The sequence below is a fragment of the Strongylocentrotus purpuratus genome, unplaced genomic scaffold, assembly GCF_000002235.5.
Source record: "Strongylocentrotus purpuratus isolate Spur 01 unplaced genomic scaffold, Spur_5.0 spur5_scaffold_5, whole genome shotgun sequence".
In the NCBI taxonomy this organism is placed as follows: Eukaryota; Metazoa; Echinodermata; class Echinoidea; order Camarodonta; family Strongylocentrotidae; genus Strongylocentrotus; species Strongylocentrotus purpuratus.
In genome coordinates, this window is record NW_022145611.1 from 13775554 (window position 1) to 13847642 (window position 72089).

General features: G+C 36.1%; 4 protein-coding genes across 5 annotated transcripts; 3 read left to right on the top strand and 1 right to left on the bottom strand.

Annotated features, from left to right (window-relative positions):
• The first annotated feature begins 7610 nt into the window (after positions 1-7610).
• On the top strand, positions 7611-10964 carry LOC580030 (myelin P2 protein). The gene has a single exon (XM_003729252.3). It carries the CDS (start codon positions 8490-8492, stop codon positions 8922-8924), a length of 435 nt encoding a protein of 144 aa, XP_003729300.2. The 5' UTR covers positions 7611-8489; the 3' UTR covers positions 8925-10964.
• Positions 10965-15254: 4290 nt separating this feature from the next.
• LOC115919062 (nucleic acid dioxygenase ALKBH1-like) lies at positions 15255-21080 on the bottom strand. Its single transcript, XM_030998607.1, has 5 exons — positions 20951-21080; positions 20107-20233; positions 19202-19344; positions 18441-18736; positions 15255-17981 (listed from the first exon to the last, which is right to left on the bottom strand). Exons 1-5 carry the CDS (start codon positions 21065-21067, stop codon positions 17204-17206), a joined length of 1461 nt encoding a protein of 486 aa, XP_030854467.1. The 5' UTR covers positions 21068-21080; the 3' UTR covers positions 15255-17203.
• Positions 21081-22517: 1437 nt separating this feature from the next.
• On the top strand, positions 22518-47419 carry LOC115929592 (gephyrin-like). Of its 2 annotated transcripts, XM_030999107.1 has the most exons (18): positions 22518-22641; positions 23625-23703; positions 25181-25238; positions 26115-26207; positions 26986-27080; positions 27810-27876; positions 28416-28580; positions 35096-35141; positions 36961-37092; positions 37653-37745; positions 38469-38644; positions 39107-39165; positions 39732-39885; positions 40712-40833; positions 41806-41967; positions 42700-42764; positions 43556-43659; positions 44132-47419. In XM_030999107.1, the coding sequence occupies exons 1-18, from the start codon at positions 22596-22598 to the stop codon at positions 44360-44362; spliced, it is 1947 nt and encodes a 648-aa protein (XP_030854967.1). In that variant the 5' UTR covers positions 22518-22595; the 3' UTR covers positions 44363-47419. The 2 variants fall into 2 exon arrangements, with proteins under 2 accessions (XP_030854967.1, XP_030854966.1); XM_030999106.1 differs by lacking the exons at positions 35096-35141; positions 36961-37092; positions 37653-37745; ... (6 more) ...; positions 43556-43659; positions 44132-47419 and adding exons at positions 30011-31349; positions 31933-32969.
• A 1161-nt stretch (positions 47420-48580) lies between these two features.
• On the top strand, positions 48581-51144 carry LOC115929749 (peroxiredoxin-5, mitochondrial-like). Its single transcript, XM_030999700.1, has 2 exons — positions 48581-48674; positions 50983-51144. Exons 1-2 carry the CDS (start codon positions 48591-48593, stop codon positions 51127-51129), a joined length of 231 nt encoding a protein of 76 aa, XP_030855560.1. The 5' UTR covers positions 48581-48590; the 3' UTR covers positions 51130-51144.
• The last annotated feature ends 20945 nt before the right edge of the window (positions 51145-72089 follow it).

A 72089-nucleotide genomic window follows, 5' to 3' on the forward strand; every position in this document is an offset into this window, starting at 1 on the left:
ACTTTATACCTTTGAGAATTATATATAGAGACATCTTGCCAAAGGACATATAGCCTTAGCCATATCCAGGCATCCAGAAGCTCTTCAATTTCAGCCAATGAAGAGTTTCAATATTTTATTTTTTCCATGAATTATCACCCCTCAGGATACTAGTAATCATAATTAATAAACCTAACTTGATTTATCCACAATCTTGATTTCATGAAACTTTCCTAACACCGAAAACAAACTAATTGCAAACTCAGTCCTTAAATAACTTTCATAATGGGCCTGCTTGGTCTACTTAGTATCTCAGTGGCTTAGACTGGATGAGATCAGTCGTGGACAGGGTGGTGGGGCAAGATTTCCAACAAGGAGGACAAATTACGATGGAATTATGCTTTACTTCCTTTTTTCCGTCACCACAGGAGCGGGGGAAATCTATATATAATTATCAAAGATGAAAGGAAAAATAAACCTACTTAAAAAAAGACAAATATTCAGGGCCATGTGTCGCCACCCGCCTCCCCACAGCTATGCCAAAGCCGTGAGGTGTCCTCCATCCAATATTTCCCTTTGTTATGCGACTTATCCTCTTTTGACCGGGATAAAAGTCATATCAAAATGTTTGTTGTATTCATATCTATCAGACAACAAATGATGTTCCCGGTCAATAGGGGATGGGTACCTTATAAAGGGCCCCTATATCCGATATATCCATGTCTATGGAATAATTATATATTAAAGAGAGACATGTATCTTTTTTGATAAGATGTGACTTATCCCCTTTTGACCGGGATAAAAGTCATATAAGAAGTTTTGTTGTTTTCATATCTATCAGAAAACAGATGATGGTCCCGGTCAATAGGGGATGGGTATCTAAAAAAGGCCCATATATCTGATATATGCATGTGTATAGAAATATTATATTTTAAAGAGAGACCGGTATCTTAACTGGATAATGTGACTTATCTCCTTTTGACCGGGATAAAAGTCATATAAAAATGTTTGTTGCATTCATATCTATCAGACAACAGATGATGGTCCCGGTCAATAGGGGATGGGTATCTAAAAAAGGCCCATATATCCGATATATGCATGTTAATGGAATGTTTAAAAAGAGTCATGTATCTTTTTTGATAAGATATGTGACTTATCCCCTTTTGACCGGGATAAAAGTCATATCAAAATGTTTGTTTATTCATATCTATCAGACAACAGATGCTGGTCCCGGTCAATAGGGGATGGGTACCTAAAAAAGGCCCATATATCCGATATATGCATGTGTATGGAATAATTATATTTTACAGTAGACATGTATCTTTTTTGCCAAGATATGTGACTTATCCCCTTTTGACCGGGATAAAAGTCATATCAAAATGTTTGTTGCATTCATATCTTTCAGACAAGAGATGATGGTCCCGGTCAATAGGGGATGGGTACCTAAAAAAGGCCCATATATCCGATATATGCATGTTAATGGAATGTTTAAAAAGAGTCATGTATCTTTTTTGATAAGATATGTGACTTATCCCCTTTTGACCGGGATAAAAGTCATATCAAAATGTTTGTTGCATTCATATCTATCAGACAACAGATGATGGTCCCGGTCAATAGGGGATGGGTACCTAAAAAAGGCCCATATATCCGATATATGCATGTGTATGGAATATTTAAAGAGAGTCATGTATCTTTTTTTGATAAGATATGTGACTTATCCCCTTTTGACCGGGATAAAAGTCATATCAAAATGTTTGTTGCATTCATATCTATCAGACAACAGATGATGGTCCCGGTTAATAGGGGATGGGTATCTAAAAAAGGCCCATATATCCGATATATGCATATGTATGGAATTATGATGTGCTACAGATACCTGTATCTTAATTGGATAAGATATGTGACTTATTCCCTTTTGACCGGGATAAAATTCATATCAAAATGTTTGTTGCATTCATATCTATCAGACAAGAGATGATGGTCCCGGTCAATAGGGGATGGGTACCTAAAAAAGGCCAATATATCCGATATATGCATGTGTATGGAATATTTAAAGAGAGTCATGTATCTTTTTTGATAAGATATGTGACTTATCCCCTTTTGACCGGGATAAAAGTCATATCAAAATGTTTGTTGCATTCATATCTATCAGACAACAGATGATGGTCCCGGTCAATAGGGGATGGGTATCTAAAAAAGGCCCATATATCCGATATATGCATATGTATGGAATTATGATGTGCTACAGATACCTGTATTTTAATTGGATAAGATATGTGACTTATCCCCTTTTGACCGGGATAAAAGTCATATCAAAATGTTTGTTGCATTCATATCTATCAGACAACAGAAGATGGTCCCGGTCAATAGGGGATGGGTATCTAAAAAAGGCCCATATATCCGATATATGCATATGTATGGAATTATGATGTGCTACAGATACCTGTATCTTAATTGGTTAAGATATGTGACTTATTCCCTTTTGACCGGGAAAAAATTCATATCAAAATGTTTGTTGCATTCATATCTATCAGACAACAGATGATGGTCCCGGTTAATAGGGGATGGGTATCTAAAAAAGGCCCATATATCCGATATATGCATATGTATGGAATTATGATGTGCTACAGATACCTGTATCTTAATTGGATAAGATATGTGACTTATTCCCTTTTGACCGGGATAAAATTCATATCAAAATGTTTGTTGCATTCATATCTATCAGACAAGAGATGATGGTCCCGGTCAATAGGGGATGGGTACCTAAAAAAGGCCCATATATCCGATATATGCATGTGTATGGAATATTTAAAGAGAGTCATGTATCTTTTTTTGATAAGATATGTGACTTATCCCCTTTTGACCGGGATAAAAGTCATATCAAAATGTTTGTTGCATTCATATCTATCAGACAACAGATGATGGTCCCGGTCAATAGGGGATGGGTATCTAAAAAAGGCCCATATATCCGATATATGCATATGTATGGAATTATGATGTGCTACAGATACCTGTATTTTAATTGGATAAGATATGTGACTTATCCCCTTTTGACCGGGATAAACGTCATATCAAAATGTTTGTTGCATTCATATCTATCAGACAACAGATGATGGTCCCGGTCAATAGGGGATGGGTATCTAAAAAAGGCCCATATATCCGATATATGGATATGTATGGAATTATGATGTGCTACAGATACCTGTATCTTAATTGGTTAAGATATGTGACTTATTCCCTTTTGACCGGGAAAAAATTCATATCAAAATGTTTGTTGCATTCATATCTATCAGACAACAGATGATGGTCCCGGTTAATAGGGGATGGGTATCTAAAAAAGGCCCATATATCCGATATATGCATATGTATGGAATTATGATGTGCTACAGATACCTGTATCTTAATTGGATAAGATATGTGACTTATTCCCTTTTGACCGGGATAAAAGTCATATCAAAATGTTTGTTGCATTCATATCTATCAGACAAGAGATGATGGTCCCGGTCAATAGGGGATGGGTACCTAAAAAAGGCCCATATATCCGATATATGCATGTGTATGGAATATTTAAAGAGAGTCATGTATCTTTTTTTGATAAGATATGTGACTTATCCCCTTTTGACCGGGATAAAAGTCATATCAAAATGTTTGTTGCATTCATATCTATCAGACAACAGATGATGGTCCCGGTCAATAGGGGATGGGTATCTAAAAAAGGCCCATATATCCGATATATGCATATGTATGGAATTATGATGTGCTACAGATACCTGTATTTTAATTGGATAAGATATGTGACTTATCCCCTTTTGACCGGGATAAAAGTCATATCAAAATGTTTGTTGCATTCATATCTATCAGACAACAGATGATGGTCCCGGTCAATAGGGGATGGGTATCTAAAAAAGGCCCATATATCCGATATATGCATATGTATGGAATTATGATGTGCTACAGATACCTGTATCTTAATTGGTTAAGATATGTGACTTATTCCCTTTTGACCGGGAAAAAATTCATATCAAAATGTTTGTTGCATTCATATCTATCAGACAACAGATGATGGTCCCGGTTAATAGAGGATGGGTATCTAAAAAAGGCCCATATATCCGATATATGCATATGTATGGAATTATGATGTGCTACAGATACCTGTATCTTAATTGGTTAAGATATGTGACTTATTCCCTTTTGACCGGGAAAAAATTCATATCAAAATGTTTGTTGCATTCATATCTATCAGACAACAGATGATGGTCCCGGTTAATAGGGGATGGGTATCTAAAAAAGGCCCATATATCCGATATATGCATATGTATGGAATTATGATGTGCTACAGATACCTGTATCTTAATTGGATAAGATATGTGACTTATTCCCTTTTGACCGGGATAAAAGTCATATCAAAATGTTTGTTGCATTCATATCTATCAGACAACAGATGATGGTCCCGGTCAATAGGGGATGGGTACCTAAAAAAGGCCCATATATCCGATATATGCATGTGTATAGAATATTTAAAGAGAGTCATGTATCTTTTTTTGATAAGATATGTGACTTATCCCCTTTTGACCGGGATAAAATTCATATCAAAATGTTTGTTGCATTCATATCTATCAGACAACAGATGATGGTCCCGGTCAATAGGGGATGGGTACCTAAAAAAGGCCCATATATCCGATATATGCATATGTATGGAATTATGATGTGCTACAGATACCTGTATTTTAATTGGATAAGATATGTGACTTATCCCCTTTTGACCGGGATAAAATTCATATCAAAATGTTTGTTGCATTCATATCTATCAGACAACAGATGATGGTCCCGGTCAATAGGGGTCGGGTACCTAAAACAGGCTTATACCAGATATGTTTATGTGCATTGAATTGTGATATTTTGAATATCCGAAAATCCGAATATCAAACTGGCTTGATATTCGCACTTTGAATATCGAATATCGAATATCGAATATCTTTCTAACTTCACGCCGGTCTTTCTTTCGGCCTTCCTATCTCCACTTTGCTAAATGCTACAGACTACTAACATTGCTCTAGATCGTCCACGAGATGCTCTTTCATCTGCCACATAAAAACAGGGGCGTCGATGCATGCATATCGTTCTAATAAATTGCAGTTCTAGTCTTCTTCTTGTCGTTTTTGTTCTTCTTGTTATTGTTCTTATTTTTATTACCATTATCATAAATAATAATGTTACCCATTATTCTTCGTAATTATCGTCACCATTAATAATATTCTTATCATTATAGTTATTATTTTAGTATTTACCATTTTCAAATAATCGTACAAGGCAATAGGTGCTTTTTAACATATGAAAATATCTCAAATAATCGAGAAGCGTCTCAATATCTGTACACTACTCTACCTTCATAGTTTCTTTACGCCATTTGTGTGCTTATTTAAAAAATGTTTTTCATAGTGTCTGTTTATAATTTCATGATATCATAACAAATATTATTCCTAATGCAAAAAGGATTTGTCCAGATTTCAATGCTAGGTTGATTTATATCTCGGAAACACATCTGAGCATTCCGTTTAAACCAAGATGTCTTCTTCATATTCAAATGATATCCGAAAGAGATTTCCCTAATGGAAAGCAAAATCTTATGTAGATTATATACTTATATATAAGGCTGTTGTTTACTCTTGAAAATACTGGGTAAAATTGGCCATGTGGGTAATTAAGTATCCACCAAATTTTGGGCATTAAAAAAACAACATCTTGATCAATATTTCGCCTATTTTAAAGTAACTATTCTATATTTTGACCTTATTTGGACAATATATTACTCAAGTTGGGTATAGAAATGCCCGAAGTTGGTTGGATACATAATTAACCTCGTGCTATATAGGCAAAATGTACCCAATATTGTTTAGTGTTTGAAGGGTGTATAATAATGTATTATTTATATGTCAATTTGTTTCGTCATGTCCGTATTTAGTATTACTTTTGAATAAGACCATCAATAACATATCTGATTGATTTCATAATAACTTTAATGTCTGAGCATGCGAATGAGAACAACGTAAGGGCAAGTACTTATTTTGACTTTTTGTCTATGTCATTGTTAAAAGTGTTTGAAAAACAATACATTTATTAAGTAGGGCTTTGCAATACTTATAACGCTAGTACATTATTTGCAAATAATTGAGGTGAAGGGGGACTGATAAATAATTGATAGAGTTGGCGCGAAATGCAATTTTCTTAAATGATTTTAAATCATGTTTTCCAAAACGCTGAACTTGCTTTGTAAGAATTATCGGAGAGAAAGATCTGTAGATGGATAAATGAACAATTGTAATAAGTACAAAATTAAATAAAGTCTCATCAAGTGTGGATCACTCTTCGTGAAGGATACATTTTGAAGGAAAAAATCCTATAAGAATATGTCGAAGCAACACCATTACATGATATTTACTATTGTGGTGTACAGGGAAACTGCAATTAATTTGTGAGTCTTCGATATGTTTGCTCATATCATCATCATCATAATCATCATCATCTTATCATAATTATTATTAGTAGTAGTACTAATAGTAGTAGTACTTTTGTTGCTGATGTCGGTGGTGTTCGTTAGGTGAAATAAAAAATTGTGAAAAGCTAATTATTTCTAGCTACAATTCTTCAACAAAGTATCGTCCTGTTAATTCAAAGTCTAAACAATTCGATAGAATAATTTAATTTATCAACCGTTAATATTTGATTGATATTACACTTTCATACCGTTTCTTATGAGTACCCATAGTCTTGGAACTTGCCTACTCGATTGAAAAAAACTCTTAGTATAAATCACACAACTTTTTGCTGGCGCCCTTCACTTCACAGAGAGGAAGAACATTAAATCCAAAGAATAGTGCTGCTGAAAAATGATTTATTTTCTTCAGAGTAATATACTGTATTAATACACAAACACACACACACACACACACACTCACAACACACACAACGACACGAAAACACACACAAAAATATAACAATTACATATAATTCTTCATTTTTTATATAATATTTGTATATACACTTATAGTTAAAACATTTGAAATAAAAATCCTGGAGAATTTTGTTCTTCATTATATGACCGGTTTCAATTTTATTTTTCCAGATATATTAAATTAAATATGTATATATATAAAATGTATATAATATTCTTATAATTTTTATTTTCTTTAACATTTCGTTTGGATCAAAGAATCAATTTTCATATATGCTATAATAATTTGAGGACCTTTACTTCTTGCTTTGTTAACTATAGTGTGTCACTTGGTATATTCACCCACCATCACAAGCTAGTACAGACTAGCAACACAGGGGTGCCCATTTCCCTACCATTGACGGATAAGGGGGCGTGGCATATCCCCGACCCTTTTCGGTGAAGGAATTAAAGCACCCGACTCTAATGACCCTTTTTTGTCAGAAGAGTATTATGGAATATATTGTGCCCCTCTTTTACAAAACCCTGGACCCGCCCCTGTCCCTGACAATATAAGTTACTATATTTGTACAATAACAATCGTTGTATATTGTCCGCGACCCCGTTTTTTCCTTCAAAATTGACTCTGTAATACAATAGAAGAAGAAAAAAAATCTAGTAACAATGGACGTGTACAAATATTAGTACATCACATGTCCTGCATGAGACAGGAAAACACGCGGAGTCGCGTGTCCCGGCGATCGGCCGGATAAGCTCATTAATTCACCCAAGTAGACAGAATAACGTTTCATATAGGCAGTTCATCGTCATACTCATTATGCTTCGGCGTTAGCATCTCGATTGCAGTTGCGATTGTGACATAAGCCACTGCACGACACTCGTCGAGGGACAGCATATCATGCGATGCACGTACTGCAACTCATCGCACTAGGTGAAAATTTACCCCGATAGATCCACCAGCTTTGCATAGTACAGACCATGCAATGCCATCGAGCCTCATTATGCGCACTAGCTCAGCATGATTGGAAATGTATTTTATATGCACATGCTTCCCGCTTCTAGCACAACACCTATATCCTCGATAATACGGGAGGTACAGGCAAAAGGAGAAAGTACTGTCGCTGTGTCGAGTTTTGTTGACGGTTTGAGTTGATTATTGATTTAGTGGCGATTGAACGGGTAGGCAAACCTTTCATGTTGAACCGGAACAAATAATGATTGTACACCTCGTCAAGTTATCACAAAGGTGGATTTAAATGTCAATAGGCGACTATAGGAGGACAGATCAGGTGAAGCCATTGCAAAGTATATATGCTTCTTTTTTTGTTCGTACAAGACTCCTACACCAGTCAACAGTTACTGTTTAACCCACACACACAAATTGACCCGGCAAAGTTGAATTGTGAGAATAACAGTTGGATTGTTTACCAACTTTTGAATTATACTCCCACTCAGTCTTACATGGTAGTTTCTGTACGCGATTTGATTACTTATGGTAATCACGAATAACCGTTAAAGGAACCCGTAGAGGATTTCCCGAAGGAATTACCCCACCAACATGGTGTCGGTCGATCTCAGTGGCTCTTGGAAGTTGGTGAGCAGTGAGAACCTGGACAAGTTCTTGAAAGCATGCGGTGTCGGACTGGTACACAGGACAATGGCATGTAAAGTGAACCCTACTGTTGACATCAAACAGGATGGCGGGGACACGTTCGAAATCGCGACCAGGACGCCGTTGAACAAGCAAGAGATGCGCTTCAAGGTCGACGAGGTGTTTAAAGGAAACATCCCCTGGGAGAAGTCGGACAGGGAGATGAAGGCATCGTGGGAAGACGAGAAGCTCGTCATCAGAATGATGGATGATGTCGATGGAAGCGAGCCCGTGTTCGCCAGGTACATCGACGGGGAACAACTCGTGCTAGCTCAGAGCAAGAAAGGCGTAGAATCCAAGCGGTACTTCCAAAGGATAACACAAACTAAAGAAAGAAACTAATGATGCCATTTTGTATATTTCATATTCTGTATTATTAAGCGAACAAGCTTGTAAATATCTATGCTGAATGTCGATGATGCTTTTTATGTACACTGAGGCTGATACTTATTTACTCGTATATATTCGCTGAAACAAAAAGCCTGAAAGTACTCTTTTATTGCAATAGCTTTATAATATCCGATTTTAAATCGTAACTATGAAAATATATCTTAAATCTATGCACATACACGTATAGTATCGCAAGTACGATATTCGCCAAAATGTTGTACTTTCTTTTTTATTCGTCAAAAATTCAAACACATTTGTCGCCACTGCAGTATACTGCATGTGCAGACGAGCAATGCTTGGATTTGGTTGAAGCACCCCGATATTTGTGTATGTCACCAAATATTCAATGTGAAAGGCTTCACAGTTATATATATTTTTAGAAGGATATGTCACAATTAATAACCAATATAACGTTAGTGGTATAAACGCTGGATCGCATTTTAAGATCCTTCGATCGACTCTTTCTAGGATATAGATATACTTTTTGGTAATTTGTACAAAGATTTGACTTTTTACGTTTATCAACTTAAGTACTCTTCGAGAGCGCTAATAAGTATTTAATTATTACTGTAACATTATCATTGTTATTATTATCATTATTAATATTATAAAGCTTGTTATTGTTGTCGTTGTTTTTGTATACCTTCGTCACAGCAATGGTGTGTAATTTTTTTCTTCCATGAGGTAACTTGGAGTATGAGAGCGCATGCTCTTTAAAATGACTTAAAAATGGTAATTGTTTCAGTATTCGTAAGACAGAATTATGCCAATTACATATTTATACATGTTAAACCTTGCATCACCTGTCATCTATGATTTACACGTAAGATATGGTGTATAAAATATTTACTATGTTTGTAAGTATCTATACACTGCATTTTTTCCCCACTCGAAATGCACGGTTGAAAAACGTTTTCTATCAATATGTTTTTTAGCAGCTTTCCCCCCCCCCCCATTCCATTCAAAATCATAAAAACGGTGACATCAAAACATAGGAAAACCAGACACAAAAGTGCAATTGAATACATTAAAGATAAATGACATCATAGTACATCACAAAAGAGACACTGAGGACTAACTAAGAGGAAAAAAATGAAGGAAGGAGATAATCAATGGTCAGGCCAGTAAGTACTGATGATATATTTTGTATGTTTTCTTTTAAAAGAATGTTATGATGGGCATTTTTTAGTTCAAAGGACGAGGAATTCCAAAGCTTGTGCCCAATATATTTCACAGTGTTGTGAAGTAATCTATGAACTTGCTACATGTACTTAGAGGCTGCAAACATAAATATATTGATATTGTTGTAAGTGCAATAAAACGACGATATTTTCAGCTACTTCTTTTTTATATAGAAAGTGCATGATATGTGATTAGCTAGAGGGGAGAAAAATATCGAAAAAGAATTATAACTATCGCCTACATTGATGATATATTAATTTGTAAATTGTATCATTGAAGAACAAAAATGCTACATGAAATGCACAAATCGCGAAGAATATAGATGCGCTGGTCACAAGACGAACGCCAACGTATTTCCATTATTTGCTTTTTAGCGAAGTATTATCTTACTGTTAAATAATTGCAATTTTTGTCTCGAAGGGAGTGACTTGTCTGTTTATATTATGCAATACAATATCTTGTCACCATGGAGGCTATATACTTATTTGTCTTATTGGCAGCAAGATTAATTACACAATGCACTTACTAAAATATGCATATATTTGTGAAAAAGTATGAAAATGCGCGGTGAAAAAAAAAAAAAATTAGTATTTTCATCTATTTTGTAAACTACTACTCTTTCTATTATTACTATACTACTGTTACAAGCAGAATATTTTTTACAATGTATAAAGAAAGGTGAAATTTGAAAGCTATTGCTCATTTTAAGTATTAAGTACCAATGAAAGATACTAGTATTGCTGTGGAAAAAGCTTTTTCCAATATTTCCTTCTCTCACTACAACCAAACGACAACTTACAATTTTGAAAGATGATATTTGTAATCAATTGATATAATTAAATAACATCTGTAATATTGTATAAAAAAACGATCGGTATATCTTCGGATAATAATTGTTTGTCACTTTTTGTCATGGCTTTCTCGTTGTATCAGAAAACAAAATACATGTATAAGTATATATGCATGTTATTTACGCAGCTTGTCCGATCCACAAAGTCATGTTAATTATTATAGCCTACTTATACAACATGCTTCGTGGAACAAATCCAAATCAAGTCAAATATTAAAGGGAAAGTCCACCCCAAAATAAGTTTGTTTCGATAGAGGCAGAATAATAAGAAAATCAGGTGAGTGAAATTTTGAGCAAATTCTGAATGAAAATAAGAAAGTTATGAATTATTGAAGTTGTGATCAATCAAATACAAATTGGCAACTCTGTGACTTATTATACGAGCTCTCCTTCATTTGCTTTGTGCATAATATTCCATAAAATCATGTTTTCTTCGTTATTGATGACGGAATATATATTTGTTCCTTGCAGGGGGAGTATAGAAACATATTTGCAATTATTATATTTAGGGTGCATGTATGGTTGAAATTTTTCTTGAGGGAAAATGAAAATTTTAGATTTTTTTAGTACTGAGCAAATGGAAGTTGAGCTCGCATGATACGTCATAGAGTTGCCAATTTGTGTTTGATTGATCACAACTTCAATAATTCATAACTTTCTTATTTTCATTCAGAATTTGCTCAAACTTTCACTCACCTGATTTTCTTATTATTCTGCCTCTATCGAAACAAACTTATTTTTGGGGTGGACTTTCTGATGTAAAAACAAAAAATCGAAATAAATCATAATGTTCAGTAGAATGTCTATACGGAACAGAGAGTAGAGAGTGAGAGAGAGAGAGAGAGAGAGAGAAACATTGAAAAAAAGACGTGGAGGAGAAGTCATGATAGATGGAGAGAGAGAGAGAGAGAGAGAGAGCGAGAGAGAAAAGAGTGGCGCATAATCATCAATAAACTGAATTCTGTTTGCATAAATCATGTCATCCGCTTAACGCTCGATCATTTAAAAGACTCTTCATTCGGATAAAGTGACGGTGAACAAACAAATCTCTGTTTCTATTCTATAATGGTGTTTGATGATAATTGACAATGGCAAAATGAGGACACAATTTATACAATTTATATAGAAAATAAAGCATGACAAAAACAAAAACGCTGAAAGATGTTACTTTTCAGTGATGATAAAACAAAGAGACTTGTTTTGTCTGTGTGTTCTTCGTCTTCTCCCCTTTCTCTCTCTAAACTTCAATTTCGTGAGCCTTCGATTTTTAAATTAATGCATCTTGACATCATACTTACCAGCACAACTCGATGAGAAAATCTTATACTTTGTGTATATAATGCTCAATTGCTGTAAGACTATTCATCTAAATAAAGCAATTATGACTCGCCATACAATCTTTCACTTTCGGTATATAATTTAATCTCACTTGAACACAAAGCTCTCAACATGATAAAATCTTTCACTTCCTACAAATTCTTCAGCTTATTTCCTGTGGTCATTCGTTTTCAAGTGTTTCCTCTTTTAAAGGGACGAAGTTGCAGCAAGCCTTGCTTTCAACGTTCAAATATACAGTTCTTCTGCTGGGAGCTATAGAAAGGCTTTAACTCTGTGTTAACCGATATGAGTTAATGCCCTTTTTGATCGGAATTTTGAAATAACTGTCGAATCTCTATGAGTGATGATTTGAGATATTTCCTAGTCAGTGGGACATAATGATACTAATATGTATAGCGCTTAATACAATTACGTTTCTTTACATTACCGCGGTCATTGGATTCAATTGCTAATCCGCACATGATAGGACACATGCGCCGCTCCCTGGGGAGTATTCGAGCCAGGCGCCATTTTACCAGCGAGCACATCCCAATAAAACCACATTTTAACGTTCGCATCCTACCGGGTACCAAATTAACAAAGTCATGTGTGTGTCGGGGCTCGAACCCACGACCTCCGCATTTCCAGTCAATTATTTGAACCACTCGACTGCGACACCTCTACAGAATCTACCTAGGTTGTCGACATGTTAATCGCAATACATTCATTTTTTAGCATACCATACTCCCCTGCAAATCACGTTTAGCTATTAAAAGCCATTTCCTTGTAATCTGAGGCACCCACTATACTACGGAAATGCATAGGTTTTATTTTATTATTTATGTTAATCCCTGCAAATGTGGATACGCTGGTGAAGTAACAGTGTACCGACCTTTAACCCCCCTCCCCCCCCCCCCCTCTCTCTCTCTCTTTTCTCCTTTACACAAATTTGTACAAGTTCATGCGCAAACTTTACCGAAACAAAATATGAAAATAGTCTGCATGACTTTTCGGAAAACACACCCTACGTCAGTATGCTGTACTAAGCTGTATGTTTATTTAATCTGTTTGATCAGAAATTAAGTAAATGAAATTCCATTCAGATAATATCAGATCAATCAAATCAATCACCAAGAATGACATATTCCTGACAAATTCCTTGTTAAAAATTTGGCCAGTTCGGTCCTATGTGCAAAGGATAGGGTTGGAGCAAATAGTTCTTTGGTAAACCATTTCTTTTCAGTGGCGTATCCAGCAATTGATAAACGGTAGGGGTGGAATCGTCATGGTATTTCCATCCTGATGAAATTGTTTAGCATTGTGAATTGTATTTTTTCCTGTGCCTTGAAACGATGGGGGGGGGGGTTGCCGGCTTGCAGCCCCTGTCCACCACCTCATACGCATTTGCTGTAGTTTATTGAGAGCGAGAGAGAGAGAGAGAGAGAGAAAGGAACAACATTATGAATACTCGATTACACTTTTTTAATTTCTCTGCAATATCATTACCAGAAAACATTTAGAACAGTAGGCGATTCTGATCATGATGTTCTTTTTGTAATTATGAAACTGTGTGTGTTAGGAATGATAGCGAAACCAATGCAATTAAATATTTAAGCCTAAATGTACAAGCTAATAACAAACATCACAGTCAGTGTGGCGACCGAATTATTCTAGAAAAACAGACTATGTTCAGTTTTAGTTTCGGTATAGTTTCCGCATGAACATGTACCAATACATCTACATGACATACAATGATTGTTTGGATTTTGCGGCAGTAATACTAATGCACTCATTTGTGTTCTGATGGTTGTAAGACAAGAGACATTTTCTGCCAATTTACGAAATCAACTACCTTCATTTGATATAATTTTATCAGATGTAAAATGTTATTATGAAATGGAAAAATATATATACCAAACAAATCTCAGAGAGAATAAATTGAAAAAGAAATGGTTTCACTTTAAAAAATATTTTGAGAGTGTTGGAAATGTGCCAACATGAACATGGTCATGTATTTTATGTTTGGTATATTCTTATATATTTAAAATACTAATTTTGTCATAAATATTTTTATCTGCCACAAAGTTTTCGGTCGTGAGGATTATCATCTGTGTTAATCCATTATGTGTGGACATTATTTCTTTAATCATTTGTATATAATGTATGGATATACCGTATATGATTGGAATTTGTTTTGAAAATAAGGAACCCTGTGGAACTGACGGGGGAAAAAGAAGAAGAAAAAAAAGAGTGATACTATTCCCAGAACGCATGATTTTAGTCTATCTCCTCCTAGACTTTTCAATTATTGCTCGTGATTTACGACATTTCAGACGGGTATCGTAAAAGGACACATATTAGGGGCTGTTAGATTAAAATGATCTCACATATTCTTGTTGGTTTTGTGATAATTACTTGTTAATTTTCTTTCTTAATTAGACTAGTTATTTGTTTGATTTTCCTATGAATGTTTGGCCTTTCGTTCTTCTTGCCTCTTTCCCTCTGTGCATCTGTCCCATATCTCTCATGTCCGTCTCAACATGCATGCATGTTTCTGCCTTTCTCGGCATGCCCTGCTCTCTCTCTCTCTCTCTCTCTCTCTCATTCTTTCTCTTTCTCTTGTTATGAATGCATTTATGCATATTCATTAATCTGTAAATGTATATGGAGGCTGAGTCAGATATCATTATTATTATATTATTATCATTAATATCATGATTATTATTATTATTTTGTATAAATAATATTATCATTATTATCATTATTGTTACATCATTATTACTATTTTTATCATTGTTATTATTTCCATCATTATTATTATCATTATTATAAGAACCATCCCATAAGTCATTGCAATACAAATACATTAAACATGCGGGTAGAGTTACTATCCTCAATCTATTGTTGATACAGATTAGAGAGTAAACATATCATACATTTGTGTAAAAGTTTTAATGAAACACCTTTCATCATGGCAATAAAAATATGTGAAAAATACTTAATTCTAAACACAATACCTTCTTTTAGAAATACATGTATATATATATTTGTTTTAATTTCTGAAGAATTACAAATGTACAGAAAGACCACAAAGAACAGAAAGACATAGAAGTCTTTTCATTCTAGTACACGGTTATGCAATCCTATTTATAACAATTACTAAACACATGTTTCAATCATATTTATTCATATTTATGACAATGACAAATACATAAAAAGAACTCATTGAATTCTTTTTATGAGGAGTCATTGTCATAAGATTGCTAAATCACACTTCTGTATTTAATACCCTTATCACGACAGCTCCAAATTTATGGCTTATATCATACTTGAATCTACAATCTAGCAAATATGCAACCATCAGCACTTTTTATATTTGTTTTGTTTTTAATCCATGTCATATCTTGGAAGCTTATAAAGTGAGTAGCAAAATTATTGCAGCATGTATTATTTCAACAAAACATGGCCATTAAGCTTGGTTATCATATCTAAAGATCTATTTACATTGGAATCTCAAATATCCAAATGAATATTTACCAAATTCATAAAGGATATACTGTGATAAATAATATTTACCAGCAGAGACCAAATACTATAACGTTTACTTGGGAACTGTTTTATTGTGACTCTATTACAGTTTGTTCATATAAAAAACAATTCCTGTAATTTCTTTGCAGATGAATAACAAATGTGAGGGCTTTAAAGGTAACAAAATAATCCATAATTTGGGAAACCACTCACAGCTGTGTTATCATGAGAATGTTGAAGCAAATGAAACATGCAGCATCTGTAATTTCTTTGCAGAAATCACAGCAAAATTTTAAAGTCTTTTAAATGATCAAAATATATAATTTATATATGTGTTGCCATTCTCTTGATTCGAATTGTTCATATAAGATCAGTCAATGATTATTTTATATGATTTTATTTGTAAAACAATCATATTTCTAATTTGTAAAAGATTTATACAGCATCAGCGTAAATAAAGTCAAAGGGATTAAACATTTCACACCAAGATTGGTTCAATCATTTAGCATATCTTTTCAAAGAAAAAACCCATAAATTTAGCATTACATTATAAATATGAACGATTCTCTCAAAACCGAAATGACAATAAGGTACACTCCTGAATGAACTTTGTCATACATTTCAGTTGTTTGATAGAAATATACTTCCTGAGTCAACCAAATTCTTGTAGTGTTCTAAAAAGTCTAGCAATAAATAAATGAAGTCCAACATAATCAATACATCTTACTTTATGGGTGCTTTCAGTCTGTTGGAGACTGGGTCAATATTTAATCAATTTTATGATCAGAATAAAATCTATCACAATTACATGGTAGGAAAATGAAACTGTCTTCAACAGGTTAACAGTATTGGATGACTCTATATCTATAATAAGAGTATATAATCATAGTGGTTTTAGATTGCAAAAGAAAAATACTATCATTTTCATCAAACTCATGACCTAGGTCAACAGGGTTGTTTCTACTTCTAAAACCACACTGTCCTATCTGAGTATAGTCCATTTTTAGCAGCTTTTTTCATACATGTTTATTAAAACATGTAGATACATACATCATCAGATATTTTGTAATTTGTTCATAACTTGATTTTACTGAAACATGCTCCAGTGACAATCTCTCTGAGGCCAATTTCCTACACTTAGCAAATCCCCAATTTCAACCTTGGACATAACACATAACCTAACCCTAACCCTAACCTTTACCCAACGCCGATTGTATCCTAGCTCTAACCCTATCTAACCTGTCATTACAGCAAATGTCAGGTCACCTATTAATCACAATAAATCAGAATAAATCAATCATTATCGATCCACTATACGTTTTGAGAAGTGAAAATTATATCACAAGGTCCTGGGTTAGCTGTCGCTTATCTTAATTCTCTTTGTGTTACTGCTTTGGACCATATCCCTATCACTCTCTTCATGACAACTTTCCTTTTGAGGAAATCCTTTGCCTGGTCCAGTCACTTGCCTCACACTGATATTGATCCTGGCATGTTTGAGGTATTCCTCAAATTCTCTCCACTGATCCTTTTGGGATAAGTCTCTAATTGCACTTGAAATGTTCTTGGCCACTCCGCCAAGGTCAACATGCTGGGAGTCTGCAGAATTGGACAGGGTTGTTCTAGATACAGTGTCTTCAAGGGTTGTACTGTTGATGTACCTGCCTTGGGATTCACATAGCTGGTTAGGACTAGAATGGTCAGGACACTGTTTAGAGTGGACATTTGGTCTTTGATCCACAGATGCAGCTGCACTTGAGTAACCAGAACCTGAGAGTTTACCAGAATGTCCACCATAAGCATGATATGTTGTATCCCCAGATTCCTCATGTTCATCCTTCATGCCCTTCTGTGCTCCTCTTAAAGCCACTGCTGGGTGATCTCCAACTTCCACCCTGCTTCCCACCACAACTTCTTCTTGACTCTCTTGCCATTGCTGCTGATCTTCAGTCGCGCCCAAGCACTGCGGAAGCCGACCTTCCTCCTGTGCATACATGATCTTAGGGACAGCATGATAGGCCAGCCTGGATTCACCTCCCAGTATAATCACATCGCCGCTCCGTAAGTGCAGAGCTAGTGGCTTGGTAGCTTTGGTCTTGCCTCCAACAAGTAAGATGGCTGACTGTCCTAGACTGTGAATCAGAAAATTCGCAGAAGGTTAGAAAGTACTTTGTCTACTCATTTAGAAATGTTTTCCATACAAAGCTTTATTGTTCAATATAAACAATGACTCATATATGTATACTATAGTGAATCAAATGAGTTTAATTTCATCAAGATCAATATTAGGCAAGAGATCATCATTCTACACTGGTAACGCTGTATATTATCCTTCATTTTCAAGTCTAAAACAATATAAACACTCTTGTTTAGTTTACAGGAAGTAAGGATGGAAGTTTGTTGTATCATCAATTCATAAATATGAGTATCAATTTGTTATCTTGATCTTCAAAGGCAGATAATTTGTCACAGGATTGATGTTATCATCAGTTTTGGAACCAAAATTGTTGCCACATAACTTGCCAACAAAATACAATGATTTATATGAAATGAGTTTTGGACTTGAAATGAAACGCAAGCAGTTACATTACCTGTATGAAATGAGAGGAGCAGTGAGGTCAAATTCGGAATGATCCGTGTGACCCCCTAGGGTAGAGTCCATGTGATAGAAGTTCACGATGGCTGCCTGAGACTGGAACCTAGGGTATCCCAGTACCTCAGCGATCAGGGCCGACATCGGGCCCAGGTCCTCGGGGAACGGGGAGTGCTGGTCCTCGTTGTAGACTTTGTTGTTCCAGTCATAGTGGTAGCCAAGGGTTACCCATCGCAGCTGGTCCATGAGACGCTTCTCCTGGGTCTGCTGATTTGGGGAGCTGCATGGTTGAAAAGGTGTGATAGAATATTGTTGGATTGAAATTCATTGTCTGAAGACTACTTTAAAGCCCATTATTTGGTAATGAAACAGTCACAGCTCACAGCAATTTTTCTGTATAGATGCAGTTACATTATTATTTATCTATTCATCCTTTATTTCATCAGCCAATTGATACTTTTTACCAAGAACTAAATTTAAATTACAATCATCGGAATAATAAATATTCTCTTGAACAACCATTCCATCTACACATTCAAATCCCAATCTAGTTATGTATCTCCACATATAAAAATGAAACCAAAATAAAACATAGAGAGCAAAAAGACTATTAATAGAATAATGGAACTAAAAGAAAAACAGGGACAATATAGAACAGAGATATCAAAATAGAGACATAAGACAAATCAGTGGATGATTGGTGAAGAATGAGGAAAATATTTAATAAAGATGACAATACCTAAAATTCTTTCTGCTGGCCTGCCAAGGATTGGTGAGCTGATCCTTCTGATACTGTGTATCTAAGTTGGTGACATTGGGTTTACATGGGTAGTCAGCTAGGCAGCGTCTCACCCAGTATCTCTGAGCACCTGGTAGGAAGGGATTCCTGATGAACTGAAATCCTGAGTGTACAAAGAAATTTGATGTGATTTGATTTGATTTATTTACCAACAGCAATACATTTCATACAATGATTTTAAATATACGAGAAGAGAAACTATTCGTTGGTAAAAGGGGCCAGATAATAGCACATGTGCTAGTCGAGCCTAACCCTTAAACAGCTAAACAAAGTATTTTGGTACAAATCAGTTTAGAAAACGTAACAAAACAAAAAATAACGAATTTACTATTACAAGCGATACTTTAAAAAAACAAGAATGCTCAACAATGATGATTGGGGAGAATATAAAATATGAATATGACTAGGATGATAACAACAACAACAGAGAGAGAGATAGAATGGAAATATAGTGGAGATGAAAATTTGCAGAAGCATCTTTGAAAAACAAACTTAAATGTTTTTCATTAAAGATTCAGAAGCCGAAATTATTGCGAGTACATGTCAATATATAAATGTGTATTATTCAAACAGGTTTACATTATTATTACATTAAACATACTTTCCCATTTTGAATGAAAAAAATCTTGCTTTCAGCAGCCTCGTTGAAGGCCTTTACAAGCTATCAGAAGTTATAACATTTGAGGGCATGATCATTTACACAAAATTCAATGAATAAGAACAACCCCTCCAACCAATAAATCTTAACTGATTTGCCATGGAATAATTACAGAAATATAAACTGATAGCAGCAAATTTAAAGATGAACCCTTCTTTATCATTAAACATAAAACCCCAAATTAAATCAGACATTAAAACAATGTACCTGGAAAACCATGGGCTCCATAGCACTGCCATTCATTGGGATTTTTAAGGCCAAATCTTGCTGCATCTGATATATTCTTCTGGTAGTTTTGTTCCTGAGCTAGCTCTGAAAGCTCAAGTTTGTACAGCTGGAATTAAATAAATTGAATTATTTTACTGTAATTAATATTGTGGTAATCATATTTACTAAACTAAATGATATAATAAATAATTTTGTCAACTTAATATTAATTATCAACCATGATTATCACTACAATGAAATATTGTAAGGTCTAAGATCAAGTGATGTCTAATTTATATTGTAAAACTATATTCTATAAAAGCAATAGTTTTAAACAACAAAAATCAATTGTTAGTCTTTAACTCTTTTTACGATTATTGATATCATTATTATCTATCAAATTTCATAATCATCTATTAGTATTACCATTCATTACATTTGCATGATAATCTGCATTAGCATTTAGTGACATCAACACCCATCATTACATCATCAACAGACAACATCATCACGACATCACTATTTTCCTTCCTTTCTCATCTTTATCATTGTCATCATCATCAAACATCACCCATCGTCATCTCCTGTCCATATCCTCAACATCACCATTGTTGACATAGTCTAATCGCATCACAATCATCATTATCATTATTATTATCGCCATTAATTTTTCTAAGTTTATCAATTATCACCATAACAGTGCAGTCTTTACCTTTACCTTGTGGTAAAGGTAAAGTAAAGACTCTAAGTCTTACTAGACTAGAATACTAGATCCTACATATTTATGAACAGATGGGACCGAAATGATAGAAATTATTATCCGAAGACCATTTTACACACATACCATCTTCCTATGTCCATCACTATCGGTATCAAGTACATCTTCTAGACAAGGAGGAGGGGATTTGCGCTTATAAAGTTTGAATTCTGGTCGGAAGTTATCCTCAGAAATATCTGCCATGTTGATGTGAATTATTCTGTAAAACTCCCATGGAGGCTGACATTTTGAATATATTATACATGATGAGATTTTATTTCAACACTAGTAGGTGTCAACAGACTACCCCCCCCCCCCCCCCCCGACAAACGCAGTGGGCCTAACTTTTAGGCTATGAGTTTTAAATTAACACAAACTGCAATAAAATGTCGAATTCGTTGCAGAAAACTTCTGAAAATGACACATTTATAAATTTACCATGGAATGTTGCTATATTTTGGGAGGCTTGATATACTTGCGTATCACCTAACTCTTGGCCCCTTAATTGCTGGGCAAAAAAAGAATAACGTGCTTGGCTTTTGTCACGATGAAGAATGAAAAAGAAACATCATTTATACTAGTAATGATGAAAAAACAAAGTTTAATCTGAGGCTTATTTTATTGCTACAGCTTGCTCACTTTGCTCTCTCGCATCAGGTTTATGAATATAAACCTAGCGATAGAGCCTATAATCACGGCAATAAGTGTACTTTGTACTTGGTTCCGACTTGGTTGTTCCTCCACAATACTCGTCTGAGTTTTAACTGGATGTGCGGATAGGGTGGATTGTTTTGTAGATGGGGGTGGGGGGGGGGTGACTTCAGGGCAATTTTGAATTTGACAGAATCAGTGAGGGCGATAGGCTTTAGGCAGAAGATGATAGTGACGCCGCCATATTTTTGTAATTAGATGCTAGATAATTACGTATGTAGGCTAGCTGTTTCCAATTAATTCAAGATCGATGCATATATAATTATATACCGACTTCGGCGTTAAAAAGTTGTCACAGGGACTAATCACGACCGAAATTGGTCAGCCTTCCAGCACGTGTGGGATTTGAATTATATAGCAGTATTCATTTCTTGTTATGGGGGGGGGGGGGGGGGTCATCAGTGGGCAAATTAAATGGGGGCGGATTTACTGACAAACAAAAAGTGTGATTCTACTTTTAAAGAATTGAATCTTGAGTTTGTTTTTGTTGTTAATTGTCAGTTAAGAGAGTGCTCACTATATTTCATTATTTTCTCAGCTGCTTCAAACACATATTCATCATAGACCCGGCCCAATATTCATCATAGACCCGGCCCAATTTGGCCAAGGCCCATTAAACCAAATCAGGTTTACCAAAGAGAATCCTTTTTTTCTTCCAGAACTTGTAACTGCCCCTGCCCCTTACCCCGCCCCACCCACCCCCTCCCCCCACATGTGCGCCGACCCATACCCTGTCACTTTCATTTTTACTTCTTAAAGTTAGATCAAGGAACTCCTTGGTTAGATATTCATGCATCGTGCTGGTAATTTAAGGGGTGTGTCAAATAATGGTTTGGCCTTGGGGATACTGATAAAGTGCCCTAGGAAAATCACATCACCAGGCACGACTGTGCCAAAGAGCGCGGTCCACAAGGTAGTGTTGAAAATTAATTCTGTCCTTCGCGCACGGGTGCTCGCCATAAAAGGTCGTGTTTATGCGGTATGCAAGGTGCATATCTTGCCGAATTATAAAGTCAAAGAAATGGCGTCAACTAAACGAAACACAATAAGAGTTGGTATTCTAACAGGTGAGTTCATTTTCCACTTTTCCATTACTTTTCACGATGCAGATTAGCTGCAGTGCACCAATATTCGCAGGCACTAAACGCTTTTCTCCTCTTTAGTCCCACCTGCTCAATAATTTGTGTGAAGTGGGCTCTGCTTGTGGAAATGAAATTCAATTGTTTTTGTCTAGAAATTATTCGGAGAATATTTTCGATTACTAAATGAGTTTCGCTACGTCTATCTATTTATTTCAATGAAATATGTATAGAAATGTTTAATGTTAGAAATTGCATCAAATTTGGGCAATAATTTGAAAAGAGAGAGAAAAATGAAGATTATAAAAAAAAGTCTTGCTTATATTTTCTATTGTTTAATTCGTTTTACACATTGAAACTTTAAATCATGAATCTTGATTAGATAATCCCTAACAGCTTTTTAAAGCTAAACTGGGATGTAGTGACAGCAGTTGATGGTGCAGACAACAAATGTCAAAATGGTGTAAAATTGTCTACCGGTAGGCTACTTACAAATAAAATACTTATTGGTGAGTAAACACCTAGACCGAAAGCTTTAGTCCCTGATATCTGATATCTGCTGAGATTACATCTGGCTCCTCTGACCGCCTGTATACATAGACTGAAGTACATCGTATGGGATAGTGTGTGGAAGGAATGGGTCAGTTTAGCCGGACTGGGCAGAGATGAATGAAATATGCTAGGAGATTCTTCACTCTTTACGTCTTCATATATCCACTTTGGCTGCAATATTACACTCCATCTTATTGTAAAAAATAATTAAAACAGAAATATTTACTTCAACTTATGACAGCTTGTTCATTTCCTAAATCAATGTTTAATTTGTTCTTTACATTTCAGTCTATAGTCTAGTTGTAATCATATTTGTTTAACCTTCTTTGTTTCTCCTTCTTTGTTTCTCCTTTTTTGTGATATATACGTTTTACATTTATAAACATAAATAATAAAGTGGTTTATCTGGTCTGTTTCAGTAAGCGATACTTGCTCAAGAAAGGAAGCTGTGGACAAAAGTGGTCCAAACTTGAAGAAGTTAGCTGAAGATACGGATGGGTAAGACATTTTAGATTTGACATATTAAAAGTAGCTTAATTGAATGTTACCATGTGAATGCTTTGTAATTAAAAACAATGAGGGTCCAATTTTTATTTTTGATCATATACACATTAACAGTAGATCCATTTATTCCTTTGCTATTTAGGATGATTTGGGGTATTTGGTTATTTTCTGTCCCGTATCTTAATAATAGTAATAAAAACTGAACAAAAGTTGGTACAGACAGCATTGTTTCCTTGATTTATATTTTATCTGATCCAAGCTATGGTATGGCTATATTCTTGATAGAACTATCAGATAACCTGAAGTCAAATATGCTGTTGGTAACTTATTGGGCAAAATACATTGGACTACATATTGAACGATATAAGTATTTGAGGAGAGATTATTTATATCACAATCACACAATACAAGAATATATTGATACGGTACGTAAATCGGTTATAAAGTTTATGGATATTTTCAAGGCTTTTAAAGGTGTAGTAGATATGGAATTGCCTCTAATGTCGGGTACATTTATATTACTAATTTCACATCGCTGTGTAATTCCAAGTGATATATTGATGTATGTTTAATCTTCAAACTTTGTAGTATGGCAGCATTTAAGTGTGTGATAATTGTGATTACATTATTATTATGATAATGTATATTGATACGGTATGGTTTGATCCTTTTTGAAGAAAAAAGTAATACCATTGAAAAGTGAGTTGTGAAATTAGTGATGTACATGAATTAATAATTTTCTCATATAGTATAACTACAAATGTAATATTTGCTTGTTACTGTCAACAAATCAATAACTTCACAACAAGCTAAAATGTGGTGATTCATATTGAGATGATTAGTTTCACAAAATTGGAGAACAGACTTTGAGCAAATACCACACTTTTTGTAGTGCACTAGTCAGAATAAAATGCATACAGTTTGCTTTTATTCTTACTTATACTAAGCCCTTCAATATTTTTTCTTGAAACTCAAGTTTGGTTGATTATTTATTTGTTATTATGGCTAAATCATCGCTATGTATATTATCAATAGAAAGAGTGTTTATTCCTCTTTAAAATGATAGCCCATTTGATATTATTTTTCAGTCATGGAATGTGCATTGCATCGAAACAAGAGGCAAGGTAAAAAGTGAAAAGTTGCAAAATGTACTGCTCATGTTCAGCTGTGCATTCTTCTTTCTTTGAAGAGTGTAAAACTGCTGAGTGGTGCACTTATCTGATGTTGTTGCATCTTTTCACTTTTGACCCTGCCCCTTAATCTGATGTACTGTTCATTCCATGCCTGCAACAAATATCACTTTAAAAGAAGAATAAACATACTTTCTAATGGTACTAAATAAAGCGAAAATTATCCCATGACAAGAGATATAATTGATCAAACTTGAGTTTCCAAACTTTTTTGTGAGCATTTTATATTTATTTGATTTATCAATATTGTTATGCAATCTCACTTTTATCACATTCAACAGACTTGATGGTGTAATTGTAGCCACAGGAATTGTTCCAGATGAAATCTCAAATATCAAGGTAAGAACTAAGAATGACACATTTTGAAGTAACAACTTCAATGAATAAGAATGCAAAGAAATGAAATGCGTAATCTATAGCAAAATGAAGGAAACTTTGTCAGGATGTTAAAAATTGATTTGCTGTAAATATGACATGTCAAGCCTGTGACATGTGAAGAAAGAAGAACATAGTTCTCAAAATGTGATGTATCAATGAATACCGTAGTATCAATTTTGCCTATAAATAATAAGAACAAACCTGTCTTGACAGTAGTTTACATATATTTATTTTAAAAATCCTTAATTGACTGGCTAAATATATGCATAGGCAAGGAGAGTAATGTATAACTTTCATTGTAGCATTGGCTTGCACTTCTGTTAAATACTTTCTGAACTCTTTCGCTAAAACAATTTCCAATTTTTTTCTTCTCCATTCTCTCCTTTAAACCGTCTAGGTCTAGTCTTTCAATATAAAAGTGTATTACTACATTAAAGAAATAACTTTGATTTACAATTTCGATTTCATCTTACCAATGCTGTATAATTTCTGCAAAAATGACTCACAATATGTATTTTTGTTTTTATATGTTTATATTTCTCTGTAGTCTATATTCTATTTTTTTTTGTAAATTGAACATTTTCAGCCTGCAAGCTGCTTTGCTTGATGTGTTTTTACAATAAATTTAAGAGCTTAATATTGTTAATGAGCGCAAATACACATCACGTACATGCATGCTCTTCCTCGGCAAAAATGTACAAGTCAGCAACCTCTCCATATTTGGGTTCCCATTACATTGTCATATAGCACAACGTTGATTCTTATCCTACATTTGATTTGTAGAATAGTTACTTCTATTTCATTCTTGATTTGTGTATCCCATTAAAACCTTGACAGGAGACTCTGTTAGAATGGAGTGATGTGAAGGAGCTTGATCTCATTCTGACCACGGGTGGTACAGGATTCGCTGATAGGGATGTCACACCAGAGGTAAGACTCGTGATAATAATAACAATAATAATATTCTGCCTATATAGGGCTTAATACAAATGTCTCTAAGCGCTTTACAGATATACTATTACCCCGGTCATTGGATTCAGTGCTTGCACGCACACACTGTGCAACATCTCCACTCCTGGGGAGCATTCCAGCCAGGCGTGTGGGCTTCAGATATCATTGGAAAACAGGAAAAGGAAATAGATTAGTTTTGTAATTATACATGCAAAAAAATGAAGTTCATTTTGAATCGAATTGATTTATTTCCACATCTCCATAAAAAACAACATAATCCTTTGTTTTACATAACAAAACAAAAAAAGTAATAAATATGAATAACAATTCAGCTGAGGTAAATGAATTGCCGAAGGTATTAAAGATTATACCCATACTTCAAAGATGTTTGGGTTTGAATACCTGCATGTGTTTTTTAATTTTTATGTGTGGCAGTGAGTGAATTTGATGACTTGGGTAATAATTCTTTAAAGCCTAGTTGATTTCTATAATCCCAGATTATCATTACCGGTATGTATTATGACTTGTAATGTTTACTCTGTAATATGAAATGTTGGACTTTGTACAATACTTGTGACAAAAGTCAATGTTTCTGCACAAGTCAAAAAGAGAAACAATGAGAAAGGACCAATACATTTTTAGAACAAATTAAATTTCTTAATTTTTTAATATCAATCTCTCTTTCCTCACAGTTGCTCATTCATCTTTGCTTTTTGTATGTATGTTTTATCATTGACACATTGTTGTTTTGCTACAGGCCACAAAGTCAGTGTTGGAGAAAGAAGCTCCGGGGCTGGCGATGGTCATGCTCATGGGATCCCTCAAGATCACACCATTAGCTGTCTTATCAAGGTATCCTGACTAACATGTACCTATTTCACACTTAAGTGACTTAATGGTATAAAATGACTTATTGAGGTTTTAGTATGTCACATTTTAATGAATTAAAAACATTAAAGGGGGTGTGGCATGGCAAATACATACTGGTTAACGGCATCTATGACTTCTTTTGGACAACTGCACGTAAACGAATGGACTTGATTAACGGTCAGTGCGCTAGCGTTCACGTATGTGAATACTGAAGTCTCGTCGTCCATAGTCGTATTATACCCGAATCGCCCCGAGTCAGGCCACAGGAAAGACACATAGTCTCGTCATGCTACACCCCCTTTAACTGTCCAATCAAGATCTACGAACTTATATTTGTGACACTTGAGAAAATTGATGACACTAGGTTTGTAGGCATGGGCGAGGCATTTTATCTCAAATTGTTTCTCTTGACCCAAGTAGAGTAGACAGGTACCTTGTAGGGAGAAGTCCCTTTAGGGCAATGTATGGCAGCTCTGCCAAAGTGAAAGTAATGGTACGAGATACAGATAACAATAATAAAAACAGATTTATTGCTCCTTCACCAAAGATAGTATTTTACTATTTAAAGACATTTTAAAGATTTGCAAAGTGATCATTACGGTAACATTTGAATATGTAATTATTCATTATATGAATAAAGATATAGAATTGACTTCTTTTTTTCAAACCCAGACTAACAAATTGTATATCTTATTCCATGATGAATGTTAGGTCTGTTTGTGGAATCAGGAAGAGGACACTGATTGTCAATCTACCAGGCAGTCTTAAAGGTTCACAGGTAGGAAGATGAAGGGTGAAAGAAAGAAATAAAGAGGGTACAAGAGGGGGTGGGATTGGGTGAGAGGGAGGGAGGAAGGGAGAGAGAAATGATTGAAAGAGGATGAGGAAGGGAGGGAGGGATAGAGAAACACAGGGAGTGTGGTAGGAAGAGACGGAGAAGGAGAAGGTAAGATTTATTTTTAAAAAGACAGGAGAAACCCATGGAGAGCCTTGAAGGAGAGAAAGAGAGAGGGAGGGAGAGATAGAGAGAGAAAGAGAGCAAGAGAGAGAGAGAAAGAGAGAGAGAGAGAGAGGGGGGGGGGGGGGAGAGAAAGAGCCAGAAAGAAGAGGGAAATATAGTTGCAAAAATAAAAAGCCCTAAAAGAAAATGAAAGAGAACCTGGGTAGATTTTTGATGTATGCAAAGATGAACTTATATCATGCAGGAAAATACAATGACATGTAGTGTTTTATGTGCAAATACGTTTTACATTGATGGAATAAGAGTATCTTGCCTTAAAGTAACCCTGTATCTTTCAAAAATTGTTTGTTTTGCAGGAATGTTTTGGCTTTGTCCAGCCTTCTCTCAGCCATGCTATTCAGCTGCTGAAGGGAGAACGAGCCTGCGTCAAAGCGACTCATAAAGAACTGGCTGCGTCAGGACCACAGCCAGGACCACAGCCAGGACCACTGCCAGGACCACAGCCTATCAACATGGTTTCAGTGAGTGTTTGAGGGAAATAAGTCATTTTGGGGACTGATTTGGGATATATAAACGAACTTCAAAATTGTTTATTTCAATCATCATAGAAAAATGCCCATAATTTTCTTGACTTCATATTTTTGTCTCTTTGGACAATCAGCTTCATGTTTGTTTCTTCTCAATCATCATACAAAATAAAATACATGCAAACATTTGTAGAGCATATGGGGGTAGGGATTAGTGAAGAAAACAAACAAACTGTAACAACAGAATCAGACCATAACAAAAGGAAAGATATCTAGTGGTCTATAGTATAGGGATAACAGTTGAAAATTGTTTGAATTTTGTATTGGTTTGAATTTAACATCTGAAGCCCCACCTCCCTTTAAAAGGGATGATAATTTTTGTTTTCAACTTGCAAGGCATGAATTTACACTAATGTGTGGATTTACTTTAATTTTAGTTTGGAAAGCATGTGTTAGTGCTGTTTAATATTGAAGGTTTTGAAGAGGGATGCATGAGCCCAGATTTCAGACTTTTTGTTGAAAATAATGCTGTCCTGTCAAACCGACTAATTATAATATAAATATTAATAATCTAATTGTCAGTAACAGCAACAATCATCTGTGCACTGCAAATTAAAACGATGATTAATAATGATTAGATTATAATTAATGTCAATGCCAGAGTGGTCAATGCAAAGCACATATTTATTTCATTTTTGTAAACAAATTACACTCTTTGCATTCATTCAATATCCTCTACATATATCGGTAGTGAAAAAAAATTATGATCTAGGAACAAGTGCATATGACATTGTTGATTTAGAGATTGTAGATTTGCCTAGTTTATTAGGCGTCTTGATTCGCATGATTCGATATTCCTCAGTTAGCAATCTCGTCTTGTTAGAGGGGTTGATTATCATATTCAGGCAATAAATGTCATCAAACGTCATCAAAATAAGAGCGAATTAAAGGAATGGCTGTTGCACTGCTTATCAGCTATTCATATTGTATAATAACTGCTCTTCTTGTTTTCTCTTGACAATTTTTCTCTTTGCTGTTGATGTGAGATTAGGATGTCCAGGCATAGTGTCATTTACATAACTTGCTTTGTATCTTTGTAGACGAAAAAGAAAACCCTAAAGCGTAAACAAATAAAAATTCTCAGAAGACATGAAATGTGTCTTAAATTCATTCATATTTGAAATTCATTTATATGATACCTTACTTAGCCATTGTGTGACTAATAAATACATCCATTTTGGCACATCATACATAATATCTTCATCCTCGTAATCTCTTATGGAACAACAAAATTACACTGGTTCTTAGACAAACTGTGGATTCTCATCAGGCTAGAAGTGGCAAAAAGATGTGGAAGAAATGCGTGGAGAGTTCCATTTCCAACAAAGAACTTTCAAGGAAACTTTCTTTATGTGTATGTTCAGGCTGCTCACAGATTGAAGAAGAAGAAGAAGAAGAAGAAAAAGAGGAAACACAAACGGCCAAGAACAACCAGCCCTTTACCCAGTGATGAAAGTGAGGCTGTGGTGTCGGCAGAGACATGGCATGATCAGGATAACCTTGAAGACCATCACTCATCACCAGAGAGAGGTAGATCTCCGGCGGATCATGCACACCAGGGCAATGCAAGCCCGAGGCTCGAATCAAGTCCCGTCAGTGATGGACTGGATGCAGAGAGAAAAGAAAATGAGAGAGAGGTGGAGGAAGAGATGGAGGAAGGGAAGGATGATGTGGAGGATGAGGAGGTGGAGGATAGTGAAATGGAGGCAGTGTCACCATCGAGCATGACAAACCCTGTCAATATGGACGTTATCATGAGCAGCCTGAAGCACATCGATGACAAGGACGACGACGACGATGATGATGTCGAAAGTCCTGAAAGTCGTGTTAACGATGAGAGTAACCCTGAGAGTGAGGAGGAGGTCAACAGCGAGCAAGGGAAATCCCCTACACCTTACACCAAACCTAGAGTGATGATCATCCGAAGAACATCTGGGTCACCTATTAAGAGGACAATCGAGAGGGTGGATGACAGTGATGATGAAGAGAGTGGTGACGAGGGATGGTCTTTGTTGGAGAATAAAGATGATGGTGATGATGATGATGAACAAAACAAAAGCAGTGAAGAGGATGCATCCTTCACAAGAACTAGGCATTTATCTCCTATCACCACTATTGATATGAGTGCCATTAGAGGAGATGTTGTGCGTAAACCGTTGTACGCATCTGAGACACGCTCCTCTCGTGAACCTGACCTGGGAGTCTTCCAGTTCGATCCCGAGGACACCGAGGGTAACAGGGAATCACCAAAGAAACAACGGAGGGTCATTGTTCTTTCGCGGCCCTTTGGCAAAGCCCCAAAGCAGAAGAAGCCGACTAAGAAGGCCACTTCCAAGAAGACCAAGCCTGAAGCAATGGTTCATAAAATCCAAGCTGGTAAGCCCCTGAACACCTTCTTGAGGACGTGTGCGCTGCTGACGGACATCACCCTTTCACGGGGCAAGCGCAACGTGAAGCGCCACCTCGTGACGCGACAAAGAGGGGACCAGGAGGTTGATACGGGTATCTGGAAGCGAGGAGAGCAGGTGCAGGAGAGGAACAGGGTCGATGATTTGTTTGCACCCACTGATAAAGGGAGGAAGGAACAAGAACTGATCAAGAAGAATAAGCGGAGGGACGAGTACGTGGTAGCATGGTACCTGTGGTGTCCTGGACATGGGAAGTGTCATAGGAAGTGTGGCGGATATGGCGCATGTGTCGAAGGTGAGAAATTTCTACCATTTTATTTTTTTTAAGGATAGAATTTGTAATCTTGCATTAAATGTAAAGATTGCCTAGCATGCCGACTACCAAATTGAGTATTATGAAAATGTTCATATTAAAATTTTGGATGGAATAAGGAATACTATTGCAAAAATATTTTTGCAAAACTTAATCTCCTTGCTAGTTTGAAAAGGTTCTGAGTTATAATCTAAAACTGAGTTATAATAAATAGAAGCACGAAAGATTGTTACGAATTATCTTACATTATAAATATGTTATGAATATATGCTAATTCCAAGGGGTTGATAGTAATAAACCATGCATGATCGAATTAAAATGAACAAATCGTCTTGATTTTTATTGTATTAAGATAATTTAAAGTTGTTTGTCTGGATAATGTAAGATATTTACCCTGACCCAACAAGATGCATTTGACCTCATAAGAGACTTAATCCAATTTGATGATCAGAAATTGTAAATCATTTTTAGAGTTTCGAGTCATTCCCCATAAGGAGCCATTTTTCTTTCCCCCCACATGCCCACCATGCAAACACATTTCCGCTCTGATCTTGCTTACCTCCAGGTTGCCCAGGAGTTTCCCACAAACAAGACCGTCACAACTGCTCCGTCCTGGTCAACCTCAAACTCTACCTTGGAGACCTTGACCACTGGGTAGTGACCATCACTGGACAGCACGTTGACCCCAAGGACGCGGTCATCTGGACCCCTCCGCCCAAGGATAAGCTCCGTCACGGTGTGGACGTTACGGACTTGATCGTGTCTCACTGCCAGAAGGGAGATAGTTTGGATGAGATCCACCAGAAACTGATGGAGGACCCAGAACTTAAAGGGATAGCTCCCACTAAGAGGAGATTGACTCATTTGTTGTATAACAGCAGACACCTTAAGACAAAGAGAAGAAGCCACGTTCAAGAGGAAGAGGAGGAGGAGGAGATAGATGATGAGGCTGAATCATGACATCGGCCTTCTTAAAAACCTCATTCTCCTATTTTATTTTTTACTGTTTTTCTCACTCTTCTTGTGCCAATGCTTTTGATCTGCACATTTACTGAAAAGCCAAACTGGCTGATTTGTTCAGACAATAGATCACAATGGACTATAATATTACACATAACATTATAAATACATACAGGGTATATAAATGAACAGATTCTGGTCGTAACCCGACATGCAGTGAACAGTTACACTTCTACCATCAATATAGTAGAAAGTTTTGATCAAATTGCCTTCCGAAGAATGATAAGGTTCCTGGGATATCATGCTTGCATGGCAGATAAGTGTTTTGTGATATTGAGCTGCTGCAAAATGAGAAATTATCATTTAAATGTATTTAAATTTAACATGTTTTTGAAGTTCACAGGTGGTGGTTTAGATTGGTGAAAGTGTTTCATGTTGTGAAGCAACTGAATCACAACTGTCATAACACTAAATTTTTACAATTTCCAAAAGATTCTTGCTACAAAAAAAGTAATTCTTAGCAATTCACGAAAGCTTCATGCAGTCATGAAATTTTCTGGATTTACATTACATTATGGTGGCCATTCTTACATTCTGCCAAGATTATCAACAGGAAACAATGTGATATGAATCATCTCGAATAAAAGAAATAATCAAGATGTCTGTAATTATTGTGTAATTAACTACTTGTAATTGCATGAACAAAATAATGTTATTGAAATCAATCTTCCTATCACATGTACATGTCTGGTATGACATCCAATTATCAACAGCGGCATGTATTCTGAATTTCTAACATCTACTAAACAATTAACATTTTCATACTCTTTCCAATCAAGACGAATCAATTAAAACAAAACCAAGTGAAACAAAATATTGTTTTGATTACATTTAGATTAAAAATGATGACCATGTTATATGCAGGTGTCATAGTCAAGTAGTCTAAGCTTCTGACTGGAGATTAAAGGTCGTGGGTTCGAACCCCAGGGCAGCGCTAGTATACAAATGATGCATGCGCATGAGTTCATTCTATGATCTATTCGCACTCGAGTTGAGGCTGTGTGTATCTATCGCACAAAGCTGTTAGGCTGAGTGCGATAGATACACACACCATCAACGAGGGCGGATAGATCGTATAATGAACGAATGAAAACATGCATCATTTTTTATATACAACGAAACTCCTAGATCCTTGTTATTTGATGTAAAAAGAATTCATTCAAGATTGTTTTGTGACAGTATGGCTGACAAATAAATCTGTTCAAGAATAGGCCCATGCACACACTGTATTAAGCGCTCTTACCTCTACGCGCACTACTGCGTATCATGTACATGCACTAAAAAAACGTGTGATAGTATGGAAACTATTGCACGCTTTTTCATGAAAAAATGTGTGTAGTCTCAGTAAATGAATCACACGTGACCGAGCATGACCAATCATTTGATTAGGGTCTGGGAGTGAGTTGTATAATGCCCTTTAGCCAAACGTTATTCTGCATTTGCCACTCTCCACAACTCCACCCATGGGTGTTTAATCAGGACCGGTAGGAAGGAATTCTTAGAATGGTGTGAACACCAAAACTGGTAGCCTAAGTATAGCCAGGGTAATGCCTTGAGCACCTTTTGTGGTGGATATGAGAGCTATACAAATATCCAATATTATTATTACTTTCATATGAGAACTTATCCTAATTGTGCACACTTTTAATACTTACTGACTATTACAAATTTGATTGATATACTGCCACGTTTAATTCAATTCAATTAAAGTGGGAATAAATGTCATAAACCCCTCTTAGATCTATAATCCCTGTAGAGTTTATTTTTGCATGAATTTCTGATTTCTTGAATGTCAATGAAATATCTATTAATAAAATATACAGTTTTGCAATTTTATGTATTGTTGTCAGTCATTTTTGTTGTATAAATGCATTTGTAAATCACTCTGCACGTGCCTGCTAGTAAGGAGTATTTAATATTGTAAGATCTCTATACATATTTACTTTTTTCTCAAAAATCATTACAAAAATAATCCTTAGTTTCTGGAAATGAAATGTATGAATCAGATTCAAATATACCTTCAGCAAACACAAATTAAAACGTACATCATAACAAACGGCCTTGTATGTGTGAATTAGAGTGGCATGTAATCAAAAATCAAAAATCTTTGTTTATATTTTTCTTGTCCTGACAAGCCATTTCCAGCACAGTGATGATAAACGATTCAGAATAATTTTAAGACATTTTCTTTTTGTGTGAATCCTATCAGAAACATTTTTTTAAAACTTTGAATTAATAGTGTATAATCTCATTCAGGTACTCTTTCATGCGAGTGTTCTTGAACTATAGGTCTGTAATAAGCTGAGAATATCAAATCTTAGAAATACGGTATGCAAACGTCCTTTTCTCTTGTGGAAGGGATAGAGGGCAGCACATCCTCTATGCCCCAACCTCCCCATACCTCCGCCCCCTGCCCCTCCGTCTGTCCACCAAAGGTCTTTTTCACTTGAAGCACAATGTATTATGAAAATGTATACCAACTCATGATCTCTTTGATCAGAAATATTGATTTAACTAAACAGACATTACACTTGCCGCAACTGACTTACCATATTTATTTATTAATTAATTAATTTTCTGTTTGTGTGTATTGGGAGGGGGACACAAATCGCGTTGGCTCCTAACTTTAGGATTTTATATTTAGCAACATTGTTGAATATGATTTACAAGTCACTATTCTTGGTTAAATTATCTTTTCTTTTCTCTAGAATTTACCAACCGTCAGTCATGGACATCACAATTGTCAGAAGATCCGTAAGTTTGATTTATGTTTTATTTGCTCATTTTCTGTGTCAATAATAATAGTCCCGTACACAAAGTTCTATTTATCCAAAAATATGAACCTCAATCTCTGGAGAATGCTTTTTCTGTCTAAAGAGGATCCAAAATATCTATGAAAAAAAATATAATATAACAAATTTTCTCTTGAATCAAATACTTTCATGCATTGGATTTTGGAGAAGTTAGGTAATGAACTCAATTTTGGAATAGCATTTCTTGAAGCAACTACTTCCACCTCTTTAGAGAGGGGTCAAGATGTTTAATTTTGATTTTTCAAAACTATTGTCTGATAACTTGTCTAATTATTCTAACAGACTTTTGTTACCCAAAACATTACATGACCCAAGGCTAATATAATTCAACAGCACAGAAATACATGAAGACTTTGAAGCACCACAATGGCACATGTAGAATTCATGTTTATTTGGGGTGAAGTTTCATTTCATTATATTTTGCAAGAATTATAATATTGCAGCATTTTGTAGGCAGATCTGAGCCAGAATAATATTAATAATATAATACATGAGATTTATATAGCATTATCCATTTTAATTAAATGCTCAAGGCGCTTCAAAATATTAAGGAACACATTACATCATGACAAAGAATCGTGTACATTTACATGAGAAAAAAAATACAAAAATGAAAGGTGAATGTCTGTCTTCAAAATGCAAAATTAAACAAATGGGATTTAAGGTTGCTCTTAAAAGAGGTTGAAGAGTTGGAGTTCTTCAGCTCCTGTGGAAGTGAATTCCACAGGGCTGGTCCGGCATGAGCAAAAGCTCGTTCCCCCTCAAGATTTCTTTGAAAGCGGTATGTGTAGAAGACCAGAGTTGGAAGATCGGAGGGTACGTGTGGGTTGGTAGAGGTGAACTAAAGACTGGTTGTATTCAGGAGCTGTTCTGTTCATGATCTGATGAACTAAAAGAAGGATTTTGAAAATTATACGTTCTTTTACAGGCAACCAATGGAGATTTTGTAAGATAGGTGTAATGTGACTATGTTTGCTTGACAGAGAAATGATGCATGCAGCTGCGTTTTGTAGTTTTTGTAACTGTGCAATTTGTGAATTTGGTAAATTATAGAGTAAACTGTTGCCGAAATCCAAACGTGAAGAAATAAGTGAGTGAACAAGTTTCTCTGTTGCCGAACGAGTCAGATATTTCCGTATGAAGCCAATATTGCGCAAGAATACAATAGAGCAAGACATCCAGGGTCTGGTTAGTGTAGCTCTCCTTTGAAATACTCCCTCAAAAGCTGGAGAAAAACAAGACCATTATGTAGTTATGAATAAAACTTGTGAAATATTTGTTCAATCATTGTGTTTTTGGAGTCATTGTTCATCTTGATGCCAACACCATTGGCACGAATCTGTTGTTAATTTCATATTCAATAAGAAAGACAAGCATCTCTTTCTCCAACAAATATTATACATTGTTAGGAGATTTAATCTGCCTACTGTATGTAGTGAAAAGGTTTAATTGACACAGAACTAATATCCTTTGGCAAGATATTAACCAGCACTTGCTACTCTCCACCCAGGTGTTAAATGAGTACCCGGTAGGATGCGACCTTCATTGTAGGTCAAACAGTTTTTTGAGCGTCAAGTATTCACCTGGGTAGAATACTCCCCAGGGAGTGGATATTGTGCACACAGTGTGTGCGGGCAAGTATTGAATCCAATGACCGGGGTAATAGTATATCTATAAAGCGCTAAGAGACATCATAGATGTATTAAGCGCTATATAAAAGCGGAATATTATTATTATTTCTAATTTCTTGATGCCATCAGGTCACCATGACGTTGAGAAGGTTGCCAGGCGTCCTAGAGATTCCATCTACCCTGTCATCCCTTTAAAGGATGCTCTCAAGATCGTCATGGATCACACCCCGGTACTACAACCAGAGGTGGTGGATATTAACGGTAAGTGTGGAGAGGGATGGAAAGAGAAGGAAAGAGAGAGAGAGAGAGAGAGAGAGAAGAAAGGGGGGGGGGGAGAGAGAAAGAGAGACATAGGGAGAGAAGGAGAGAGAGAGAGAGAGTGTGTGCATTATAGAGAGACATAGTGAGAGAGACGGACAGAGATATAGAGGAAGGTAAGAGAAAATTTGCACAGGTTAAATAGGAATGGAAGGGATTTCCTAAAGATGATGACAGACCACACTCCAGACCTCCAACCATATGTTATGGACATCAAGGTTAAATATAGAGATGTAAAAAAAATGGGTAAAAAGGAAAGATAGCTATTATCCATTAGAGAGAGTGATATAAAGGGATAAGAGAAAGATTAGAAGAGGGAAAGGTAGGAATAAAGTGGAAAGGGTGCACTAATGTAGAACTTGCATGATTATCGGACTCCACTGAAATTTGCCAATAATCAGCTTTCATATATATTTCTTTCTTTCATCTCTTATGTAATCCATTATGTAAATGTACTCATACTTGATGAATGCAATAATGCAATCACTCATTTTCTCACATAGATGCTTTGGCTAGAATCGTAGCTGAGGAGATCAAGGCTCCCATATCACTGCCTCCGTTTAGGAACTCAATCAAAGACGGTTATGCTGTTCTAGGTGAGAATATTATGCTACTACTGCTACTACTACTCACCATGAATATGACTGACAAAGAAAGCGGACAAAATATACAGTTCCTCAGGTAGACAAAGGAACATCCCCTCACTGCTATTATGTAAAAATGTGTAGAACAGGTGAATATGCATGTGACACCTGTTCTACACATTTTTACATAATAGCAGTAAAGGGATGTTCCTTTGTCTACCTGAGGAACTGTATATTTTGTCCGCTTTCTTTGTCAGTCATATTCATAGTGACTACTACTACACAATGAATTTATCATGAATTTGTATTGCATAAATTAGCGAATATATGGATGAACAGTGTATTTATTTCATCTCATGATATGCTTATTTTGACACATTTAAATTTGATTATGATTAAGAATTCCAATGTTTTTTCTACTTCTAAAATAAAAGTGATCACAATATAATTTCTAACCATTTGTAAATGTTGATGTCAGTGATTGTGATGTAGATGTTTGTAGATGTTGATGTAGGTGTTTGTAGATATATTGAGCCTTCTTTAATAATAAGTAACAGTTGGCTTGTATAACGTATACTAGCAGTGATATGAAGTTATCTTTGTAATTTCAGGTCTGTGTTTACTTTTTGCTCCTTTAACATTGTTAAAACTCTGTGATAGATTGATAAGGGTACATTTTCAACCTAACCTCTGTCTTTCATCTCACTCCATAATGAATCCCATGTTCCATCTTAGCTTCTGACGGTCCTGGGGTACGTCAGGTGATGAGTGATGCCATCGCCGGTGATGCACCTGACCTGGAGCTCATCCCAGGTCATGTGATCAGGATCACTACCGGTGCTCCGATCCCCAAGGGTGCTGACGCTGTGGTGCAGGTGGAAGATACTGAACTTGTAGAAGAAGCTGATGATGTAAGTATATGGACTGGAAACAATAATTTATGTTGCAATGGTAATTTCCTTCTTTTAAAGTCTGTATTGTCTTAGGATTTTTTTGTCAGTTTTATCATATAGCATCATATTTTAGGAAACAATTTGAAGTATTACAATTAAATCTGGAGGAAAAAAAAATTCTATATAAATCTAGGTTCAAGACTGTCTGGGGTCTGTTGCAGATGGGCTCTCATGTTTTCTCTTCATGCCTACAAATTTTAAAATGCAACAGGGGCTTTAATTTCCATTTGGAAGGAGGGAGGAGGAGAGGGAAGGGGGGGGGGGGGAGTCTGTGTCTGTAAACATTAAATAAAATCTACATGTACCTGTAGCCTGTGTGCTATTATTTCAGATAAAAGAACAAAAAGTGTACTAGAATATATCTTGTTCCTTTATAATTCACTCATCCATTGCGCTTTCTGCTCTATCTGTCCTTCTCAGGGTCGAAGGGAGGTTTCTATCAAAATCCTGTCTACCCCTACACCAGGCCAAGATATCAGGTGGGTACAATCATAGCATATTGAGAGGCATAGTTGTGACAAGTACATGGTCAAAGGTCAATTCATGAGCTCTAAGTAGCTCCCTCCACAGACATTCTCTATGGGAGTGAAAAAAAGCTTGTTATCACAATATTCTGAGAACCTGTCAATGGATTACAATCAAACTTGAATTTCAAAAATTGCTTCTGTTTTGGTTTGTAAAATCGCTCTATGGTGGAGGCATCATTTTAGACTGCATGCAGTCAAAGATCCATTTAGTCCTGATTTACAACATATATAGTATATCTTTCCTATACCCTTCCCCTATTCAAAGTAACATGCTATTACATATAATTAAGTGATATAGAATCCATCCCCTTATAATAAGAATGACACAGCGACATAGGCCAGTGAGCTATCGATGTTATCAAGATCAATGGTTTCCCTTTTAGCCTATTAGCAATGACCTCCATAAGAGACTATCAGTAAAAATCATTGGTGTAGAAATATGGCTTCTAAGTAGCTACATCTACAAATACCAGTTATGAATCCATGATATAGAGATCTATGGTTTCTCAATACTCTAGGCCTATTGGGAGTGACCTGCAGGAAGGGACCATGCTGGTCGGCCCTGGAAGTAAACTCAGTCCACCAGAGCTGGGTCTCCTAGCCTCGGTGGGAATCACAAAGATCAAGTGTTACCGTCGACCAGTGGTCGGTGTCTGCTCAACAGGCAATGAGGCAAGTATATTGTGGAGCACCAGGAGTGTCAAGTCTGACAGACATGAGCGCTATACAATTACCTATTATCATTAGTATTATTATTTGATAGTTCTTATTTGTCAAGGTTACGTTGTTAGTGTAAGTGGTTTCAGTGGTCTTATATATGTTATTTTAGATTGCCTTCAACAAATCAATTTGATCTTTCAGTTTTATGCAAATGTCTTGAATCATGGCCTTTTAAAATGTCAGAGGGGGGGGGGGGGGCTAGATTTAGGAGGACCACACTAATGTGATTATGACTTTTTTTAAGGGGGGGGGGGTATTTTTCTTCTTGATAATTAAGTCTCCCATGCTTGATATTAGCACTGTGGGTGTTGTTCACTGTTTGGAATCCTGCGTACACTTACCTTCATACCCATATGACTCTCTCTTGAACTTTTGACTGGAATGTAATTTGAGTGCCTTTATATATCATAACAGAATAGGTGACAGAGCCATCATAGAAACCTCCTCTCAGTCACAACTATGATAGTAATAGGATCATTATGCAGACTACGCTTGCTACGGAATGCATCAGTCATGCCCTGTTACATTCATACCCATATTACTTTGTATTAAATGTGTGGGTAATGTAACTTTGAGTGAATGTATCTTGAATGTAATTTGAGTATGATAGTAATAGGATCACAATGCCTACTAAATTGATTAATGATGCTAGGGAATGCTACATTTAAGCCTCTATCACTATTGCTTTGCATTAAATGTGCATGAGTGAAATTTGAGCATAATATAATTTTGAGTGAATGTATATTGAATGTACTATTTGTACCTCTTGATTGTACAGTTGACAGAGCCTTCAGAGGAGCTTCCTCCAGGGCACATCTATGACAGTAACAGAATCACAATGCTGGCTACCCTGCTAGAGATGAATGTACCTACTGTAGATGTAGGAATTACACCTGATACGTGAGTATTCATATGAACTCTTTGACAATAGCATGGTGTGGGTTTAATAATAATAATAATAATAGGCATTTATATAGCGCCGTCTATCTAGACAATTCAATTCCAAGGCACACAAATTAATTATTACCCCGACTTTAGCGTAGCTGCCATTACAGTGCTCTACCCTCCCAAGGAAGAAATTCCTGCCAGGTACCCATTAACCTCACATGGGTCGAGTGTGGCAAATGTTGATAAATGCCTTGCCAGGGGACATAAGTGCCGTGACGGGGATCGTACCATGACCTTTTGAATTTCAAGTCAAGTGCATTAACCACTCGACTACGAGTGTGGGTTTAACCATTTAGGTGGTGGGCTTTAGTCGTAGAAATTTGATTAAAAGCAAGAAGAATGGGACCGTCAAACAAGGGGAGGGTGTAGTAGTGATAGGATCACCATGCTTATTAACTACTCTGCTATGCTAGAGATGACTATGTTTACAGTCGATGAAGGAATTGCACAGATATGTGAGTACTACTGTAGAGTGGGGTAGTAACGGATCTACCATTATTGGGGCCACTGGTCTCACTCGTGAGATGTGAAAGTGTGAAAGAATAAGACCATGAAGTGAAGGAAGGGTGTAAAAGTAAAAGTGATAACATCAATATGCTGGTTATAAAGCTAGAGATGGATGTACATGTACATACATTCATTGTAGGCATTGCACCTGATACGTATACATTCATGATACTTTTTGTTATGTACAAATGTCTTTGTAGAAAAGTATTCATATGCTGTCTGAGGTTACAATAGTAGATTTGACTGTATGAGTCTCCAATATTAATAATATTATAATACATGAGATTTATATTGCCATTATCCATTCTAATTAAATGCTCAAGGCGCTAAAACTAGAGAACACATATGATTATATTCTGGACCTTTGTTCTAATAAAGTCTGAATGTCTTTCATCACTCCTGTCCCTGACATTCCAGCGTCCAAGCAACCAAGGATGTCCTCCTGAAGGCTGCTTCTCAGTCTGATGTGATCGTTACCACTGGAGGAGTGTCCATGGGAGAGAAAGATCTGCTCAAGTATGTCCTCTCTGAAGAACTCAAGGCTACGCTTCACTTTGGACGGATATTCATCAAGCCGGGGTAAGAATTAATACAGTGTATCATAGAAGCCAAAGTGGCCAAGAACTGAGAATAAAAAATGCTATTATTTTTGTATATCCATTGAAATGTGTATATTAAGACTGCTCACAAGAGAAAGAAACAAGAAGAGTGGTCTTTATGTACAGGCCCCTTTATTACAGGTTTAAATGAAAAACAATTTTCAAGGGAAAGACAGAATGTGGTATTTATAGACAGGTGGTCGCTATAAAGCCGGTTTGAGTGTATCAATTAAGCTAAAGTTATCATGAATTGGAAGTTCAAATTTCTAATACTTCTGTATTTATTTTCAGAGATACCCGTTTTTAGGCTTCTGCCGTAATTCATGCCCTGTCACCCTTCTGATTTAGGGTGTTTTCGGGCTTTATACAGAATGTATGGGCTCCAACATGTCATCTTTTTTCAGGCTAATTGAGAAAGAGCAACGGTATCCTTGTGTTTTAAAGATTTGTAGTGTTTTATCATCTTCCAGATTCTTAGCAGTTGTGTGTATTAATATCCAGTAATTGTCTCGATTGATTTTGGTTTTGTCTGTCAATGTTTTAGACCTCTAAAATAGTACAGTGTATTTGTAAATACTGCAGACATTTTTGTTTATTAAAGAAGGCATAAGAACACAAATATGGTGATTGGTTTGTTTGACTGCTTCATGTATATAGAAGCTTCTGCATTTTTTTGTCATTTCCTTTTTTATATTTTGTTAAATCTCTGAAGGAAACCTACAACCTTCTGCACATTTGAATATGAGGGTGCCAAGAAGCTCTTCTTCTCGCTCCCAGGTAAGACTCATCTTCAGTGTGTGTGACTTTGGGATCTTATTACAACTCTTGGTAGTTGGCATTTTGAAGTTGGATTTGATAGATCAAGAACTCAATACAACCAAATTCTTTATTACTGTCAAAAGTCTGAAGAAAATGAAAGTGAAAAGCTACATGTTACATTTAATAACAATGTTCACTTCCACTAGAACAAAACAGTCCGTTATAATTGAGAATGAAGTAGAAAATCTAAAAAACAATTTGGTCCTTTAAAAAAACCCTCTAGTTTCATCCTACAAGTATTATTATAAGAAAAAAAGATGTAGGGGCAAAGTTTAGATCATTTATAAATAAAATGATTCTTTGGCAGTAAAACAACCCATGCCTTTTGATCAATTAAAATTGTATGTATGTACTATAAATTTTTAATCATTCTTCACATCAGTACATTGTCATGTTTCATTCAACATGATATACAAGTCCTATAGGGATGTGGATATCTATATAATTCATTTTTTGATCGACCCTCCTTCACACATCAATTTAAATAATAACAATATATCTTTTCAAGATGAACAAATATTTGTTCATTATTTGGTTATGTGCCCAAGTGAGAGGTTTAAAAAAAAATACTATTATTTAGCTGTAATAATATAAAGCTGAGCTTTGATAACATTTAACAAGGGTTGCGAACTTTCTCTTGACTGGTTTGCAGATGTGAAATTTGATTTCACACATTCTTACCAAAATAATGAACAAAATTGTGTTCATTTTTTAAAAGATCTTAATGTTTAATGTCTCTGTCCATGTAGGTAATCCTGTATCAGGTATCGTGACCTTTAACCACTTTGTCTTACCGTGCCTGAGGAGGATGATGGGATACACCAACCCTCATCTCAAGAGGATCAAATGCCGCGTAAGTCTCTGAGCATTGTATGGCTGAATAACATCTCTCCCATGATCTCAAATAAGCATCTTTGTCAGTTACAATGCCTTGATTGTTCAACAAGAATGTCGGGAATGTACATTGTTTCCCATTGCTGTAGAATTTTCAAATAGTTCTTAAAGATCTCATTTTAAATATGGGCATTTAATGCAAAAATTGAAACAGAACTTTATTTTTTAATGATTTTCACACATTTATGTGGGAAAAAAAAATATTCTTCTGAAATGTTTGTTATTTACTCCTCCTTTTATATACGGTAGAGTACTTGCACATTTCATGTTTGTTAGTAGAATTTGAGCTGTAACACAGCCTTGTTCCCCTCATCACTTGTGGATTGATGGATTGTCTGCTTCATGTACTCATTCGCTATTACTCAGTGAGCTATACCATTTAATATTTATACAAAAAATCAATCTCATGGCATTCCACTTGTTCTATACAGGTAATGGCTGACCTAAAGCTTGACCCCCGACCTGAGTTCCAGAGGGCGCATTTGGACTGGCAGTCCGCGGAAGACGGCGTGCCCCTGGCCTCGACGACAGGCAACCAGATCAGTAGTCGTCTGATCAGCATGCTTCAGGCTAACGCCCTTCTGGCGCTGCCATCGCAGAGCGACCAGCAGAAAATGATTCCCAAGGGATCCCTCGTGGAGGCTGTAGTGCTCAGATTATGAGCAGTAGTTTAGTATAAATCGAGATAGAAAGATAGACCCTGTAAACACTATAATTAATCTTTGTTCAATGAAAATCTTCAATTCTTGACTGAAAATTGGACAATATGCATTTGCTAAACAAAGGTGTAGTTTCTAAACTACATAGGGGTGTCATTTTCTCCAGCGACAGTTACTCCGAAAGTTATTTCATCTGAGATGTGGGGATATGGTTTGGGTTTCTGTTGGGTCTTCAGTTAGGTAGAGTGCTAGATATTGGTATATTGTATTAATCGCTAAGTAGTTGTTGCTAGACCATGTGTTGTTAGACCAGTTAATTATAACAAGATAGAAAGACAGACCCTGTAAACACAATAATGAATCGTTGTGCAATGAAAATCTATTCATCTTGGTTAGATGTTGGACAAATATGCATACGCTAAACAAAGGTATAGTTTGTGAACGCTCTCTAGACATCAGTGAATAGTAGATACATGTACCTAGTGACCTTAAACCGGGACAACAAGGGAAAATCATCGCTATATTTATCCCTAGCACTAGATGCCGGCTGTACAAAAATGGGAATGACTTCATCGCAGCTTGAATTAAGTTTGAGGCCATTGCGTAAGGGAACAGATACCATTCACTTCATCATATGTAAAAAGTATATACAATATAGAAATAGATTAATTATTGAGAAAGGCTCTTTAGAATGAACCCTGTTGGCTTAAAGAGAGGAATTTTAATATTTTTGTATGAGGAAATTGTGGGCTTCCAATTTATCGTCTTAATGTGATATTAATTGGACATTGAAATGTTGTAGTGTGTGTTGGGTCTTAGATAATTATTGAAGTAGATAGATAGCAGAGAGTTGATGCAGTAAGACATGGTTTACGATGTCAAAAGCAAAAGTTAAAGAATTATCGATCAAGTATTGATGAGATCAATATATTTGCAAATTCAGTATTGTTTTAACAGGGAATGTCAATATTGGACATCTGTGTAATTTTGGTTGTGTAGTTATTGAGGTGATTTAAGGCAATGGAATTGTATAACACCAAACAGATTTCAGGCAAGTGATTACAATTCAGAGCATGTAAGGTGTTATACAATATATTCATGTATATGATGCAACTATGAATTACTGCCAAGACAGTACAAGTTTTAGAATTTGAACAACTTTGAGACTTGCAAGAGTTTTTAATTTCATATGAAAAATATATTTTGGTTTTATACTTTTTCGTTAAAAAGAGTATTTTTTATTGATTTTGACATATTTGTCAGAATTTCAGTACTTTATATGATAATGGTTATCATGCATTATACTCAGCGAAAATATGAACTTAAATGTACTCAGAAAAATATTTTATGATGAAGATATATAACTTGCCATGCATAAAAAAATAAAGTATTAAATAGTAGGTGAACACAAAGCTGCTTGTATTGTGATGATAATTGTTACACAAAGAAGCCTACGAATCATGAGAACTGTGAAGTCTAAAAGATATGACCCTATTATTATGCCTGATGTTGTTTATGATGCAAAATTTAATATGCTAGCTATTAACTTGCATATTGCAGTCAATCATGAAACTGCAAGATCAAGTTATCAAGATTTTGCCTCAATAATTTCAAATTAATTGTTTTAATTTGTGACTTCTTTATCTATATTTAATGAACAAGGACACATGGCAAACTATTTTTATTTGCAAAAATGTACATGTTTATCAGTGAGAAAAGGATTCTTTAATATAACGGAGCCATGTTAGCCACACATGGCTTATTCAAATTTGAAATATTAAGAACTTGTTGTTCATGTTGAATTATTGGTGGATGATTCTAAATGGTACAATTATTTTGTATATTGTAAACTGTTCCTAATCCTGTCCTTCTTAGCAAATGCCAATAAAAAGGGGTAGAAAAAGATTTGTCCTCTTGAGGCAACATTCCCAATTCTGTTTATATTCTTAATTTTATCCTGTATTTTATTTCATAATACATAAGATAATGTCTTGTTATGTGGACTTTTAAATTCTGTATGTTTAATAATACAACCAAGTTGTGTATAAAATTAAATATATAGATTTTGCCATTTCTAGGCTATATATCAGTAGTTTAATATATGATATAGATTTTACTTGTTTACGTAAGTTGAAGTGTTTAGTTATAGAACTAGAAGAAAAAATATATAAAGAACATGATATTAGCATGATTTGTAATGTTAAGAGGTTTTCTCTCTGTCTGTTAATTAATGTACCGTCCATGTTTTGCTCCTGAATACCATGACAATGCTTGATAAAGATAAGTAAATACTTCTGTTCTTTTGTCATTCTCCTAACACTGATTAAACAAATATCATTGGATTATTTTCCTTGAAAAGATTTTATGTTAAGTTTTAATCTTAATGACAAGGTCAAAGGCCCTGGAATAATTGAAGTATATAAGGTGACATACCGGTACATGTAGTTAAATTATCATTCAAATGCAGGTATAGAAGTGAAATTGTTCATCTAATTTCATAAATATCTTACATACATGTCATGCATATGGACTCTGACATGACATTCATACTTAAGACTAATGAAAGGAAATATTTCAAAATTCACAATTGTATTCAAGAAGTTAAAAGTGTTTTTGTGGTTTACGTTTGCTTAGATGTATATCCAAGATATATGTATAAAGTGTGCCTTATTTCCTATAAGTTCCATCAAAGCGTTTTGTAATTTAGCAGCATATATATCAAATAAATAGAAAGAGTAAATTAGCATGAAGCAATTGATACAATTATAGGTTATGATTGCCAGTTATAGATTTTTATTCATCTTTTCAAAGTTTTTAAATTCTTTATCATGAATATATGATGATTCCAGATACATGTACATGTAAGCGATATCAGCATGCAATCATATACAAATTTTATTTTGATGAATAATGTATTCTGTTCATATCATTTTCTCTCTATGACGACATGTTCTAGTGTTAAGAATATGGAGATGGCATATGTTTGCTGCACTATCATATGTAGCAAATTAATATCAAAATAAATGATAATGAAATAAAGTGAGACAATTTTATACGTCTTATCAATGTTTAATTTGTTTTTAACTTTGGGTGCAGTCGTATCCATGTATTAAACAGCCAACATCTTTGTTTGAGACTATAGATTTCCAGTCAATAGTATTGGGCATTAATTTGATTGCAGCAATTCAAGTTATTTCACTTTACTAAAATGTTAAAAAGACATTAATTCTATGTAATAAATATATATACAGAACATATAATGGACATTGCTGATAAGAAAACAATTTGTGACAAAATAGAAGTATCACACATATATAATTCCTCAGATGAAAATTATTAACATTATTTCTACATGTAGGCCTGATAATGTGTTGATCAGAATAGTAATATTTATCTTCCCTTAATTCTCGATCAAAAACCCTCTTTCCTATTATTATTGTTATTCTCCTTTGATATTGATATTTCTTCATGTCTCTTTAAAACCCCCTCTTTTTCTCCTGTTTCTTTATTTGCCTTTTTCTCCTCTTGGTTTTCTACATGACAAGAACAATAAAAGCCTTTCTTCTAAAAGAAGGGGGAAAAGAGTTTTAATTCTGAGTGCGGCTATGGATATCTTGATTTATATAATAATACTTACATTTACCAAAATAAAACAACATATAACCGGATTCTCTTCTTTTTCAGGTTCATCTACAAATTTTTAGTAGAAAAGTTAAATGATGAATTGAAAAGAACAACATTTTTACATCTTTCGGATGGTCCCAAGACGTAAATCATCATATCTGATTGATAAATGTCTGTCAAAAAACAACACAATTAAACACACACGATCGAGGCCGAGGTCAATGTCAACTACGTCATCGAATTAGGGTATTTCCCAGGCGTCACCTGGATTTACCATTTTTTGTAAGGGGGTTATACTATTATTACGCAATCAAGACACATCAATTACGATAAATTCTTTCATAGCATCTAATTTCTAAAATATAAAACTATTCAGTTAATACAGTGCTTTGTTAAAACTATCGATAATAGCATAATTCTATAAACAAAAATACTAATTAATTCAGGCAGCACACCTATTACTTGAATGAAACTGTCCGAGTTGATTTAACCCCTGCAAGGTAGGTATCAGCATGGTACCACGCGAGCGTCCGCCATACTAATGTGCAGAGTGCGGCGACAGCTCATACACGATCGAACACACCGGTCTCTTTGTAAAACATAAATCATGTTCAACAGCCTACGAAGAGCTGCATTTGTCACTTGCTCAAGGAGTTTTTCATCTGGTTCAACGAGAAACATGCCCATCAAGGTATGAAGATTTAGATTTAACTTGTTGTCGAATGTTTTTCGTGACAGAGCTTGCTTTCTGTTTCTGTTGCCATTGTGATGGTTTTTAAATTTGAGGACCATCTTGGGAATTTATTTTTAAAAAATCTTGTGTTTATACATTTTTTGTATCACTGTGAGTGTGAGTGTGGCAATGTGTGGGACGTACAGTGTAGGCCTTCCTGTCAGTTAACAGTTAACTGTTACAACTTACAGGTACTTAAATTAGGCCTCTAGACCCTAGATAGGATTATACCAGCCTAATCTGATAATCCTATCTAGATCTAAAAGGTAATCCAATCTGTCTCACTTCATCATGATCATTGTGTAATTATTTGGCTGGTTAATAGTACAGTAACATAACACTTTACAGTTAAGTTTCCTATTCAATAATTATTGTAAACCTTATCCTTATCTAGACCGAATTTTCTGTCTCTTTCGTTCTTCGCTCTAATCCTTATCCTGCTGAATGTCTGAAACTAATAATAGGGTTGTGTATTTTTCTGCTCATGATTGGAATGCTATTTCCTGATCATGCTGAAACTACTTTTGGATAGGCTCTACTCTTCTCCTGTTAAATAATCTGCTTTCTCCAATCCTAATCAAATTCCTAACCCTTCATAAGTACCGGTATGATGGGGGACCTTGAGCTATATGCCCTTTATATAATGTTTTCAAGGTAGTTGCCTTGTGGACAAAAATTATGACCAACAAATTATCAATAATCCATAATCTCAGCCTTCTCAGGTAATTTTCTATGCCCATTTGAATTGTTTGGACAAAATGAAAGGGTCCCTAAGCAAGCTAACACTACAGTTTGATAGAGCTGCCCTCCTGTCACAGACGTCGGGCAGGTAGATCTATCAAACTAATGTAATTATTGAACCCAAATCTTGATTTCAGGGGCGGATCTAGCTTTTTGCTAAGGGGGGGGTTGACCAAAATAATGACGATGCAGAGCATCGTCCACGAGCCGCGAAGCGGCGAGCCGATTTTTTGGGGGTGTTTATTTGAACCCCGTAAGTGATGTTTTCCTGGCATCTATTAACACAATGGAGACCATAAAAAGCAGTGCATGATAACGTCTTTTTAAATCAAGTAACAGTTTAATACATAGTTATATCCAGAGTTATCATGTGTTTGGTTAAGTTACCAGATGAGTTGAATATCTTCTCACAATATTTGCACTTGAAAGGGTTTCTCTCCAGCGTGCGTTCTTTTTTCTTTCTTTTTTTCTTTCTTTTTTTCTTTTTTTTCCCTTTTTTTTTTTTTTTTTTTGGGGGGGGGCCGCCCAAGGGGGGGGTTGCAACCCCCCCAACCCCCCCCCCTGGATCCGCCACTGGATTTATAGTTGACTTTAAGGACAAGTAAACTTAATGATATGATGTAATACAATCTAACAGTATGACAAGTATACACCTAACGGTGGCCTGTACTGTAACTGAAGAAGAAGAAGAAGAATTCAGTTCAGATTTGAAGGTGCAATGTTGGGTATTGTAAGTTTTTGTAGTGCAACTTTTGTGTCAAGTGATCCTTTCATTTAGAAGTTATAAAGATGTAAAAAATGCATTGCTTTATCAAAAGTAGCCAAACAATATTTAAAGGATTGTGTAAAACACACCCATTGAACATTTTCACCTAGGTATGTAGAGGACATAATAGTTAACAGAGGATCATGCAAAATATTTAAACACAAGAATGGTTACAGAATTTCAGCATAGAAATAACAATTGCTTGCATACCTGGCAAGCTCCTCGCATATATAGTTAAACAGGTGACATTGCTCAATGGTTGTGTTGAAAAAATCCTAACAATTTCTTTTGGCTGGGGTGAATAATTTGGCACAGGCTTCTGGCTTTTTAATGTAGGCCTGTTTTGTAAGGTAACCAAATTCATACTTCAGTGCCTCAATAATGTATTTCAATAGAATGCAAATTGCATATATTAAGTGTTCGTTAGGTAGGGCAAGTCATAGTTGTTTGTCCTACCCAAAGCCAACTAATGTATGCAATTTGAATCTTGACCATTTGTAACAGGTGAATGAAATAATTTGTATTGAGGCGCTTCACAAAGGCACATGCATAAATTTGATTACATTACAAAAATGGCCTATTGTGTGAAGTTGGAAGGAATTTACAGTACAGGAAGCCGCGAATGTTGAAGAAATCAAACAGCATCAAATGAAATATTGGTATTATTATGCGTCAAGAATCAATGATGATGGAGGTGAAATATCCAATCAGAGGAGAAAGAAATGTGACTGTGTATTCATTTATGTTTTAAACTTTCAGGCTGGGGACCCCGTACCGAGCGTAGAGGTGTGTGAGAATACGCCGGGAGATAAAGTGAATGTTGCAGAGCTCTTCAAGGGAAAGACTGGGGTGCTGTTTGCTGTGCCGGGGGCTTTCACACCAGGATGCTCCAAGGTGAGACGATAAGGTTGTATACCCCGTTCACACTGCTGAATCGATGCGTATCAATCCCAGCCTTCTCAATAATCGATCTCTGGGTCGTATTGGTTTACTGTCTGTGTTATTGGCCCTATGGTGGTCTCCAGTCAGTTCCAGGATTTGTGAGGGAATGATAATTTTAACATATTCCTATTACCGGTAAAGGTCTTCCACAGGAATCACAGGACACATTTTGTCATATATGGGACTTATTAGAGATCAGTACAAAACCTTCTTTGGGACTACTCCAGGGCAGGTACATCCACAAATCTCAAAAAACTGATGGTCCTTTTTTTCCTTCACATTTTTTTTTTTTTTAAATTGTGAAAATTCTTAACATCAGTCACCAAATTTGAACATCCAACAACTGTCATTTTCCAGCAAATGGGATACTACTCCCCATTTCCAATGGTCTGATGACGGCCCTGCTCTGCTCAGGGAGAGTTTGGCATGCATCAACTCCTGATAAATTTAATGTTCAGTGTCAGTTTTGTTGCTGTGACTGGGATATAGGCTTGGCCTGATAATTTACTAAGGTCTATACAGATAAACAGAATGTCCAAATATTTTAAGTTGAATTTAAAGTCTAGTTTTTCAAAGGAGCTTTGCAGATCTAAATTATTGTGTTATTCTTGACTTAGTGCAAGCTTTAACTCAGCTTGCTTTAACATATTTCAGGACAATATATATACCAATATCTGCTGAAGATATCTGTATTTATGACAATTGCATCAACAAGTTCAGAAACTTTGACTTTGGTAGACTCCTGAGAAAATTTTTTATGAAAAGATTTTCCTCATGCAAACTCTTTAGGAATGGGTTGACCGCAAAAGAACCCCCCGAATTTCTCGGTAGTTTTATGACTTAAGAATAGAAAATGTGATAGCATTAGTTAAGTTGCAGCCATAGGAACTGCTTTATAAATGTCTTGCACTATAGAGCTGTATTATCTTTTAGTGCACACAACATGCTTTTTATTGTGTACCGTTATGCAAACTTGAATATTTCCACTGGTACAATTATGGTAAAAGCTACATGCATGTAAAGGAACCTATGCTACTTCATGCAAGGTGTACGTACCATCACTTTTCAAGAGATTAAGAAATGCTGGTAGCAGAAGGTCTTTGAGGGACCGGTTTTACTATACTCATTTTCCATAGTAGACTGTAGTGTTATCGAAACGGTTGCGAAAATTGAAAAAATGAATTTCAATTTCCAATCAGATATATCTTTATAATCAGACAGGCGATTGGCTTGTAAAAGTCATGGAATTCCTGACTGACCTAAAGGTTTATAATTATGATTGCAGCATGAGCATCGTTTTTGCCAAAAAGTGAAAATTTTCAATTCTCTCCGTATTCTCATCGTGATAGTCCCATTAAGCCCTAGAATCATTATGGCTCCCCGTTTGTTCCCAAAAAGGATAATAGGGCAAATATTTCAAAATTCCAAAACAGCCCCTTTTTTGAAAAAATGGCAAGGGGTTAGCTCATCGTTTTTGCCAAAAAGTGAAAATTTTCAATCCTCTCCGTTTTCTCATCGTGATAGTCCCAACATCCCCTAGAATCATTATGATTCCGTTTGTTCCCAAAAAGGATATTAGGGCAAATATCGGAAATTTCCAAAACAGCCCCTTTTTTGAAAAAATGGCAAGGGGTTAGCTCATCGTTTTTGCCAAAAAGTGAAAATTTTCAATCCTCTCCGTTTTCTCATCGTGATAGTCCCATTATGCCCTAGAATCCTTATGACTCCCCATTTGTTCCCAAAAAGGATATTAGGGCAAATATCGGAAATTTCCAAAACAGCCCCTTTTTTGAAAAAATGGCAAGGGGTTAGCTCATCGTTTTTACCAAAAAGTAAAAAATTTTCAATTCTCTCCGTTTTCTCATCGTGATAGTCCCATTATGCCCTAGAATCCTTATGACTCCCCATTTGTTCCCAAAAAGGATATTAGGGCAAATATAGAAAATTTCCAAAACAGCCCCTTTTTTCAAAAAATGGCAAGGGGTTAGCTCATCGTTTTTGCAAAAAAGTGAAAATTTTCAATCCTCTCCGTTTTCTCATCGTGATAGTCCCATTATGCCCTAGAATCATTATGACTCCCTGTTTGTTCCCAGAAGGATATTAGGGCAAATATCGGAAATTTCCAAAACAGCCCCTCTTTTGAAAAAATGGCAAGGGGTTAGCTCGTCGTTTTTGCCAAAAAGTGAAAATTTTCAATCCTCTCCATTTTCTCATTGTGATAGTCCCAACATGCCCTAGAATCATTATGACTCCCCGTTCCCAAAAAGGATATTAGGGCAAATACAGAAAATTTCCAAAACAGCCCCTTTTTTGAAAAAATGGAAAGGGGTTAGCTCATCGTTTTTGCAAAAAAGTGAAAATTTTCAATTCTCTCCGTTTTCTCATCGTGATAGTCCCAACATCCCCTAGAATCATTATGATTCCGTTTCTTCCCAAAAAGGATATTAGGGCAAATATCGGAAATTTCCAAAACAGCCCCTTTTTTGAAAAAATGGCAAGGGGTTAGCTCATCGTTTTTGCCAAAAAGTGAAAATTTTCAATCCTCTCCGTTTTCTCATCGTGATAGTCCCATTATGCCCTAGAATCATTATGACTCCCCATTTGTTCCCAAAAAGGATATTAGGGCAAATATAGAAAATTTCCAAAACAGCCCCTTTTTTTGCCAAAAAGTGAAAATTTTCAATCCTCTCCGTTTTCTCATCGTGATAGTCCCATTATGCCCTAGAATCCTTATGAATCCCCATTTGTTCCCAAAAAGGATATTAGGGCAAATATAGAAAATTTCCAAAACAGCCCCTTTTTTGCCAAAAAGTGAAAATTTTCAATCCTCTCCGTTTTCTCATTGTGATAGTCCCAACATCCCCTAGAATCATTATGGCTCCCCGTTTGTTCCCAAAAAGGATAATAGGGCAAATATTTCAAAATTCCAAAACAGCCCCTTTTTTGAAAAAATGGCAAGGGGTTAGCTCATCGTTTTTGCCAAAAAGTGAAAATTTTCAATCCTCTCCGTTTTCTCATCGTGATAGTCCCATTATGCCCTAGAATCCTTATGACTCCCCATTTGTTCCCAAAAAGGATATAAGGGCAAATATCGGAAATTTCCAAAACAGCCCCTTTTTTGAAAAAATGGCAAAGGGTTAGCTCATCGTTTTTACCAAAAAGTAAAAAATTTTCAATTCTCTCCGTTTTCTCATCGTGATAGTCCCATTATGCCCTAGAATCCTTATGACTCCCCATTTGTTCCCAAAAAGGATATTAGGGCAAATATAGAAAATTTCCAAAACAGCCCCTTTTTTCAAAAAATGGCAAGGGGTTAGCTCATCGTTTTTGCAAAAAAGTGAAAATTTTCAATCCTCTCCGTTTTCTCATCGTGATAGTCCCATTATGCCCTAGAATCATTATGACTCCCTGTTTGTTCCCAGAAGGATATTAGGGCAAATATCGGAAATTTCCAAAACAGCCCCTCTTTTGAAAAAATGGCAAGGGGTTAGCTCGTCGTTTTTGCCAAAAAGTGAAAATTTTCAATCCTCTCCATTTTCTCATTGTGATAGTCCCAACATGCCCTAGAATCATTATGACTCCCCGTTCCCAAAAAGGATATTAGGGCAAATACAGAAAATTTCCAAAACAGCCCCTTTTTTGAAAAAATGGAAAGGGGTTAGCTCATCGTTTTTGCAAAAAAGTGAAAATTTTCAATTCTCTCCGTTTTCTCATCGTGATAGTCTCATTATGCCCTAGAATCATTATGACTCCCCATTTGTTCCCAAAAAGGATATTAGGGCAAATATAGAAAATTTCCAAAACAGCCCCTTTTTTTTGCCAAAAAGTGAAAATTTTCAATCCTCTCCGTTTTCTCATCGTGATAGTCCCATTATGCCCTAGAATACTTATGACTCCCCATTTGTTCCCAAAAAGGATATTAGGGCAAATATAGAAAATTCCAAAACAGCCCCTTTTTTGAAAAAATGGCAAGGGGTTAGCTCATCGTTTTTGCCAAAAAGTGAAAATTTTCAATCCTCTCCGTTTTCTCATCGTGATAGTCCCAACATCCCCTAGAATCATTATGATTCCGTTTCTTCCCAAAAAGGATATTAGGGCAAATATCGGAAATTTCCAAAACAGCCCCTTTTTTGAAAAAATGGCAAGGGGTTAGCTCATCGTTTTTGCCAAAAAGTGAAAATTTTCAATCCTCTCCGTTTTCTCATCGTGATAGTCCCATTATGCCCTAGAATCATTATGACTCCCCATTTGTTCCCAAAAAGGATATTAGGGCAAATATAGAAAATTTCCAAAACAGCCCCTTTTTTTTGCCAAAAAGTGAAAATTTTCAATCCTCTCCGTTTTCTCATCGTGATAGTCCCATTATGCCCTAGAATCCTTATGAATCCCCATTTGTTCCCAAAAAGGATATTAGGGCAAATATAGAAAATTTCCAAAACAGCCCCTTTTTTGCCAAAAAGTGAAAATTTTCAATCCTCTCCGTTTTCTCATTGTGATAGTCCCAACATCCCCTAGAATCATTATGGCTCCCCGTTTGTTCCCAAAAAGGATAATAGGGCAAATATTTCAAAATTCCAAAACAGCCCCTTTTTTGAAAAAATGGCAAGGGGTTAGCTCATCGTTTTTGCCAAAAAGTGAAAATTTTCAATCCTCTCCGTTTTCTCATCGTGATAGTCCCATTATGCCCTAGAATCCTTATGACTCCCCATTTGTTCCCAAAAAGGATATAAGGGCAAATATCGGAAATTTCCAAAACAGCCCCTTTTTTGAAAAAATGGCAAAGGGTTAGCTCATCGTTTTTGCCAAAAAGTGAAAATTTTCAATCCTCTCCGTTTTCTCATCGTGATAGTCCCATTATGCCCTAGAATTATTATGACCCCCCATTTGTTCCCAAAAAGGATATTAGGGCAAATATAGAAAATTTCCAAAACAGCCCCTTTTTTGAAAAAATGGCAAGGGGTTAGCTCATCGTTTTTGCCAAAAAGTGAAAATTTTCAATCCTCTCCGTTTTCTCATCGTGATAGTCCCATTATGCTCTAGAATCCTTATGACTCCCCATTTGTTCCCAAAAAGGATATTAGGGCAAATATAGAAAATTTCCAAAACAGCCCCTTTTTTGAAAAAATGGCAAGGGGTTAGCTCATCGTCTTTGCCAAAAAGTGAAAATTTTCAATCCTCTCCGTTTTCTCATCGTGATAGTCCCAACATCCCCTAGAATCATTATGATTCCGTTTGTTCCCAAAAAGGATATTAGGGCAAATATCGGAAATTTCCAAAACAGCCCCTTTTTTGAAAAAATGGCAAGGGGTTAGCTCATCGTTTTTGCCAAAAAGTGAAAATTTTCAATCCTCTCCGTTTTCTCATCGTGATAGTCCCATTATGCCCTAGAATCATTATGACCCCCCATATGTTCCCAAAAATGGAAAAAATGGCTCATCGTTTGTGCCAAAAAGTGAAAATTTTCAATTCTCTCCGTATTCTCATCGTGTAGTCCCATCATGCCCAAGAATCATTATGACTCCCCATTTGTTCCCAAAAAGGATATTAGGGCAAATATAGAAAATTTCCAAAACAGCCCCTTTTTTGAAAAAATGGCAAGGGGTTAGCTCATCGTTTTTGCCAAAAAGTGAAAATTTTCAATCCTCTCCGTTTTCTCATTGTGATAGTCCCAACATCCCCTAGAATCATTATGGCTCCCCGTTTGTTCCCAAAAAGGATAATAGGGCAAATATTTCAAAACTCCAAAACAGCCCCTTTTTTGAAAAAATGGCAAGGGGTTAGCTCATCGTTTTTGCCAAAAAGTGAAAATTTTCAATCCTCTCCGTTTTCTCATCGTGATAGTCCCAACATCCCCTAGAATCATTATGATTCCGTTTGTTCCCAAAAAGGATATTAGGGCAAATATCAAAAAATTTCCAAAACAGCCCCTTTTTTGAAAAAATGGCAAGGGGTTAGCTCATCGTTTTTGCCAAAAAGTGAAAATTTTCAATCCTCTCCGTTTTCTCATTGTGATAGTCCCAACATGCCCTTGAATCATTATGACACCCTGTTTGTTCCCAAAAAGGATATTAGGGCAAATACAGAAAATTTCCAAAACAGCCCCTTTTTTGAAAAAATGGCAAGGGGTTAGCTCATCGTCTTTGCCAAAAAGTGAAAATTTTCAATCCTCTCCGTTTTCTCATTGTGATAGTACCATTATGCCCTAGAATCCTTATGACTCCCCATTTGTTCCCAAAAAGGATATTAGGGCAAATATCGGAAATTTCCAAAACAGCCCCTTTTTTGAAAAAATGGCAAGGGGTTAGCTCATCGTTCTTGCCAAAAAGTGAAAATTTTCAATTCTCTCCGTTTTCTCATCGTGATAGTCCCATTATGCCCTAGAATCATTACGACTCCCCAACTGTTCCCAAAAAGGATATTAGGGCAAATATAGAAAATTTCCAAAACAGCCCCTTTTTTGAAAAAATGGCAAGGGGTTAGCTCATCGTCTTTGCCAAAAAGTGAAAATTTTCAATCCTCTCCGTTTTCTCATTGTGATAGTCCCAACATCCCCTAGAATCATTATGGCTCCCCGTTTGTTCCCAAAAAGGATAATAGGGCAAATATTTCAAAATTCCAAAACAGCCCCTTTTTTGAAAAAATGGCAAGGGGTTAGCTCATCGTTTTTGCCAAAAAGTGAAAATTTTCAATCCTCTCCGTTTTCTCATCGTGATAGTCCCAACATCCCCTAGAATCATTATGATTCCGTTTGTTCCCAAAAAGGATATTAGGGCAAATATCGGAAATTTCCAAAACAGCCCCTTTTTTGAAAAAATGGCAAGGGGTTAGCTCATCGTTTTTGCCAAAAAGTGAAAATTTTCAATCCTCTCGGTTTTCTCATCGTGATAGTCCCATTATGCCCTAGAATCCTTATGACTCCCCATTTGTTCCCAAAAAGGATATTAGGGCAAATATAGAAAATTTCCAAAACAGCCCCTTTTTTGAAAAAATGGCAAGGGGTTAGCTCATCGTTTTTGCCAAAAAGTGAAAATTTTCAATCCTCTCCGTTTTCTCATTGTGATAGTCCCAACATGCCCTTGAATCATTATGACACCCTGTTTGTTCCCAAAAAGGATATTAGGGCAAATACAGAAAATTTCCAAAACAGCCCCTTTTATGAAAAAATGGAAAGGGGTTAGCTCATCGTTTTTGCCAAAAAGTGAAAATTTTCAATCCCCTCTGTTTTCTCATTGTGATAGTCCCAACATGCCCTAGAATCATTATGACTCCCTGTTTGTTCCCAAAAAGGATATTAGGGCAAATATAGAAAATTTCCAAAACAGCCCCTTTTTTGAAAAAATGGCAAGGGGTTAGCTCATCGTCTTTGCCAAAAAGTGAAAATTTTCAATCCTCTCCGTTTTCTCATCGTGATAGTCCCAACATCCCCTAGAATCATTATGATTCCGTTTGTTCCCAAAAAGGATATTAGGGCAAATATCGGAAATTTCCAAAACAGCCCCTTTTTTGAAAAAATGGCAAGGGGTTAGCTCATCGTTTTTGCCAAAAAGTGAAAATTTTCAATCCTCTCCGTTTTCTCATTGTGATAGTCCCAACATGCCCTTGAATCATTATGACACCCTGTTTGTTCCCAAAAAGGATATTAGGGCAAATACAGAAAATTTCCAAAACAGCCCCTTTTATGAAAAAATGGAAAGGGGTTAGCTCATCGTTTTTGCCAAAAAGTTAAAATTTTCAATCCTCTCCGTTTTCTCATTGTGATAGTCCCATTATGCCCAAGATTCATTATGACTCCCCATTTGTTCCCAAAAAGTATATTAGGGCAAATATAGAAAATTTCCAAAACAGCCCCTTTTTTGAAAAAATGGCAAGGGGCTCATCGTTTTTGCCAAAAAGTGAAAATTTTCAATCCTCTCCGTTTTCTCATTGTGATACTCCCAACATGCCCTTGAATCATTATGACACCCTGTTTGTTCCCAAAAAGGATATTAGGGCAAATACAGAAAATTTCCAAAACAGCCCCTTTTTTGAAAAAATGGCAAGGGGTTAGCTCATCGTTTTTGCCAAAAAGTGAAAATTTTCAATCCTCTCTGTTTTCTCATTGTGATAGTCCCAACATGCCCTTGAATCATTATGACACCCCATTTGTTCCCAAAAAGGATATTAGGGCAAATATAGAAAATTTCCAAAACAGCCCCTTTTTTGAAAAAATGGCAAAGCTCATCGTTTGTGCCAAAAAGTGAAAATTTTCAATTCTCTCCATTTTCTCATCGTGTAGTCCCATTATGCCCAAGAATCATTATGACTCCCCATTTGTTCCCAAAAAGGATATTAGGGCAAATATAGAAAATTTCCAAAACAGCCCCTTTTTTGAAAAAATGGAAAGGGGTTAGCTCATCGTTTTTGCCAAAAAGTGAAAATTTTCAATCCCCTCTGTTTTCTCATTGTGATAGTCCCAACATGCCCTAGAATCATTATGACTCCCTGTTTGTTCCCAAAAAGGATATTAGGGCAAATATAGAAAATTTCCAAAACAGCCCCTTTTTTGAAAAAATGGCAAGGGGTTAGCTCATCGTCTTTGCCAAAAAGTGATAATTTTTAATCCTCTCCGTTTTCTCATTGTGATAGTCCCAACATCCCCTAGAATCATTATGGCTCCCCGTTTGTTCCCAAAAAGGATAATAGGGCAAATATTTCAAAATTCCAAAACAGCCCCTTTTTTGAAAAAATGGCAAGGGGTTAGCTCATCGTTTTTGCCAAAAAGTGAAAATTTTCAATCCTCTCCGTTTTCTCATCGTGATAGTCCCAACATCCCCTAGAATCATTATGATTCCGTTTGTTCCCAAAAAGGATATTAGGGCAAATATCGGAAATTTCCAAAACAGCCCCTTTTTTGAAAAAATGGCAAGGGGTTAGCTCATCGTTTTTGCCAAAAAGTGAAAATTTTCAATCCTCTCGGTTTTCTCATCGTGATAGTCCCATTATGCCCTAGAATCCTTATGACTCCCCATTTGTTCCCAAAAAGGATATTAGGGCAAATATAGAAAATTTCCAAAACAGCCCCTTTTTTGAAAGAATGGCAAGGGGTTAGCTCATCGTTTGTGCCAAAAAGTGAAAATTTTCAATTCTTCCATTTTCTCATCGTGTAGTCCCATTATGCCCAAGAATCTTATGACTCCCCATTTGTTCTCAAAAAGGATATTAGGGCAAATATAGAAAATTTCCAAAACAGCCCCTTTTTTGAAAAAATGGCAAGGGGTTAGCTCATCGTTTTTGCCAAAAAGTGAAAATTTTCAATCCTCTCCGTTTTCTCATTGTGATAGTCCCAACATGCCCTTGAATCATTATGACACCCTGTTTGTTCCCAAAAAGGATATTAGGGCAAATACAGAAAATTTCCAAAACAGCCCCTTTTATGAAAAAATGGAAAGGGGTTAGCTCATCGTTTTTGCCAAAAAGTGAAAATTTTCAATCCCCTCTGTTTTCTCATTGTGATAGTCCCAACATGCCCTAGAATCATTATGACTCCCTGTTTGTTCCCAAAAAGGATATTAGGGCAAATATAGAAAATTTCCAAAACAGCCCCTTTTTTGAAAAAATGGCAAGGGGTTAGCTCATCGTCTTTGCCAAAAAGTGAAAATTTTCAATCCTCTCCGTTTTCTCATCGTGATAGTCCCAACATCCCCTAGAATCATTATGATTCCGTTTGTTCCCAAAAAGGATATTAGGGCAAATATCGGAAATTTCCAAAACAGCCCCTTTTTTGAAAAAATGGCAAGGGGTTAGCTCATCGTTTTTGCCAAAAAGTGAAAATTTTCAATCCTCTCCGTTTTCTCATTGTGATAGTCCCAACATGCCCTTGAATCATTATGACACCCTGTTTGTTCCCAAAAAGGATATTAGGGCAAATACAGAAAATTTCCAAAACAGCCCCTTTTATGAAAAAATGGAAAGGGGTTAGCTCATCGTTTTTGCCAAAAAGTGAAAATTTTCAATCCTCTCCGTTTTCTCATCGTGATAGTCCCATTATGCCCTAGAATCATTATGACCCCCCATATGTTCCCAAAAATGGAAAAAATGGCTCATCGTTTGTGCCAAAAAGTGAAAATTTTCAATTCTCTCCGTATTCTCATCGTGTAGTCCCATCATGCCCAAGAATCATTATGACTCCCCATTTGTTCCCAAAAAGGATATTAGGGCAAATATAGAAAATTTCCAAAACAGCCCCTTTTTTGAAAAAATGGCAAGGGGTTAGCTCATCGTTTTTGCCAAAAAGTGAAAATTTTCAATCCTCTCCGTTTTCTCATTGTGATAGTCCCAACATCCCCTAGAATCATTATGGCTCCCCGTTTGTTCCCAAAAAGGATAATAGGGCAAATATTTCAAAACTCCAAAACAGCCCCTTTTTTGAAAAAATGGCAAGGGGTTAGCTCATCGTTTTTGCCAAAAAGTGAAAATTTTCAATCCTCTCCGTTTTCTCATCGTGATAGTCCCATTATGCCCTAGAATCCTTATGACTCCCCATTTGTTCCCAAAAAGGATATTAGGGCAAATATAGAAAATTTCCAAAACAGCCCCTTTTTTGAAAAAATGGCAAGGGGTTAGCTCATCGTTTTTGCCAAAAAGTGAAAATTTTCAATCCTCTCCGTTTTCTCATTGTGATAGTCCCAACATGCCCTTGAATCATTATGACACCCTGTTTGTTCCCAAAAAGGATATTAGGGCAAATACAGAAAATTTCCAAAACAGCCCCTTTTATGAAAAAATGGAAAGGGGTTAGCTCATCGTTTTTGCCAAAAAGTGAAAATTTTCAATCCCCTCTGTTTTCTCATTGTGATAGTCCCAACATGCCCTAGAATCATTATGACTCCCTGTTTGTTCACAAAAAGGATATTAGGGCAAATATAGAAAATTTCCAAAACAGCCCCTTTTTTGAAAAAATGGCAAGGGGTTAGCTCATCGTCTTTGCCAAAAAGTGAAAATTTTCAATCCTCTCCGTTTTCTCATCGTGATAGTCCCAACATCCCCTAGAATCATTATGATTCCGTTTGTTCCCAAAAAGGATATTAGGGCAAATATCGGAAATTTCCAAAACAGCCCCTTTTTTGAAAAAATGGCAAGGGGTTAGCTCATCGTTTTTGCCAAAAAGTGAAAATTTTCAATCCTCTCCGTTTTCTCATTGTGATAGTCCCAACATCCCCTAGAATCATTATGGCTCCCCGTTTGTTCCCAAAAAGGATAATAGGGCAAATATTTCAAAACTCCAAAACAGCCCCTTTTTTGAAAAAATGGCAAGGGGTTAGCTCATCGTTTTTGCCAAAAAGTGAAAATTTTCAATCCTCTCCGTTTTCTCATCGTGATAGTCCCATTATGCCCTAGAATCCTTATGACTCCCCATTTGTTCCCAAAAAGGATATTAGGGCAAATATAGAAAATTTCCAAAACAGCCCCTTTTTTGAAAAAATGGCAAGGGGTTAGCTCATCGTTTTTGCCAAAAAGTGAAAATTTTCAATCCTCTCCGTTTTCTCATTGTGATAGTCCCAACATGCCCTTGAATCATTATGACACCCTGTTTGTTCCCAAAAAGGATATTAGGGCAAATACAGAAAATTTCCAAAACAGCCCCTTTTATGAAAAAATGGAAAGGGGTTAGCTCATCGTTTTTGCCAAAAAGTGAAAATTTTCAATCCCCTCTGTTTTCTCATTGTGATAGTCCCAACATGCCCTAGAATCATTATGACTCCCTGTTTGTTCCCAAAAAGGATATTAGGGCAAATATAGAAAATTTCCAAAACAGCCCCTTTTTTGAAAAAATGGCAAGGGGTTAGCTCATCGTCTTTGCCAAAAAGTGAAAATTTTCAATCCTCTCCGTTTTCTCATCGTGATAGTCCCAACATCCCCTAGAATCATTATGATTCCGTTTGTTCCCAAAAAGGATATTAGGGCAAATATCGGAAATTTCCAAAACAGCCCCTTTTTTGAAAAAATGGCAAGGGGTTAGCTCATCGTTTTTGCCAAAAAGTGAAAATTTTCAATCCTCTCCGTTTTCTCATTGTGATAGTCCCAACATGCCCTTGAATCATTATGACACCCTGTTTGTTCCCAAAAAGGATATTAGGGCAAATACAGAAAATTTCCAAAACAGCCCCTTTTATGAAAAAATGGAAAGGGGTTAGCTCATCGTTTTTGCCAAAAAGTGAAAATTTTCAATCCCCTCTGTTTTCTCATTGTGATAGTCCCAACATGCCCTAGAATCATTATGACTCCCTGTTTGTTCACAAAAAGGATATTAGGGCAAATATAGAAAATTTCCAAAACAGCCCCTTTTTTGAAAAAATGGCAAGGGGTTAGCTCATCGTCTTTGCCAAAAAGTGAAAATTTTCAATCCTCTCCGTTTTCTCATCGTGATAGTCCCAACATCCCCTAGAATCATTATGATTCCGTTTGTTCCCAAAAAGGATATTAGGGCAAATATCGGAAATTTCCAAAACAGCCCCTTTTTTGAAAAAATGGCAAGGGGTTAGCTCATCGTTTTTGCCAAAAAGTGAAAATTTTCAATCCTCTCCGTTTTCTCATCGTGATAGTCCCATTATGCCCTAGAATCATTATGACCCCCCATATGTTCCCAAAAATGGAAAAAATGGCTCATCGTTTGTGCCAAAAAGTGAAAATTTTCAATTCTCTCCGTATTCTCATCGTGTAGTCCCATCATGCCCAAGAATCATTATGACTCCCCATTTGTTCCCAAAAAGGATATTAGGGCAAATATAGAAAATTTCCAAAACAGCCCCTTTTTTGAAAAAATGGCAAGGGGTTAGCTCATCGTTTTTGCCAAAAAGTGAAAATTTTCAATCCTCTCCGTTTTCTCATTGTGATAGTCCCAACATCCCCTAGAATCATTATGGCTCCCCGTTTGTTCCCAAAAAGGATAATAGGGCAAATATTTCAAAACTCCAAAACAGCCCCTTTTTTGAAAAAATGGCAAGGGGTTAGCTCATCGTTTTTGCCAAAAAGTGAAAATTTTCAATCCTCTCCGTTTTCTCATTGTGATAGTCCCAACATGCCCTTGAATCATTATGACACCCTGTTTGTTCCCAAAAAGGATATTAGGGCAAATACAGAAAATTTCCAAAACAGCCCCTTTTATGAAAAAATGGAAAGGGGTTAGCTCATCGTTTTTGCCAAAAAGTGAAAATTTTCAATCCCTCTGTTTTCTCATTGTGATAGTCCCAACATGCCCTAGAATCATTATGACTCCCTGTTTGTTCACAAAAAGGATATTAGGGCAAATATAGAAAATTTCCAAAACAGCCCCTTTTTTGAAAAAATGGCAAGGGGTTAGCTCATCGTCTTTGCCAAAAAGTGAAAATTTTCAATCCTCTCCGTTTTCTCATCGTGATAGTCCCAACATCCCCTAGAATCATTATGATTCCGTTTGTTCCCAAAAAGGATATTAGGGCAAATATCGGAAATTTCCAAAACAGCCCCTTTTTTGAAAAAATGGCAAGGGGTTAGCTCATCGTTTTTGCCAAAAAGTGAAAATTTTCAATCCTCTCCGTTTTCTCATCGTGATAGTCCCATTATGCCCTAGAATCATTATGACCCCCCATATGTTCCCAAAAATGGAAAAAATGGCTCATCGTTTGTGCCAAAAAGTGAAAATTTTCAATTCTCTCCGTATTCTCATCGTGTAGTCCCATCATGCCCAAGAATCATTATGACTCCCCATTTGTTCCCAAAAAGGATATTAGGGCAAATATAGAAAATTTCCAAAACAGCCCCTTTTTTGAAAAAATGGCAAGGGGTTAGCTCATCGTTTTTGCCAAAAAGTGAAAATTTTCAATCCTCTCCGTTTTCTCATTGTGATAGTCCCAACATCCCCTAGAATCATTATGGCTCCCCGTTTGTTCCCAAAAAGGATAATAGGGCAAATATTTCAAAACTCCAAAACAGCCCCTTTTTTGAAAAAATGGCAAGGGGTTAGCTCATCGTTTTTGCCAAAAAGTGAAAATTTTCAATCCTCTCCGTTTTCTCATCGTGATAGTCCCATTATGCCCTAGAATCCTTATGACTCCCCATTTGTTCCCAAAAAGGATATTAGGGCAAATATAGAAAATTTCCAAAACAGCCCCTTTTTTGAAAAAATGGCAAGGGGTTAGCTCATCGTTTTTGCCAAAAAGTGAAAATTTTCAATCCTCTCCGTTTTCTCATTGTGATAGTCCCAACATGCCCTTGAATCATTATGACACCCTGTTTGTTCCCAAAAAGGATATTAGGGCAAATACAGAAAATTTCCAAAACAGCCCCTTTTATGAAAAAATGGAAAGGGGTTAGCTCATCGTTTTTGCCAAAAAGTGAAAATTTTCAATCCCCTCTGTTTTCTCATTGTGATAGTCCCAACATGCCCTAGAATCATTATGACTCCCTGTTTGTTCCCAAAAAGGATATTAGGGCAAATATAGAAAATTTCCAAAACAGCCCCTTTTTTGAAAAAATGGCAAGGGGTTAGCTCATCGTCTTTGCCAAAAAGTGAAAATTTTCAATCCTCTCCGTTTTCTCATCGTGATAGTCCCAACATCCCCTAGAATCATTATGATTCCGTTTGTTCCCAAAAAGGATATTAGGGCAAATATCGGAAATTTCCAAAACAGCCCCTTTTTTGAAAAAATGGCAAGGGGTTAGCTCATCGTTTTTGCCAAAAAGTGAAAATTTTCAATCCTCTCCGTTTTCTCATTGTGATAGTCCCAACATGCCCTTGAATCATTATGACACCCTGTTTGTTCCCAAAAAGGATATTAGGGCAAATACAGAAAATTTCCAAAACAGCCCCTTTTATGAAAAAATGGAAAGGGGTTAGCTCATCGTTTTTGCCAAAAAGTGAAAATTTTCAATCCCCTCTGTTTTCTCATTGTGATAGTCCCAACATGCCCTAGAATCATTATGACTCCCTGTTTGTTCACAAAAAGGATATTAGGGCAAATATAGAAAATTTCCAAAACAGCCCCTTTTTTGAAAAAATGGCAAGGGGTTAGCTCATCGTCTTTGCCAAAAAGTGAAAATTTTCAATCCTCTCCGTTTTCTCATCGTGATAGTCCCAACATCCCCTAGAATCATTATGATTCCGTTTGTTCCCAAAAAGGATATTAGGGCAAATATCGGAAATTTCCAAAACAGCCCCTTTTTTGAAAAAATGGCAAGGGGTTAGCTCATCGTTTTTGCCAAAAAGTGAAAATTTTCAATCCTCTCCGTTTTCTCATCGTGATAGTCCCATTATGCCCTAGAATCATTATGACCCCCCATATGTTCCCAAAAATGGAAAAAATGGCTCATCGTTTGTGCCAAAAAGTGAAAATTTTCAATTCTCTCCGTATTCTCATCGTGTAGTCCCATCATGCCCAAGAATCATTATGACTCCCCATTTGTTCCCAAAAAGGATATTAGGGCAAATATAGAAAATTTCCAAAACAGCCCCTTTTTTGAAAAAATGGCAAGGGGTTAGCTCATCGTTTTTGCCAAAAAGTGAAAATTTTCAATCCTCTCCGTTTTCTCATTGTGATAGTCCCAACATCCCCTAGAATCATTATGGCTCCCCGTTTGTTCCCAAAAAGGATAATAGGGCAAATATTTCAAAACTCCAAAACAGCCCCTTTTTTGAAAAAATGGCAAGGGGTTAGCTCATCGTTTTTGCCAAAAAGTGAAAATTTTCAATCCTCTCCGTTTTCTCATCGTGATAGTCCCAACATCCCCTAGAATCATTATGATTCCGTTTGTTCCCAAAAAGGATATTAGGGCAAATATCAAAAAATTTCCAAAACAGCCCCTTTTTTGAAAAAATGGCAAGGGGTTAGCTCATCGTTTTTGCCAAAAAGTGAAAATTTTCAATCCTCTCCGTTTTCTCATTGTGATAGTCCCAACATGCCCTTGAATCATTATGACACCCTGTTTGTTCCCAAAAAGGATATTAGGGCAAATATAGAAAATTTCCAAAACAGCCCCTTTTTTGAAAAAATGGCAAGGGGTTAGCTCATCGTTTGTGCCAAAAAGTGAAAATTTTCAATCCTCTCCGTTTTCTCATTGTGATAGTCCCAACATGCCCTTGAATCATTATGACACCCTGTTTGTTCCCAAAAAGGATATTAGGGCAAATACAGAAAATTTCCAAAACAGCCCCTTTTTTGAAAAAATGGAAAGGGGTTAGCTCATCGTTTTTGCCAAAAAGTGAAAATTTTCAATCCCCTCTGTTTTCTCATTGTGATAGTCCCAACATGCCCTAGAATCATTATGACTCCCTGTTTGTTCCCAAAAAGGATATTAGGGCAAATATAGAAAATTTCCAAAACAGCCCCTTTTTTGAAAAAATGGCAAGGGGTTAGCTCATCGTCTTTGCCAAAAAGTGAAAATTTTCAATCCTCTCCGTTTTCTCATTGTGATAGTACCATTATGCCCTAGAATCCTTATGACTCCCCATTTGTTCCCAAAAAGGATATTAGGGCAAATATCGGAAATTTCCAAAACAGCCCCTTTTTTGAAAAAATGGCAAGGGGTTAGCTCATCGTTCTTGCCAAAAAGTGAAAATTTTCAATTCTCTCCGTTTTCTCATCGTGATAGTCCCATTATGCCCTAGAATCCTTATGACTCCCCATTTGTTCCCAAAAAGGATATTAGGGCAAATATCGGAAATTTCCAAAACAGCCCCTTTTTTGAAAAAATGGCAAGGGGTTAGCTCATCGTTCTTGCCAAAAAGTGAAAATTTTCAATTCTCTCCGTTTTCTCATCGTGATAGTCCCATTATGCCCTAGAATCATTATGACTCCCCATTTGTTCCCAAAAAGGATATTAGGGCAAATATTGCAAATTTCCAAAACAGCCCCTTTTTTGAAAAAATGGCAAGGGGTTAGCTCATCGTTTTTGCCAAAAAGTGAAAATTTTCAATCCTCTCCGTTTTCTCATTGTGATAGTCCCATTATGCCCAAGAATCATTATGACTCCCCATTTGTTCCCAAAAAGTATATTAGGGCAAATATAGAAAATTTCCAAAACAGCCCCTTTTTTGAAAAAATGGCAAGGGGCTCATCGTTTTTGCCAAAAAGTGAAAATTTTCAATCCTCTCCGTTTTCTCATTGTGATAGTCCCAACATGCCCTGAATCATTATGACACCCTGTTTGTTCCCAAAAAGGATATTAGGGCAAATACAGAAAATTTCCAAAACAGCCCCTTTTTTGAAAAAATGGCAAGGGGTTAGCTCATCGTTTTTGCCAAAAAGTGAAAATTTTCAATCCTCTCTGTTTTCTCATTGTGATAGTCCCAACATGCCCTGAATCATTATGACACCCCATTTGTTCCCAAAAAGGATATTAGGGCAAATATAGAAAATTTCCAAAACAGCCCCTTTTTTGAAAAAATGGCAAAGCTCATCGTTTGTGCCAAAAAGTGAAAATTTTCAATTCTCTCCATTTTCTCATCGTGTAGTCCCATTATGCCCAAGAATCATTATGACTCCCCATTTGTTCCCAAAAAGGATATTAGGGCAAATATAGAAAATTTCCAAAACAGCCCCTTTTTTGAAAAAATGGAAAGGGGTTAGCTCATCGTTTTTGCCAAAAAGTGAAAATTTTCAATCCCCTCTGTTTTCTCATTGTGATAGTCCCAACATGCCCTAGAATCATTATGACTCCCTGTTTGTTCCCAAAAAGGATATTAGGGCAAATATAGAAAATTTCCAAAACAGCCCCTTTTTTGAAAAAATGGCAAGGGGTTAGCTCATCGTCTTTGCCAAAAAGTGAAAATTTTCAATCCTCTCCGTTTTCTCATTGTGATAGTCCCAACATCCCCTAGAATCATTATGGCTCCCCGTTTGTTCCCAAAAAGGATAATAGGGCAAATATTTCAAAATTCCAAAACAGCCCCTTTTTTGAAAAAATGGCAAGGGGTTAGCTCATCGTTTTTGCCAAAAAGTGAAAATTTTCAATCCTCTCCGTTTTCTCATCGTGATAGTCCCAACATCCCCTAGAATCATTATGATTCCGTTTGTTCCCAAAAAGGATATTAGGGCAAATATCGGAAATTTCCAAAACAGCCCCTTTTTTGAAAAAATGGCAAGGGGTTAGCTCATCGTTTTTGCCAAAAAGTGAAAATTTTCAATCCTCTCGGTTTTCTCATCGTGATAGTCCCATTATGCCCTAGAATCATTATGACTCCCCATTTGTTCCCAAAAAGGATATTAGGGCAAATATAGAAAATTTCCAAAACAGCCCCTTTTTTGAAAAAATGGCAAGGGGTTAGCTCATCGTTTTGCCAAAAAGTGAAAATTTTCAATTCTTTCCGTTTTCTCATCGTGATAGTCCCATTATGCCCAAGAATCTTATGACTCCCCATTTGTTCCCAAAAAGGATATTAGGGCAAATATAGAAAATTTCCAAAACAGCCCCTTTTTTGAAAAAATGGCAAGGGGTTAGCTCATCGTTTTTGCCAAAAAGTGAAAATTTTCAATCCTCTCCGTTTTCTCATTGTGATAGTCCCAACATGCCCTTGAATCATTATGACACCCTGTTTGTTCCCAAAAAGGATATTAGGGCAAATACAGAAAATTTCCAAAACAGCCCCTTTTATGAAAAAATGGAAAGGGGTTAGCTCATCGTTTTTGCCAAAAAGTGAAAATTTTCAATCCCCTCTGTTTTCTCATTGTGATAGTCCCAACATGCCCTAGAATCATTATGACTCCCTGTTTGTTCCCAAAAAGGATATTAGGGCAAATATAGAAAATTTCCAAAACAGCCCCTTTTTTGAAAAAATGGCAAGGGGTTAGCTCATCGTCTTTGCCAAAAAGTGAAAATTTTCAATCCTCTCCGTTTTCTCATTGTGATAGTCCCAACATGCCCTAGAATCATTATGACACCTGTTTGTTCCCAAAAAGGATATTAGGGCAAATACAGAAAATTTCCAAAACAGCCCCTTTTTTGAAAAAATGGAAAGGGGTTAGCTCATCGTTTTTGCCAAAAAGTGAAAATTTTCAATCCTCTCCGTTTTCTCATCGTGATAGTCCCATTATGCCCTAGAATCATTATGACCCCCCATATGTTCCCAAAAATGGAAAAAATGGCTCATCGTTTGTGCCAAAAAGTGAAAATTTTCAATTCTCTCCGTTTTCTCATCGTGTAGTCCCATCATGCCCAAGAATCATTATGACTCCCCATTTGTTCCCAAAAAGGATATTAGGGCAAATATAGAAAATTTCCAAAACAGCCCCTTTTTTGAAAAAATGGCAAGGGGTTAGCTCATCGTTTTTGCCAAAAAGTGAAAATTTTCAATCCTCTCCGTTTTCTCATTGTGATAGTCCCAACATCCCCTAGAATCATTATGGCTCCCCGTTTGTTCCCAAAAAGGATAATAGGGCAAATATTTCAAAACTCCAAAACAGCCCCTTTTTTGAAAAAATGGCAAGGGGTTAGCTCATCGTTTTTGCCAAAAAGTGAAAATTTTCAATCCTCTCCGTTTTCTCATCGTGATAGTCCCATTATGCCCTAGAATCCTTATGACTCCCCATTTGTTCCCAAAAAGGATATTAGGGCAAATATAGAAAATTTCCAAAACAGCCCCTTTTTTGAAAAAATGGCAAGGGGTTAGCTCATCGTTTTTGCCAAAAAGTGAAAATTTTCAATCCTCTCCGTTTTCTCATTGTGATAGTCCCAACATGCCCTTGAATCATTATGACACCCTGTTTGTTCCCAAAAAGGATATTAGGGCAAATACAGAAAATTTCCAAAACAGCCCCTTTTATGAAAAAATGGAAAGGGGTTAGCTCATCGTTTTTGCCAAAAAGTGAAAATTTTCAATCCCCTCTGTTTTCTCATTGTGATAGTCCCAACATGCCCTAGAATCATTATGACTCCCTGTTTGTTCCCAAAAAGGATATTAGGGCAAATATAGAAAATTTCCAAAACAGCCCCTTTTTTGAAAAAATGGCAAGGGGTTAGCTCATCGTCTTTGCCAAAAAGTGAAAATTTTCAATCCTCTCCGTTTTCTCATCGTGATAGTCCCAACATCCCCTAGAATCATTATGATTCCGTTTGTTCCCAAAAAGGATATTAGGGCAAATATCGGAAATTTCCAAAACAGCCCCTTTTTTGAAAAAATGGCAAGGGGTTAGCTCATCGTTTTTGCCAAAAAGTGAAAATTTTCAATCCTCTCCGTTTTCTCATTGTGATAGTCCCAACATGCCCTTGAATCATTATGACACCCTGTTTGTTCCCAAAAAGGATATTAGGGCAAATACAGAAAATTTCCAAAACAGCCCCTTTTATGAAAAAATGGAAAGGGGTTAGCTCATCGTTTTTGCCAAAAAGTGAAAATTTTCAATCCCCTCTGTTTTCTCATTGTGATAGTCCCAACATGCCCTAGAATCATTATGACTCCCTGTTTGTTCACAAAAAGGATATTAGGGCAAATATAGAAAATTTCCAAAACAGCCCCTTTTTTGAAAAAATGGCAAGGGGTTAGCTCATCGTCTTTGCCAAAAAGTGAAAATTTTCAATCCTCTCCGTTTTCTCATCGTGATAGTCCCAACATCCCCTAGAATCATTATGATTCCGTTTGTTCCCAAAAAGGATATTAGGGCAAATATCGGAAATTTCCAAAACAGCCCCTTTTTTGAAAAAATGGCAAGGGGTTAGCTCATCGTTTTTGCCAAAAAGTGAAAATTTTCAATCCTCTCCGTTTTCTCATCGTGATAGTCCCATTATGCCCTAGAATCATTATGACCCCCCATATGTTCCCAAAAATGGAAAAAATGGCTCATCGTTTGTGCCAAAAAGTGAAAATTTTCAATTCTCTCCGTATTCTCATCGTGTAGTCCCATCATGCCCAAGAATCATTATGACTCCCCATTTGTTCCCAAAAAGGATATTAGGGCAAATATAGAAAATTTCCA

What these genes read in the sequence shown, in the direction of transcription:
- LOC115919062 (XM_030998607.1), bottom strand. Translation starts at nt 21,067, where the DNA reads ATGGCAGATATTTCTGAGGATAACTTCCGACCAGAATTCAAACTTTAT. An exon ending in TGGAGCCCATGGTTTTCCAG is followed by an intron (nt 19,345 to 20,106) that starts GTACATTGTTTT and finishes TTGTACACTCAG; the next exon opens with GATTTCAGTTCATCAGGAAT. An exon ending in AGCTCACCAATCCTTGGCAG is followed by an intron (nt 18,737 to 19,201) that starts GCCAGCAGAAAG and finishes TCTATCACACCT; the next exon opens with TTTCAACCATGCAGCTCCCC.
- LOC580030 (XM_003729252.3), top strand. Translation starts at nt 8,490, where the DNA reads ATGGTGTCGGTCGATCTCAGTGGCTCTTGGAAGTTGGTGAGCAGTGAG.
- LOC115929592 (XM_030999106.1), top strand. Translation starts at nt 22,596, where the DNA reads ATGGCGTCAACTAAACGAAACACAATAAGAGTTGGTATTCTAACAG. An exon ending in ATGAAATCTCAAATATCAAG is followed by an intron (nt 25,239 to 26,114) that starts GTAAGAACTAAG and finishes AAACCTTGACAG; the next exon opens with GAGACTCTGTTAGAATGGAG. An exon ending in GCAGTCTTAAAGGTTCACAG is followed by an intron (nt 27,877 to 28,415) that starts GTAGGAAGATGA and finishes TTTGTTTTGCAG; the next exon opens with GAATGTTTTGGCTTTGTCCA.
- LOC115929749 (XM_030999700.1), top strand. Translation starts at nt 48,591, where the DNA reads ATGTTCAACAGCCTACGAAGAGCTGCATTTGTCACTTGCTCAAGGAGT. An exon ending in CGAGAAACATGCCCATCAAG is followed by an intron (nt 48,675 to 50,982) that starts GTATGAAGATTT and finishes TTAAACTTTCAG; the next exon opens with GCTGGGGACCCCGTACCGAG.